General features: G+C 40.2%; 2 protein-coding genes across 4 annotated transcripts; both read left to right on the top strand.

Moving 5' to 3' along the window:
• The first annotated feature begins 20,526 nt into the window (after positions 1 to 20,526).
• On the top strand, positions 20,527 to 53,171 carry DCTN4 (dynactin subunit 4). The gene is made up of 13 exons (XM_024732249.1): positions 20,527 to 20,678; positions 23,116 to 23,186; positions 25,394 to 25,572; positions 31,258 to 31,301; positions 33,418 to 33,525; positions 35,113 to 35,186; positions 35,420 to 35,532; positions 35,853 to 35,962; positions 41,255 to 41,328; positions 43,998 to 44,052; positions 45,286 to 45,393; positions 47,905 to 48,002; positions 50,514 to 53,171. Exons 1-13 carry the CDS (start codon positions 20,544 to 20,546, stop codon positions 50,725 to 50,727), a joined length of 1,383 nt encoding a protein of 460 aa, XP_024588017.1. The 5' UTR covers positions 20,527 to 20,543; the 3' UTR covers positions 50,728 to 53,171.
• Positions 53,172 to 59,489: 6,318 nt separating this feature from the next.
• On the top strand, positions 59,490 to 69,109 carry RBM22 (RNA binding motif protein 22). 3 transcript variants are annotated; one of them, XM_024732255.1, is made up of 11 exons: positions 59,490 to 59,641; positions 60,071 to 60,124; positions 61,089 to 61,118; positions 61,912 to 62,044; positions 63,314 to 63,414; positions 63,519 to 63,691; positions 64,505 to 64,705; positions 65,881 to 66,045; positions 66,791 to 66,879; positions 67,084 to 67,215; positions 67,989 to 69,109. In XM_024732255.1, exons 1-11 carry the CDS (start codon positions 59,588 to 59,590, stop codon positions 68,117 to 68,119), a joined length of 1,263 nt encoding a protein of 420 aa, XP_024588023.1. In that variant the 5' UTR covers positions 59,490 to 59,587; the 3' UTR covers positions 68,120 to 69,109. The 3 variants fall into 3 exon arrangements, with proteins under 3 accessions (XP_024588023.1, XP_024588024.1, XP_024588025.1); XM_024732256.1 differs by having other exon boundaries at positions 67,084 to 67,191; positions 67,989 to 68,270; XM_024732257.1 differs by lacking the exons at positions 59,490 to 59,641; positions 60,071 to 60,124 and adding an exon at positions 60,190 to 60,847 and having other exon boundaries at positions 67,989 to 68,270.
• The last annotated feature ends 2,577 nt before the right edge of the window (positions 69,110 to 71,686 follow it).

Here is a 71,686-nt window from a genome sequence, read left to right as displayed (position 1 = left end):
GAGCTCAGGCCTTGACCATCAGTGCAAACTTGAGGAGTCTTGGAGCCCAGCTGTGTTTCAGTTTCTTCCTTTGCCCAGTAGATATGTACAGTAAGAACCATACTTGCTCAGGACCAAATTTCGTATGGCGTAAGCGCCGGACTTAACCCCTACTCTTTTCTCTGAATCAGGAATGAGGTGACCAGAAATGATTTCTAAATCATCACTACCAGATGCCAGTTTTTTAGAGGGAAAGCAATGAGGATGAAGGGGACTGACATGAGAAGCTATTTGACGAAAATTCTAGGAATTGTCACTCAACAGCATATTTTAATGAAAAGAGAAGTATGGGATCCTAAAAACAAGTACCACACAATTCTGAGTAGTTTAATACAAAACTATTGACAGGGAAAAATAAAAAGTTAAAGGAGGATAATCTCAACTTAATACAAAATATTCCCTGGTTAGTGGAAGGGAGCAGAGGTTCCTTTGCATGGACAGCTGGTAACTCCATGTGCCCTGTATGAACACTGGCTTCCTTCTTAGAGAATGAAGAGGCCCGGAACAGAGCCAGTTGCAGCCAGGCTTGGTCTGCCTTTCCCATTTGACTGTGTCTCAGTCTCTCTTTCGTAATGATTTGCCCTGGCACCCAAAAGGCAAGCCAGAAGAAGAAATTTGAATATCCTATGGGAGATATCCCACATTAGGTCTGGTGTCTCAGCTGGGCTGATTTTACCAAGACAGCTTTGGAAGGGAAGAATAATGGATGCTGTGTTGGGATAGTAGGAGGGGGAGAATAGCTAATTTCAGCAACAAGCTTTTGTTACAACAAAAATCAGGGGACAACTCACATTCCTCTTTCTTAATCCTCCATTACAAGTATACCAAAGGGAAAAACAACAGGAACTCAAAGAAATAAGTAATACTTACTGGGAGATTCCACCCTCCTCCCCCCGCATAGTGGGGGGAGTTTGAATAAAAGAAGCTGTAGTCTGATGACATTGGCTTCTATCAAAGCACTGCCTAAAGGTGCCCCACTAGGATGCAATCCATTTCTGATACCCTCTCTGTGAATCACATCTGTGCAGGAATATTCTTTTTCGGTATATTTTCTTTTGTATATTTTTCACTTGCACATGTGCATTTATTTAGTTGTGAGAAATAATGTGGTATGTTGCGTTAGAAATCAGGAAACCAAAATTCTGAGTCTGTCACTCAGTAGCTAAATGATCATTAATGCCTCAGTTGCCTCACTTGTGAAGTAGTAAAATGAGACCTATTCCTCCTGTCTGATACAATTATTGAGTATTCATATATTTCTTTATTCAAAACTGTTCACTGAAAGTCTCCTACATGTTCTGGTCACCAAGGAAGGCGAATTCTCTTTCTTTCTTTTTTTTTTTTCTTCCTTAAATTTATTTATTTATTTATCTATTTTTGGCTGTGTTGGGTCCTTGTTGCTGTGGGCCGGCTTTCTTTAGTTGCGGCGAGTGGAGGCTACTCTTCGTTGCAGTGCGCGGGCTTCTCATTGCAGTGGCTTCACCTGTTGCGGAGCACGGGCTCTAGGCGCGGGGGCTTCAGTAGTTGTGGCTCGCGGGCTCTAGAGCGCAGGCTCAGTAGTTGTGGCACCCAGGTTTAGTTGCTCCACAGCATGTGGGATCTTCGTGGACCAGGGCTCAAACCCGTGTCCCCTGCGTTGGCAGGTGGATTCTTAACCACTGCGCCACCAGGGAAGCCCCAAATTCTCTTTCTTTATTGTGTTTACATCTAGTGGTAAAATGTTCACAATAAGTAAGTAAACAAATAAATAAGCGAGATGATATCAATTTGTGAAACCATGAAGACTACAAAACAAGTTATTGTGATACAGTGATGGAGAGTGTTTTATCATGGAGACTGTAGTTAACCTGAATTTCCTAAATTGTTTATGTCATTTGTGATTGTGTTACTTTGTAATATATCAGCTTAAACATAATTTCCAAAGCCTTTAAGAATTTTGACTGATATTAAATCAAGTAAGTTGGTGAATAATCTTTAGACGGCTGAATAATTTCTAAGGAAGATAGAATACAAAAACATTGGTCACCAAGCATGGTATGTACACACACACATACACACCGCACATGCTTCTTATTTTTATGTTTGAGAGTAGATAAGCCTTTGGGGTATATTAATGTGTATGTTCAGTTTTGCCCCTTTAAGAAATTTAAAAGGGATGTGTGTGGCCATAGGAAGTTTTATGTTTGCTTTGCTCATAGCTAAATGTTTGTGTATTTCAAACCATATTCAGTTACTTGCCTACAGTTACCTCCATGAGGAAATAGAAGGTAGTTACATTGGTTAAAAGTTGTAATTTATATGCTAAGAGAGTAGAACTTAATGTTCTCAGCACAAAAAAAAAAAAAAAAAGGAATGGTAGCTATATGATGGGATGGAGATGGTAGCTAATACTGTGGTGGTAATAATTTTACAGTTTGTAAATGTATCAAATCAACATTTTGTACATCTTAAACTTATACAATGTTAAATGCCAATTATATCTTAGTAAAGCTGGAAAAAAAGAGAAATGGATAGGATCCCATTTTTTAAATTGAAGTTTGGTTGATTCACAATGCTGTGTTAGTTTCAGGTGTACAGCAAAGTGAGATATATATACATATTTTTTTTCAGATTCTTTTCCATTATAGGTTATCACAAGATATTTAATATAGTTCCCTGTGCTATACAGCAGGATCTTGTTGGTTATCTATTTTGTATATAGCAGCTTGTATCTGTTAATCCCAAACTCCTTATTTACCCCTCCCCTGCTTTCCCCTTAGGTAACTCTGAGTTTGTTTTCTGTCTGTGAGTCTATTTCTGTTTTGTAAAGAAATTCAATTGTATCATTTTTTTTAGATTCCACATATAAGAGATATCAGATGATATTTGTCTTTCTCTGTCTGACTTGTTTCACTTAGTATCATAATCTCTAGGTGGTCCATCCACGTTGCTACAAATGGCATTATTTAGTTATTTTTTATGGCTGAGTAATATTCCATTATATATATCCATTCATCTGTCAATGGACATTTAGGCTGCTTCTGTATCTTGGCTATTGTAAATAGTGTGGCTATGAACATTGGTGTGTGTGTATCTTTTCAAATTAGAGTTTTCATCTTTTCCAGATATATACCCAGGAGTGGGGTTGGTGGATCATATGGTAGCTCTATTTTTAGTTTTTAAAGGAACCTCCATAGCGGCTGCACAAATTTACATTCCCACCAACAGTGTAGGAGTGTTCCCTTTTCTCCATGCCTTCTCCAGCATTTATTATTTGTAGACTTTTTGTTGATGGCCATTCTGACCAGTGTGAGGTGATAGCTCGTTGTAGTTTTGATTTGTATTTCTCTAAAAATTAGCGATTTTGAGCATCTTCTTATGTGCTTTTTGACCATCTCCATGTTTTTTTTTGGAGAAATGTCTATTTAGTTCTTCTGACAATTTTTTGATTGGGTTGCTAGGTTTTTTTGATATTGAGTTCTGTGAGCTGTTTGTATATTTTGGAAATTAAGCGCTTGTCAGTTACATCATTTGCAAATATTTTCTCCCATTCTGTAGGTTGTCTTTTCGTTTTGTTTATGGTTTTCTTTGCTGTGCAAAAGCTTATAAGATGGATTAGGTCCCATTTGTTTATTTTTGCTTTTATTTCTTTTGCCTTGAGAGGATGACCTAAGAAAACATTGGTACGATTTATCTCAGAGAATGTTTTACCTATGTTTTCTTGTAGGAGTTTTATGATATGATGTCTTATATTTAAAGCTTTAAACCATTTTTAAAATAAATTTTATTTATTTATTTTTGGCTGTGTTGGGTCTTTGTTTCTGTGCAAGGGCTTTCTCTAGTTGTGGCAAGCGAGGGCCACTCTTCATCGCGGTGCGCGGGCCTCTCACTGTCGCGGCCTCTCTTGTTGCGGAGCATAGGCTCCAGACGCGCAGGCTCAGTAGTTGTGGCTCACGGGCCTAGTTGCTCCGTGGCATGTGGGATCTTCCCAAACCAGGGCTCAAACCCGTGTCCGCTGCATTGGCAGGCAGATTCTCAACCACTGTGCCACCAGGGAAGCCCTATTTCTTTTCTTTTTTAATATTTATTTATTTGGCTGCACCAGGTCTTAGTCGCAGCACACGGAATCTTTGTTGCAGTACATAGGATCTAGTCCCTTGGCCAGGGATCAAACCCAGGCCCCCTGCATTGGGAGCGTGTAGTCTTAACCACTGGACCACCAGGGAAGTCTCGGTATGCTCCATATTTCTTAATTGGCTTAATCCTGTTGTAGGATATGCATTAAATATTAAGCCCACAAACTGGGACAAGCTGTCCCATCAAAAAAATGATTTCTATCTTCCCTATGTTCATCTTTTAAAGTAGATTTGTCAGTATCCCCATGTCCACAGTATATTCTTACCTTTGAGGAAACACTGACAAAGTCCACAACCCAATAGAATTTTACTCTCCTCTATTCTGATATAATTGTTTTCTCTAAGAAATTAACAGAGCCTTCAGTCTAATCAAGATCAAGTGACTTTTGCTTTCCTTGCATGCTTACCTCAGGTCTTCTGCTGCATGCTAAAGTCTTCAACATAGGACAGTCCAAATGACTTGGTGGGAAAGATTGTACCAGGCACTCTTAACTGGAATAGACTTATAGGGCTAGGCTTCTCCACATGAGCTGACGTTGCAACCACAGGTAGATATCTATATCTATATCAGGATTTCTAGGACTCTTGTTAGTCCAGAAGTGAAAACCTCATGGAAGTACACTTCTGGTCCCAAATTTGTGAGTCAAGAATAGATCACATAAGCCTAATAAGTTGATGAGGGGAATGTAATTGTAGATTGTGTTCATGCATTGTAGAATATTGTTGTTGGACTATTTTTAATGTTTTGTATTTGATATGCCTACGAGGATGTCCTGTTTTTCTCTTTTGCTTCTTTGCTTTCTTCCTGATCTATGTCTAACCCTCAGTTTAGCAAGGTAGGCTTATACAAACTAAAAGGAAATATTTTTAAATGATATTTTGTTCCCACTGATCCCTCGGAGTTCAAAAGTGAATATTTTCTCTGAGCCCCTAGTAATGTAATTATTTGCAAAGAATAACCGCCAAGATTCAAAGAATCTGCCCTTAATCTTTATCAGGCTGCAGTTGGATAAATCTACTATACAAACAAAGCCATCCAAAGAGTTTTATATTTGAGAAAATATGATTGTGTAACCATTAAGGAACAAGAGTTGTACCTCCTTGTGGAAGCAAGACTATGAAGTCCTCCCAGGAGACTGGTCTGATAAACCTATTTTATGGCTTACAGAGCCCAGCATCATGCTAGTAAGATAGTAAGAAGTTCACTTGCTGGCAGGTCAGGAACTTTAGCAAATGTTGAGGACCTTGAGAAAAGATGAATTCACTTATTTTGGGGGACTGCAAGTAAAGCCTGATAGAGGTTAATTTCTTAGCTTTGGTTTTCTCATACTGGAATAGATGAGCAAAGAAGAGCAATTTTTAAACATCAATCATTAAATGATTGAAATAGTAACACTAGAAAATATTACTTGATACAAAAGAAAACAGTAAAGGAGTAATAAAAGAACAAAAATACATATGTGATACTTAAAAAATGAAATGGTTGGTGTAAATCCAATTATATCAAAAGAGCCACATTTTATAATGGGTCAGTCCGTCAGGCAATTTTAAACATATATGCACCTAGCAACAAGGCCACACACACACAAAAACACCATGACCAAGCGGGACTTATTCCAGGAATGCAATGTTGTTTAACATCCAAAAATCAATGTAATATGCCACATCAAGAGAGTAAAGGACAAAAATAACATGATTATCTCAATCAGACACAGATCTGATGCGATTTTATCAAAACCCCAAGTGTATTTTTTGTAGAAATGGACAGACTTATAAATTAAATTCATATGAAAATGCAAGGGACCCCAAGTAGCCAAAACAATGTTAAGAAAAGAATAAGGTTGGAGGATTCCTACTTTCCAATTTCAAAACCTACAAGGCTACAGTAATTAAAACAGTGTAGTACTGGAATAATGATAAGCATATAGATCAATGGAATAAAAGTGAGAGTCCAGAAATAAACCCTCACATTTACAGTCAATTGATTACAAGGGTGCCGAAACAATTAAGTGGGAGAAGAAGAGCCTCTTCAAAAAAAGTGCTGGGACAACTGGATATCCAAGTGCTAAAGAATAAAATTGGATTCCTATGGATCAAAGGCATAAATGAAAGAGTTAAAACTGTAAAACTCTAAGAAGAAAACATAGAATAAATCTTCATGACCATACAATGGAATATTGCTCAGCAATAAAAAAAATTGAAGTACTGGTGCAGACATCAACATGAACCTTGAAAATATTATGCTAAATGGAAGACGCCAGCCACAAGGACCACATATTACATGATTCTATTTACATAAAATATCAAAAACAGGTAAGTCAATAGAGATGGAAAGATTAATGGTTTCCTAGGCCTGGGGGTAGTGAGGGGGTGGGGAGCAGCATATAAAGAATGTGGGATTTCTTTCTGGAATAATGAAAATCTTCTGAATTGATTGTTAGGATAATTGCACGACTCTGTGAACATACTAAAAGCTGATGGATTGTAGACTTTAAATGAATGAATTGTATGATATGTGAATTATATCTCAAGCAAGTTAAAAATATGTGTGGAATGATAGTGGGTAATGAACATTCAATCCTAGTTCTTTGTGAACTCTCCAAACAGAAGTCAATCCTCTGGCTGTAGTAGTTGTTCAGTACCCACGCCCTAGATTTGCTGACCCTACAACAATGAAGCTTCTATGCACGTGAGTCAGGTCAAATATCCCCAACATATAATGAAATCAGCCATTTTTGTGATCATAGATAATTTTTGAAGTTTGTAGTCATAGAGGTGGACTGATAAGAAAACTTACCCAGAACTCAGAAATAAACCAAAAGGATAACCAGACGTCTTGTCAACATCATACAAGAGCGTGGCCTAACAAGCCTGCCTAAAGATCATCTGACTCTCTAGAAATATGTACGTTTGTTTGATTTACTAATTTACTTTTTTGTGGGGGGGTTTTTTGTTTGTTTTTTTGAAGACTTTTTTGATGTCGACTATTTTTAAAGTCTTTGTTGAATTTGTTACAGTATTGCTTCTGTTTTATGTTTTGGTTTTTTTGGTCGCAAGGCATGTGGGATCTTAGCTCCCTCACCAGGGATCGAAACCGCACCCCCTGCATTGGAAGGCGATGTCTTAAACACTGGACCCCAAGGGAAGTCCCTTACTGTTAATTAGGGTCCAGACATTTTACAACTCTGTAAAGTTAGATGCTAACTTGTAGAAAATTTGATAAGGTACAATTCGTTTGTTTGTTTGATTGGTTGTTTGGTCATTTGGTTGGTTGGTTTGTCTAGTAGAGATGCAAATTATTTCTATCTGATAGAAAAGATAACCCCCAAAGTTGAGTGTTTATTGCCCTATATGGTATTAACCAATTTTGCATCTAACATCAATATTTTGTCAGCATTCTTTGTCATCCTACTATTTCCTTCGTTAAACATCTAAATAAAACTTTGATACACACTCACTATATGTATGAATATTTTTAACATTTTCAAAATTATACTTGGACAAACTATTTGGAGAGCACACAGCATTAAAAACAGATCCCGGTTCTGGCACTTACTAACTGTGTGACTTGGGCCAAGTATTTAATGTCTATGAGTCTCAGTTTTCTCTTCTACAAACTGTGAATGCCAGTGCCTACCTCCAGGGGTTTTAGTGAGCATGAAATAGGATCAACTTATGAACATGAAAGAGCTTATGACGGATAACACTGCTTATTTGTATACATAGTAAATAATATGAATTTTATATTCATCTATAGGTTTTTCTCCTGGGCCCTAAAGTAGAGGTTTTTCTTGCCTTATAGAGCATCAACCCATTTTGCATCTAATTTATCAGTCTTATTTCAGCATCCTTTGTCATCCTATTGGTTGACTGATACTATTTATAGTTCTTCACTTCCTGAAGTTTTGATAAATTAGGACACTGCTTGTACAAAATTAAAGGGAAAACTAAAGATCGTCTAATCTAATCCCCTCTTACAGATGGGTAAACTAAACTGAGGCTCAGGGAGGGTGAGTGACTTCCCAAGGTCACTGGCAATTGTCAAAGACAGACATGAACCCAGGACTGTCTGACTACAGAGCCTAAATTCTCTGTCACTCTGCGCTATGATTTTGGCCAGGGTCTGATTTTATCAAGGCCCTAAGTTCATAACTCTTATTGCAATATTTTCTTTTCTATCACCAGCACTTGGTACAGAATAATGTTCCCTCCGTTGAATGAATGAATGATGGATGCTGAGAGATCAACCAAGGCTTCTCTTTCCAGGTCTGATGTTATGCCTAAAGGCAAAGTTCAATGCTTGAAAACATGGGATTAGTCAGGGTTCTCCGAAGAAACAGAACCAATTGTGTGTGTGTGTGTGTGTGTGTGTGTGTGTGTATTATAAAGAGATATGGGGGGAACGAGATTGATTTATTTTAAGGAATTGGCTCACATGATTGTGGAGGCTGACAACTTCAAAATCTGTAGGGTAAGAAAGCAGGCTGGAGGCCCAGGGAAGTGTTGATGCTTCAGCTCAAGTCCGAAGGCCATCTGCTGGCAGAATTCCCTCTTCCTCAGAGGTGGACAGTCTGGTTTTTTTAAAACTTTTGTACTGTGTATTCTTTTTTTTTTTAACATCTTTATTGGAGTACAACTGCTTTACAATGGTGCATTCGTTTCTGCTTTACAACAAAGTGAATCAGTTATACATATACATATGTTCCCATCTCTTCACTCTTGCGTCTCCCTCCCTCCCACCCTCCCTATCCCACCCCTCTAGGTGGTCACAAACCACCTAGCTGATTTCCCTGTGCCATGCGGCTGCTTCCCACTAGCTATCCACCCTACGTTTGGTAGTGTATATGTGTCCATGCCACTCTCACTTCGTCACAGCTTACCCTTCCCCCTCCCCATATCCTCAAGTCCATGCTCTAATAGGTCTGTACAACCTAAGTGTCCATCAACAGATGAATGGCTAAAGAAGATGTGGCACATATATACGATGGAATATTACTCAGCCATAAAAAGAAATGAAATTGAGTTATTTGTAGTGAGGTGGATTGACCTAGAGTCTGTCATACAGAGTGAAGTAAGTCAGGAGAAAAACAAACACGGTATGCTAACACATATATATGGAATCTAAGAAAACAAAATGTCATGAAGAGCCTAGGGGTAGGACGGGAACAAAGACACAGACCTACTGGACAGTCTTTTTCTTAAGGCCTTCAACTGATTGGATGGGGCCCACCCACATTATGGAGAGTAATCTGCTTTACTCAAAGTCTACTTATTAAAATGTCAATCTCGTCTAAAAGAATACCTTCGTAGCAGGACATCCCTGGTGGTCCAGTGGGTAAGACTCTGCACTCCCAATGCAGGGAGCCCGGGTTCGATCCCTGGTTGGGGAACTAGACCCCGCATGCATGCCAGAACTAAAAGATCCCACATGCCGCCACGAAGATCTCGCGTGCTGCAGCTAAGACCCAGCGCAACCTAAATGATCAATCAATCAATCAGTCTTCCTGCCTGGAGGCTGTAAGTGCCTTGAGAACCTGATTTCATTTGTCTCTGCCTCTCCTGTGCCTGGCATGGTTCTTGCCACAAAGTAGATGCTTAATGTTTGCTGACTTGAGATGAAAAAAAATACCTTCATAGCAATACCAAGAGGTGTTTGACCAAGTATCAAGGTACCATTTCCCAGTTAGGTTGATGCATAAAATTAGTCATCACGTTTGTGCTCCCGCAGTCCGGAGGAAACCTTAACTAGGCAATTGCGTATGTGTAGAATATAAGATTCCTCTCAGCTTCTAAAGCAGACCAGAAAAATACAGAAATGCAAGAAACCAGGATCTAGAGATGGGGGGTTCGTGGAGGCCATGTGGACTCTGAGCAAAGCTCCAAGGTACACTGGGACAGAGCAAGCCATCTTAGGGGCCAACCTAGAACCAAAGAGTGTCAGCCAAGGAGAGGCAACTCTTAGTTCACTCTAAGAAACAATTTTTTTAGAGCTGTCTGAAAATGGAACAGAATAAGCTTTCTTGGGGTTTTCATGAGCTCCCTACACTGGAGGCACACAAGCAGAGGATTCCACTGGAATGGTGGAGGGCCTGGGAGACAGAGGGAAGTGAGTGCAACATGGGCACAAGGTAATGGGCACGAAACTGGCACTAAATCATACTATACCATGGCTTCTTCTGCTGGCTCTATCACTAGTTTGCTATGTGATTTTCAATGAGTCCCTACCCCTCTCTAGGTCTTTTGACCCCACAAGTGAAAAAAAAGGAGTTAAATTAGGAATTCTCTGAAGTCACTTACACTTCCAAAATCCCTTTAAAGCTAAGACTCACAGATCATAAAATGACTACTGTTTTGAGTTAAAAGCATGTGAATGTGAGGTGATCCATCTTGTTCCACATATGGTTATGTCCTGGCTCAGACATAAGCTCCCTCTTTACAGGCCCCTGAACAGCTCAGTTCTTTCCAGGAAGTCCGGAACTGGGCACCAGGACTCCTGAGATCACTGTGCTCCCTCCCTTCCCCTTCTCCCCTGAAAAAATTCCCAAGGTCTTTTTGCTCTACACGTCCTTGGGCAAAATGCCTTTTTACTCTTTGGGGAAGCCCCATTTACTTGCTAATTCTCTAAAGAAATATGCTTTTAGCCTGAAAACTAGATGCAGGAAGTTTTTAAATTACAACTTTTTTTTTTATACTGTTGCTGAAAGAACTAATTGAACTAATGATTAGTCAAGAAGGTAAAATGATGGAACTCTCCAAACATGTGGAATTTTAGATTAAACAAGTTTCTGAGCAGACAGGAAGAAAGAAAAGGAAATGAAAGTTTCTGTTTTATAGCTTTCAAGCAGAGTGATGGTCACATGGTCTCGTTAATGTGGTTATAATGATTTGAATCAATTCTCATGGCTTAATTCAAAAGTGTTCAATTATCACACAGTCATGTAGCTGAGAGAAAAGAGAATGCCTATTACTGGAAGATATCTCAGTACAGTTGGACTAATTTTCGATGTAAACTGTGAGCTCAAGAAAAATGTATGTAATAAAAGCCTTTGCCTTTTTTTTCCCAAAAAAGATTACTTACTTAAAAGACATTTCTTTAAGAGCGTGTACCTTGTAGCTAGGATTTTCCATACATCATACCACTTATTCCTTGTAACAATTCTATGGTGAAAATGTTATTACCCCTAATGTTATTAACTTAACCTCCCAAAGAGGATAAGTTAACTTGTCTAAGATAACCCAGCCATTAAGTGGCAGAACTGACTGAATGTCCTGCACCTAACTGACTTACTGTGTTAAGTCCTCTCTATGCCTCTGTTTTCTAATCCATGAACTGGAGTAATTCTTGTAGTTAGCGCACAGTCAGACCGTTAGATGCATGACAGTGATAGAGGGTAGAGGACAGTAATTGTGAGAATCAAAATGAAAAATTGCTTTGAAATCCAAACGGTGCTTCTACATTTTACAGGGTATTGGTAAATATTACTTAGCTACTTTAGATAGGCATGTAAGTTTTATTCGTCCCTCCAGATTCACTCTCCACACACTTCTCCATTCTGCATTGTATACGGGGAGGTGCACCTGTACCACATCTAGCCCACATCAATGGGCCCTGTAGAAGACACTGTCAATGCCTTACTCAAATCCTTTGGACCTCACCCACTTCTGTTCTCCACAGACTTCCAACTGCTACTATCTGTGCCTTTGTGTCTGAGGGCTTTTCCCAGAACCACACAAGGCCAGTCTGCCAGCCTGGCATTCCATACATACCCAGGAATTAACACCCATCCCCAGGAGAGCTCTCGACCAAAGACTGTAGAGGTATAGATACCTCAACTCCCTCACCCTTTGATGGAATTATTTTTTTAACAGAAAAATTGTTGGAACCATTTTGAGGCATGTGTTTACATTGTTTTCCTGAGTTTCTCTGTGGGACTCAGCTCCAGTCACCCACTCTGATAACTGGTTTAATAACACAATCTTATTGGCTACCTCCTTCTCCCTGTGTCACTTTCTCACTCCTCTACTAGTTTACCCTGAACCTCTCAAATAAAAGACTTTTACTTAAACTGTTATTGCATAGTCCGCTTCTAGGGGAACCCAAACTAACATAGGTTTCCTTGATGTCTGACTTTCTGCTGGGTTTAGCTAAGAGGGAAGCACCAGCAGAAACCGAGGTGTTTTGCATTCTACCCTCTACCCCCGGGACGTCAATGCCTGGCTCTGTCCTGTACCCAAAGGTCCAACTCCTGTCAGGGGCCTTCTTCACACAGTTCTCTCTATCTCCAGATCCCAGCAAGTGCTCCCTCCCCTTACCCTGTCAGGCCTCAGGCTACAAACAGAAGCCCACTTCCACTAGCCCTGGGGTACTGAAGTATTCCTTGTGATTACCCTCCACCCCACTCACACTTTTTGCAAATAGTCCCTTTATTAAATTTTCCTCAAATTCCAAGTTTAGTCCATGATCTGTTCCTGTTGATACCACAAGAGGTTCATCAGGTTTGATGACTTCTGGGTTTGGCCACAGATAGTTGGGTGATGTGAAGTACACAAGGTGGTGACAAGGATGGTGGAGGGGGCAGAGATGAAAGGACAAGTGTACAGTGCAACAAAGGCTAACTGTTGTGGTGGGAAGGGAAGCTGGTTATATTAGTTATCTTATTGCTGTGTAACAAAGTATCTCAAAATTTAGCAGCTTATCAGAAGAAAAAGAAAACACTAACTTGAAAAGATATCTGCACTTCTGTGTTCATTGCAACATTACAATAGCTAAGACATGGAAAAAGTTGTTTCCATGGGTGAATGGATGAAGAAAATGTGAAAGATATGTATGTATGTGTGTGTGTGTGTGTGTATATATATATATATATATATATTATATATAGAATATATAGAATGGATTTCATGTAATCTTGGCCAAGTTACATAAGCTTTTTTTTTAAAACTGAAGTATAGTTGATTTATAATATTGTGTTAGTTTCAGGCTTACAGCAAAGGGATTCAGTTATATTTTTTCAGATTATTTTCCATTATAGGTTATTACAAGATATTGAATATTGTTCCCTATGTTATACAGTTAATCCTTGTTGCTTATATATTTTATGTATGATAGTTCGTATCTGCTAATCCCATACTCCTAATTTAACCCTCCCTCACTCCCTTTCGCCTTTGGTAATCATAAGTGCGTTTTCTTTCTTTTTTTTTTTTTTAACATCTTTATTGGAGTATAATTGCTTTACAGTGGTGTGTTAGTTTCTGCTTTATAACAAAGTGAATCAGTTATACATATACATATGTCCCCATATCTCTTCCCTCTTGCATCTTCCTCCCTCCCACCCTCTCTATCCCACCCCTCTAGGTGGTCACAAAGCACCGAGCTGATCTCCCTGTGCTATGCGGCTGCTTCCCACTAGCTATCTATTTTACGTTTAGTAGTGTATATATGTCCATGACACTGTCTCACTTTGTCCCAGCTTACCCTTTCCCCTCCCCATATCCTCAAGTCCATTCTCTAGTAGGTCTGCATCTTTATTCCAGTCTTGCGCCTAGGTTCTTCTGATCATTTTTTATTTAGATTCCATATATATGTGTTAGCATACGAATTTGTTTTTCTCTTACTTACTTCACTCTGTATGACAGACTCTAGGTCCATCCACCTCACTACAAATAACTCAGTTTCATTCCTCCCTCTGCTATATTTTGGAAGAGTTTGAGAATGATAGGTGTTAGCTCTTCTCTAAATGTTTGATAGAATTCACCTGTGAAGCCATCTGATCCTGAGCTTTTGTTTGTTGGAAGATTTTTAATCACAGTTTCAATTTCATTACTTGTGATTGGTCTGCTCATATTTTCTGTTTCTTCCAGGTTCAGTCATGGAAGATTATACCTTTCTAAGAATTTGTCCATATCTTCCAGGTTGTCCATTTTATCGGCATATAGTTGCTTGTAGTAATCTCCCATGATCCTTTGTATTTCTGCAGTGTCAGTTGTTACTTCTCCTTTTTCATTTCTAATCATAATTGTGTTTTCTATGTCTGTTTTGTATACAGATTCATTTGTATTTTTTTAGATGCCACATGTAAGTGATATCAGCTGATATTTGTCCTTCTCTGTCTAACTTACTTCACTTAGTATGATATCCTCTAGGTCCATCCATGTCACTGCAAATGGCAGTATTGCATTTTTTATGGCTAATATTCCATTGTATATTTTATAAAATGTGTATACATACCACATCATCTTAAACCAATCAACTGTTGATGGACATTTGTGTTGTTTCCACATCTTGTCTATTGTAAATAGTTCTGCAATGAACATTGGGATACATGTATCTTTTCAAATTAAAGATTTCCTCTTTTCCAGATATATGCCTAGGAGTGGGATTGCTGGATCATATAGTAGTTCTATTTTTAGTTTTTAAAGGAACCTCCATAACGGCTGCACCAATTTACATTCCCAAAAACAGTGTAGGAGTGTTCCCTTTTCTTCACACCCTCTCCAACATTTATTATTTGTAGACCTTTTGATGATGGCCATTCTGACCAGTATGAGGTGATACCTCATTGTGGTTCTTATTTGCATTTCTCTAATAATTAGCAATGTTGAGCATCTTTTCATGTGTCCATTGGCCATCTATATGTCTTCTTTGGGGAAGTGTCTGTTTAGGTCTCCTGCCCAATTTTTGATTGAGTTGTTTGTTTTTTTGATATTGACTTCTATGAATTATTTGTATATTTTGGAAATTAAGCCCTCGTTGGTCATATCATTTGCAAATATTTTCTCCCATTCTGTAGCTGGTCTTTTTGTTTTGTTAATGGTTTCCTTTGCTGTGCAAAAGCTTTTAAGTTTGATTAGGTCCCAACCTAACCTTATTTATTTATTAATTTATTTGTTTGGCCATGCTGTGCAGCTTGTGGGAGTTTAGCTCCCCGACCAGCGTTTGAACCCCGGGCCCTCAGCAATGAGAGTGTGGAGTCCTAACCACTGGACCACCAGGGAATTCCCCCAACATAACCTTTCAAAACATGCTGTTTAGTCTGTTAAATGAAAAATATATTATTAATTGTACTTGCATAAAACTGGGCATGTAAAAAAGAAATGGGCATGTCAAGTTGGAAAGGTGGGGAAGGAATCCATTATTTGCTGAATACCTACTCTATGTCTGACATTGTGCTCGGTGCTTTACATGTGGTATGTAATTTAATTCCATCCTCAAATTAATCCTGTGATTTAGATAATGCCAGTCCCAAACGGCAGATGTGGAAACTGAGATGAGGTAAATTAATCATACTAGGTTAGGAATATCATTGGGGACACACAAAGAATTGCCAGGAGTCCATGGGCACATTCATTTGTAAAGAAACCAATTTTTAGGCTCTTGACTTCCTAAAATGATCTCCCTGAGAACACTGAGTCTCCTTTCCAACCTCCTCTTTCTCAACAGCCCTTCTCTCATTTTACAGAAAAAAACATTCCTCTTTCCCCGCTACCCCACATGTGGCTAATCTGACCTTGGTGCATTGCCCCAAGGGACAGAAGCCTCTGGGTACCAAACAACAGGACCAGCCAAAATAAGGGTGTTGATGTGGAAAAATGAATGGCGCTAATCTCTGCTTAACAAGACCTTTTGCAACACAGGAGGTTTATAATCCTTTGCTTTCAACAAAATTGCTGAAGTAACTAATGGGATTGTCAGCTAATAAATCATGAAAATTAATTTTTGAGGCTCATGATGGAATTTTTGGTACATAACTTAGAGGAAATACAAAGAATTGTGTGACAATGCTGTGAGAAAAACTTTTCATTTCCTTTTACCTATTCATGTGAACAAAACTTCTTAGCATTTACATTTTTTCAAAGTGAAACAATCAAAATAAAACTGATACTGAACCCTGTCTCAAAATAAAAGTAGCAGCTTAAAACAAACATTTATTATTTCACAGTATCTGAGGGTCAGGAGTCCAGGAGCTGCTTAGGTAGGTGGTTCTAACTCAGGGTCTCTCAAGAGATTGCAGTCAGGCTGTCTGTCAGCTGGGTCTGTAGTCATCTCAATACTTGACTGGAACAGGAGAATCTACTTCCAAGCTCATTCACTAGTTGTTGGCAGGCCTTGGTCCTCACTGGCTGTTCCCTACTGCATAAGCGCCTCCATAGGGCTGCTCACAAAACGGCAGCTTGCTTTTCCCAAACAAGTGATCTAAGAGAGCACCCAACACAGCAATAGGGCACCCAGCATAGAAACCACAGACTTTCATAATCTAATCTCAGAAGGGTCAGCACCACTTCTATTGTATGCTATTGGTCACACAGTCCAACCCTGGTACAATGTGGAAGGGGAATACACAAGGGTATAAATACCACTGAAGGACAAGTTGCAGGCTGGCTTCTACAGGTGGTCAAGAGTAACAAAACATCCCATTGAACTTCCCTGGGAGGGCAGAAAGATTCTCTCATGTAAAGTGACAGCTCAAAGTCTAAAAGAGCTTCCCAGAAATGAACTGTAAGAGGCACTCGAGAGGCACAGATGAGAGTGTGGGCAAGCCTGGAGATCCCAAGCATTCAAAAATAAGAAAAGAAATCAACTTAGTTAGTGCTCATTAAGTAAGCTGGAGATCCATGTAACTTCAGACAAACACTTCCTCTCTCTGAAACTGTTTTCTCACTTGTAAATGAAGGGACTGGACTAAACTGTGGCCGAATAACAAATACGTAGCAACTTATGTTCTGTGCTCTACCCACTTTAACATTTTTATTTTATCTTATTTTTTATTTTTATTTTTTTAACATCTTTATTGGGGTATAATTGCTTTACAATGGTGTGTTAGTTTCTGCTTTATAACAAAGTGAATCAGTTATATATATACTTATGTTCCCATATCTCTTCCCCCACTTTAACTTTTAACTCATTTTACCTGCATGGCGAAAGGTAAAGCTCGTTTGGAAGAGCCCTTGGCATCATTGCAAATGTGTTGGGTGCTCCCACACCAGTTTCCTATTCTCAGCCTGAGCTGGAGCTCCAAAGATGTGATTCATGTGTTTAGCAATGGGCTGGCTCTTTCTCTGGGCTTCTTGTGAAATATGCTTCCCTGTGTGGCAATCACCGTGCTTTGTGACTTGGAACAAAGTAAACTAGAGACTAAACAAGTTTGCTTCCTCTAAATATAAAAGTGATCCTTTCTGTGATGTTTTTATTTTGACCTCCAGGAGAAGAGAGAGTCTTGATAATTTCTGAGGAAATAAACTCCCAGCAGCTGAATTTGGCTGAACCGTGAAATGGATTTTCCCCCAGCCTAGCAAGGGCATCTCTGCTGACTCCAAACTACCCTTCATATGAAAGTCTATGTACATGTCTTCCCACGGTTGGGCATTGGGAAATCCTGTGAGTTCTACTTCAAAATATAGTCAGAATCCCTAGTCCATGGCACTGTTGCCTGTTGCCTGGTCACTGCAGTAATCTCCAAATTCACCCCCTGCTTCTATCCTTGTCCCTCTACAGTCCATTTCCAAAACAGTATCCAGAGTGACCCTTGTTAAATGTAGGTTAGATTGTATCACTGTTCTGCGTGAAATCCTATAATGGCTCCCCACTTCCTTCAGAGCAAAATACAACATCCTTAAAACGCCTTCAAGATCCTACATGAGCTGCACCCCCATTACCTCTGGGACTTCATCCCCTATACCTCTCTCCCTTGCTCACTCCATACCAGCCCCACTACCTCCTTGCTGTGCCTCAGTTAGGCCTTAGAGACTTTGCTCAGACTCTGCTTGGAAGACTCTTCCCCCAGATGGCCACCCAGCCCTCTCCTCACCTCCTTCAAATCTTTGTTCCTATCTTACCTTCTTATGAGGCCAACCCTGACCACCCTATTTAAAATTGTGACCAGTCTCCTTCCCCTATTTCTTCCTTTACCTTCTGAAAGAAGCAGTTACTTAAAGACCAAAAAGAAAAAAAATTTTAGTTACTGGATTCCATCTGCAGCAAGTTCCAGATAGTTGAAGATAGTATACTGAGTTAGGCTGGAATTCAATTTTCAATTATCTTTTATTCAATTCAACAAACAATACACTGGTGGTCTCCCAGAAGCAAGCTTTAGGGTTGGATGGTGAATTGTGGAGAGATGGAGGTCCAGCAAAGTGTAGTGAAGGCAAATAAACTTGGAACAAAGACCTGCATTCAAACCCTAGCTTCACCTCTATCTTCCTTTGGGAACCTGGGCAAGTCTCTTCCCTACTCTGGGCTTCAGTTCTCCATCTTGAAAATAAGGGGAGGGAACTAGTTAGTCTCTAAGATCATGTTTAGCTCTATAGCTCCATGACTTTACCCTTCTTTCACAGAGAGCTATGGTCTCTTGTGTCAGTTGCGAGTTCTCAGTAGTGAGTGGGCACAGAGAGTGCATGGCCACCAGCTATCTCTTATGAGCCAGCCCCTCAGGGGCCTGAGGTCTGCCTTAAGTACTAGCAGCAACTGGGTAATAGCTGCAGTGGTTAACCTGAAGTCACCCTGTGCATCCTCCAGCCGAAAGAGGATGCCCATCTCACCTTCCTGCGTCCTCAGCAGAGCACAGAGGAAGTGTTCCATGGTGCCACAGAATTAGCATTAGCTTCCGGTTATTCTACTAAGCAGAGAAGGGGGTGGGGGTGGGAACAAGCCTTGGTTAGATTTGAGGTATGCTTGGGAAATTACTATTGAAGCCAAGCAGACAGCATTCTAGAGGTGTGAAACTCATGTGCCCATAATGGGAATGGTGCATTCCAGCAAAGTTCCAGGGCAAAAATGAGTAGGCCATCAATTAATGTTCCAGTTTCCCTTGTATTTGCTTTCTTCTCTTTTTAAGTGTTGTTAGAAGAGCAACTGGTTTCTTACTCTGCTGTGAATATGAATGAACTGCTGTAGTGTGCAGGGAACTGCATTTATGGAATTAGAAAACAGAATACTGTACCAGGAGTGAGAAAACCTGGGGCATGTTCCTGGGGCATGTTGACACTCAGGACCTCATTTTCTCCATTTGAAAAATACAAGTATTGAACTAGGATCTTTCTAGTATATGATAATTCAGTCCACCCAGGAGTCTAGAGCAGGCGTCAGCAGACTCCAACCCGTGGCTGTTGTCTGTTTTGGTAAAACCTGCCAGCACCACTGAAGCAGGCTGGCCCTGGGAGCCTCAGAAACCAAGCCAGGTATCCTCCTATGACTCACTTTCTCCCTCTGCTCCCAGTGCCTGTCTGCAGTGCCAGTGCCTGTGCCTTGCTGCTGCCCAGGGCCCAGGCTGGTCCCTACCTACACATTGGGGATTCTGCTACTGCTGACAACCAGTCACAGAGCAGAGGAATCTCAGTCTGCCCCAGTTGAGATGGCCAGGCTTTCTTGGGAGAAGAGAAGGGCACCCCGATCTCGGTTTCCTGCACTGTAAAATAGAGATAATGATAGTACCTGCCTTTTGAAGTTCTGGTGAAAATTAAATGAGACAATGTATGTATAGTTTTGACACAGTGTTCTGCATTCAGTAAATGCTCAATAAACGTCAACTAATATTACTATTCAGTTCTGTTTCTTCTCAATCACCAACTCTAATATCAGATAGGTAATAATACAACATTAGTACAAAGGAAAAAGCACTTAAGTGATGGCAGGTAACATCGGCTCCAGTCTCTGCCAGCCCAGCTCTAAGTGGTTATTTTACATGTCTAAGCTTTAGTTTATGCACTAGAAAAATGTAAACGACACCTAGCAACATTGTTCATTCATTGATTCCACTCCTTCACTAAGCAATATTTATTGAACACCCACAGTATAGACTTAGTCCTAACGCTAAATATGCGAAACCTGAAAATGAATGAGACATGGCTTCTGCGTGGAGGAGCTCAATCTAAGAAACTTCAAACGAGATAACGTCCGTGAAAGTTTCCTATAGGTCGGTAACGAGACTGTCAGAAGAAAGTGCTGGTGTGGACTCTTAGTTTTCCAGTTCCCATGAAACTCTGTCTCAGAGATCCTCCCTAACTTCCGGATGTTTGTCTGGAAGGTGAGGGCGGTAGAGGCAGTGTTAAATAAAACAGAAGAGCAGCCTTCCTTTCTGTTAGAAACAAAGGAAAGGAGCGCACTGTGTCTGTATGGATTTGTTCTGCGACTCCGTACTTATCAAAAAAAGGTCTAAGCTCAGCCCAGACGGCTGACGCTCTCAAAAATGCTGGAGAGGTAAGGTGGAGGCGGGGTGAAAACCTGGAACCCCAGACGAGCATGCGCACTTTGACTTTCGTCCGGCGCAAAGGCCCTCTAGCTCGGAAACCTTACGTCAAAGTCTACGTTGAAAGACGTAGGGAGGGAAGCCAGGGAAACGCTCGCTCTCGAGTCACGTGACGCGACGAGAGCGTCGTTGGCTCCTCCCCCTAAAGATGGCGTCGTTGCTGCAATCGGAGCGGGTTCTCTACGTAGTCCAGGGAGAAAAGAAGGTTCGGGCCCCGCTCTCGCAGCTTTACTTCTGCCGCTATTGTAGCGAGCTGCGGTCGCTGGAATGTGTGTCTCACGAGGTAATGCAGTCGTCCCATGAAGAGTGTGTGTGTTGGGGGAGGGGGGAGGCGGTTCCTCCTAGTCAGCGCGACCAGCGGGTGGTAATTTTCCTAACATGCTGATTGGCTCTGCCTTCCGTCACTCAGATTTGCCTGTGATTTAATTTGCTTATACGTACGTAATTTGTCACTTGGAAAGGAGGAGCGGCCTTGGGTGGGGCTGAGCGGCCCTTCTGTTCTAGAGCGCCCTCTGGGGCAAACTTGACTTTGGGGACCCTGGCCATCTCCTTCGGGGGGTGGGTGTTGGTTATTGGGTGGGTCAGGGGGAGAAAAGGTATGGGGATGCTTAGTTCAGGCCACTTGAGGGGCGAGATATCGTCTTTCCAGCATTGATTGAGGGAGTGGGGAGGTCCGCGGGCATTCTCATCCAAGCCCCTCCCTTCCTGGAAGTTCTGCCCCTGCTTGGGCAGAAACTGGGCCCTCTTCCAAACTGCCTTGTTATGTTTCCTGACCCAGCCCAAGGCCTGCAGCAGATAAGAGGTTGGGATGGGGTGAGCTGAGAGAAAAGCGCTTACAATCGGGTCTGTCGTTTAAGAAGCTCAAAGTGTTATATTCATGGCGCTTCTCCTGAGGGTACATTTCTGACCTTCACTGGCGCAAGTGGGCGTTGGAGGTGGGATTGCTCAAAATGTAAAAGACCCCCGGAAAAGAAAATCACCAAGTAACAAAACCCCAGAACTTCTGCAGCACTTGGAACATGTTGTTCATTCAATAGGCTCTGTGGATTAAAAGACGCAAATCTTGCTGTTGAGTAACTTGCAGTCTCGTGAAGGAAAAGCTGATTAGTAATAATACATAGTTAATGCTTATTCAGTACTTTCAATATGCCATGTGCTTTACATAATCTTTAATCATCCTACAAACTAGAATAGATACCCTTTTTTAAAAACCACTTTACAGTTAAAGAAAGAGGCACATAATGTTTGCGCTGGGTCACACAGCCAAAAATTTGTGGGTGGGAGGGGGCAGCAAGATTTGAAACCAAGCAGCCTGATTCAGAGGACTTGAGGATCCCTGGACGGTTAAAAATGCATATGAGAATATGTCCTATGCTATAAGCCATTTTACACATTATGAATAATTATTATTTTATTGGGAATATTTTTCATACTGTTAAGAATAGTCAGAGAAAGCAGTTAAATAACACAAGAGAAAAATCAATGCTGTATTATATACATGATTTTTTTTTTCTCCATCTCCATTAGCACTTTGTATGCTTATTCTTTGGCAGGTCCTTTCTCTTTAGGATGCTGTCCCAGCGCCACCTCTAGAATTTATTGGATTAGATTCTCATTTGGTGATCATTAGGGAGCTGAGTCTCCATAATCTGTAAGGATCTCTTCAGCTAGGACATTCAGTCTGTGACTGAATCTTTTACGGACTGGTGTGCACCTGTGAAATGGAGGCCATTAGGGTTTGGGGAAGGATGATGTTAGTGAGGGCTGAAGCAGTCCAGAAATTTCAAATGACAAGCCTGGGGTTGGAGCTGCATATGAAGGGATGAGCATAATTTGGAAAGGGGACAGGGAGGAATAAATTATATTTTGCCTTTTATGATGAGTAAGTGCAAATATAAGTTAACAGTATTATATTTTGTGTTCCTGGAGACTTATTTGAGCAGTAACTTTATCTTTTCAAAGGTGGTTCTGTTTATAAGCAGATGATGAAAAAAGAAAACAGTTTCTGTCATAGTATTTATGTTCAAGTGAATCTGTCCATCTGCAGGTGACTAGAGTTCTAGAATTATCAAATAGGATCTACTACATTAAAGAAAATATTTAGTCCTTAAAAAAATACAATGAATTTAATTTTGTACTATGTTTTTGCATTAAATACAATAAGACTGTGTTGTTAACTTAGTAGTTTAATTTGCCATTTAAAAATCTCTAATTGGTTGGCTACAGCTGACTTTGTAAATGTTAATGTATGCTTTTCTTCAGTGAACACGTAATACCTCAGTAATGGGAAAACTTTTAAAATCTCTTAACAATTTGTGTGGCCAATTTATTGCAGTCACACAAAGCTAGACTAGATAGAAGGATATTTGATCACAGCCTCATAAATTGGGTTTATTTATTAATCTATTTAGATTATCATAGAGCTCTTTTACATAAACATGTTTTAACACGTCTAATACATAAAACCCTGATGAAAGGGAATAGGAAAGATCAGAAAGGAAAAACAGAAGGATTTCAGGAAATCCAGAGGTTAAGAAAACAACAGGTGATTGAAGAATAAATCCGATGCTGAAAACAGTCCAGGTTCTTTGCCAGATCAATGGTCTCTCACCTCTGCTGCAGAATAATGTAATTTAAATTTCACTAATTGGCATAGGCATATATACAAGCCAAGCTAAATGTCTTTTCCTTCGATTTTTTGATTTCTCGTTTCTTTCTAGGTGGACTCCCATTATTGTCCCAGTTGTTTAGAAAATATGCCATCGGCTGAAGCCAAACTAAAAAAGAATAGGTAAGACTGGGATCAATTTTTTCTATTTTCCCCAGCTGTTTCTTTAATAGCTGGTAAAAAAGCACATGGAATTAACTCTCATTTTTAACAAACTGTTTTTCTTTTTTTAGCATCACTTATGCCAAAGGTGAAACTTTCATTTTAAAAAAATAAATTGTATTTTAGAACAGTTTTAGACTTAAGAATTACTGTGAAGATGATACAGAAAATTCTGTTTACTCCTTACCCAGTCTCCCCTATTATAAATGTCGTATGTTAGTATGGTATATTTGTCTCAACTAATGAACATTATTGGTAACATTATTATTAAATGAACTCTATATTTTATTTAGATTTCCTCAGTTTTCCCCTAATCTCCTTTTTCTGTTCTAGGATCCTATTCAGGATACCCACATTATATTTAATAGTCATGTCTCTTTCGGCTCCTCTTGCTGTGATATTTTCTTAGACTTTCCTTAGTTTTGAGGAGTACTGGTAAGATATTTTATAGAATGTCCCTCAATTGGAAGTTGTCTTATGTTTTTCTCTTCAGCTGGGGGAATGTGTTGTGGGGAGGAGAACCACACAGGTAAAGTGCATCTCTCATCACATCATATCAAAGGTATATACCACCAACATGACATCACTATTGATGTTAACTTTGATTACCTGGCTTGAGCTAGTGTTTGTCAGGTTTCTCTGATGTAAAGTTACTCTTTTTATTTTCTTCTCCTTTCCCATATTGTACTCTTTGGAAAGAAATGCACTATTACAGCCCACACTTAAATAGTGGGGAGTTATGATCCCCTTCCATGAAGGCTATCTCCATGTATTACTTGGAATTCTTTTGTATGGAAGATTTTTCTCTTCTCCCCTTTTTATTTATTTAGTCATTTACTTCAAGCAGTATGGGCTTGTGAATATTTATTTTATACTTTAGGTTATAATCCAGTACTACTATTTTTTTTTTTTTTAATTCAGATTGTTCCGGCTTTGGCCATTGGGACCTCTTTTAGTAGACTTCCTTCTCCCTTTGGCATACCCCCATCATTATATGGCAGTGAGGAGGAGCGAAGTGTTATTCAGTTGTTTGAGAACTTTCTTACTTACTCCAGGCTCATCCTCTATATTTTCTGCTTCAGTCCTAGAATTAGCCGTTTCTCCAAGGAGCCCTGGTACCTTTTATTCAAGATTGGTATTGCAAACCAAGATCTGGGTAGTATTAAAAATCAAGATTGGTATTAAAAACCAAGATCTGGTATTAAAAAGCAAGATCTGGTACTCACTGCTACTGGTGCCATTTTGGTTTTTAGCATGGTGTGGAAGTCCTTTGTAACCAGTCACACCTCTGTACCTCCATGGATATGAACCACTGTTTTGTCTTTCCTGTCCCGGAGAAATAGCTCCTTATAAACCAGTTTTGTATGCTTTCCATACATTAAATTTTGTCATTTAATCCTCAGAATATCCCTATGAAGTGGGTACTATTATTATCCTTATTTGAGGATATTACCTAGTAGCAAAATATCACAGAAAATTGGAGTTATGGAATGGAACGTCAGAACAAGTCCAGGACTGGAGGTGAAATCTTGATAATTTCAGATGGTGGGAAAGTTAAGAATAACAAGGCATGGGGAGGACTGTAGGGGAATGTTGAGTGTTTCACTAGGAAGAGTAATGACTAAAGAGAGCAGAAAACCCTGAAAATGCCGCTTCTGAAACATTTCATCTTGGTAACATTGTTTGGTATCTGTTTCAGCTCTCTGGCACAGCAAACAAGCAGTTATTTTCCAAACCCAGTTTCACAGCTTATTGTATTGTTGCCTCTCAGTTTTCCATTGTGCAATTGGTCTGTTCTCTCTAAAGTCATAAGCTGTGACATTTCTCTGTCCCACAGAAATCTTTGTGGTCTGTAAAAGAGTCTAAAAGTTAACTCCAGACTGCTAACCGTGATTCCCTCTCTGGAGTAGGATTGGGTCATGCTGTAACTCTTCAGGAACTTTGATGATGATTGCATTTTTAAAAATAATTATCGTAATACTTTTGGAATTTTAAAATGAAGTTTGTAGGAGCCTCTTCAGAGTACTTTTTAATTTCTTTTTGCTTGAGAGCCACGCTTCCCTTATAGTTCTCTCTTGAATTCCTAACATGTAGAACAATGTCTGGCACATAGTAGGTGCTCGGTAAATATTTGTTGAATGAATCAATGATTGTTTGTCGTGTCCTAGATGCGCCAACTGCTTTGACTGTCCTGGCTGTATGCACACCCTCTCCACTCGGGCAACAAGCATTTCCACACAGCTTCCAGATGACCCAGCCAAGACCACGGTGAAGAAAGCCTATTACCTGGCCTGTGGATTTTGTCGCTGGACATCTAGAGATGTGGGCATGGCAGACAAATCTGTGGGTGAGTGAGGCGGACTTCAACATGAGATTTTGTGAAATCGGCAGTGCTGTAATTGCACACAAATCATTATTTCTGTTACCTGTTGGGAGGTAGGCGATAAATTCAGAGTATTTTGTCATTAAATCTTCTATGTTCCCACATTCTCACATGGACCGTGATGTTTCCTCTGAGACTTGGTAAACTATTTCATTTTCTTAAAGTTGGTAAAATAGCATTTATAAATCTGATACTTTTTTAGAATCAAAAGATTAATGTTCTTCATAAAAAATAAATGCTCCTGATGGTGGAACACACCATGAACAAACCTAAAAGATAAAAGTCACAAAGCTTGGATCATATATAACAGTAAAGATAAATAACCAAAAATAAGGAACCCTTAGAAATCAGAAAGCTACCCAATAGAAAGAAAGAAATTGTCAGAGGATATGAACTGCAGCTCTCAGAAATGGAAATAAAGATGGTCAATAACCAAAGTGTGCACATTGGATTTTTTTTCTTGCACACAACTTGGTGAGGTGATTTTTTTTAAGTCAATAAATATGCAAAAAGATAAGTTCAGTTTTGCCAGTAATCATGAAAATACAAATTAAAACTTCGTCCATTGACTTGGCAAAATTTTAAAAATCTGGTAGTATGACAAGAATATGGGAAAATAGTTCTTTTGTCTGCTGCCATTTTAGAGAGCAGTTTGACAACATTTATTAAAATTTCAAATTGCTTTTATTCTTTTACCCAGAAATTACATGTCCAAGTATCTATCCTGGAGCATTCAAACACATGCTCAAAGATACATCTATATGTATCATAAGTGAAACAGGAAAGTTATGTATGTTTGGACCTAAAGAAAACCTAAGGTATTAAATTACCTTTCCATCATTTGAGCATTTCAAAGCAGAGGTTGCATTTACCTTCATTAGGAAACTTCCTTTTTTATTCATATCCTGTACTCCATGGTTAATATCAGAGAGTAGAAACTTTATTACAATCAGTTCAAAATCTTGAGTTGCTGTTTATTTTTTATATAAACAGCAGCACTGCTAACTCCCCATTGTCTTTTTTCTTTCTGAAATTTCGTTTGTTTAATTTTGTGAAAACTTTTTAGATTTGTTAAAAATTCCCATTTTTACATTTCCATTAAAAATATCAACTTACTGGGGCTTCCCTGGTGGCGCAGTGGTTGAGAGTCCACCTGCTGATGCAGGGGACACGGGTTCGTGCCTCGGTCTGGGAGGATCCCACATGCCGCGGAGCGGCTGGGCCCGTGAGCCATGGCCGTTGAGCCTGCGCGTCCGGAGCCTGTGCTCCACAACGGGAGAGGCCACAACAGTGAGAGGCCCGTGTACCGCAAAAAAAAAAAAAAAATCAACTTACTATTTACATGAGGAAGCCAACTAAAAACTCATTATGTTATTTGACATAACTAAAATGAAGATGGACTTCAGCTAAAAGTTTTCTACAGATTCTTACATAGCTTGGAAGTAAATATGGGTGAAGTTCCTTTAGATTCAACTCTATTCTTAAAACTTAATCCTTGGTTCTCTTGAGTTCACCCTTTGGTTTAGAATGCTTGAGCTCTTGGTTGTTTTTCTAACTTCATACATTATGTTGATAAAATACTCTTCAAAAACAAAAAACCAACTAAACAAGTCCCTTAAAAATGCTCATTGGTGGGTAGGCATTTCCTGAACTGTGATTTATATTGGAAAGTATCTGTGGCATCTTCTTAGATTGTCAGTAAATATTTGTGTGTGTGTTTTAATGTCAGTGTAGCAAGTAAATTGTTTGAATTTGTTTATGAATTTATGTTACATGTAGAAAGCAACCTCAAAGTGGCACTTAGTTCAGTGAGTTAAAGTGTATTTTTTCCATGTTTGTATTTTGTTTCTTTTTATCAAGTTAAAGAAAGGAAGCCTAGAAATCCAGATAGATTTCTCAGTTTGTTACTCTGTAAGTGCTTTTTTAATACTTTCTGGACTGTAAGCTATTAGAATTGGAGAATTTATTTTTCAGAATTTAAAGGCTGTGCTTGTTTCTAGAAATCTAGCTCCTCTAGGGTATCTTGACAGTGATAATTGAATACTAGGAGTTCTTAAGGAGTACAGGTAATTTCATTTCTTCCATGATGTCACTGGTGTCTGAGAAGCCCTGAAACCACTTTAGTTAGAACTGTTTGTTTATTTGTAAGTAAGCCATTGTGTCAGTAATGTGCAGTAACTTTTTAATGTCTCTCAAATTTACATTTAGAATAAATCACCAGTTCTAAAAATGCAATTAGGTAAAACATTCAGATTTTCTAAAATATTACTAAAACATTTCTTTCACATAATTATTTTTCATAATTGCCTTAAGGCAACTTTTAAAATATAAATACTGTACTTAAGGATGTTATTGCTGCCTTTTCTTGCAAGGGGCTATAGTGTCACCTTCAACAGGAGTCCTTTTTATTTGGAAAAAGTTATTTTTAATTATAGAAATAATACACTTTTATGAACTTATCACCCAGCTTAAGAAATTAAACATAACCAAAACAGTGTAAGCCCATTGTATAGCCTTCCCCCCACTGCATCTGCCTTCTTCTGCCTTCTAGACAGAGATAGTCATCACAGTCCTGAATTCAGATGGTCATCTGAAAAAAACCATGTATGCTTTTGCACTTCTTCATGTATGTATGTAGCCACTAGCAAAGAATGCTTCTCAACTTGAAACAAATAGAACCATGCTTTGTGCATCCTGCTACAATTTATCTCTATCAGGTTTGTCTGTGGTATGTACTTGTGATGATGGGTGATTCATGCATGACTTACCACAGATCTCTTCTTCACATTTAGGTTGTTTTCAATTTTTTGGTTCTGACAACAGTGCTGTTAGAAACATTCTTGTGTGTGTTTCCTGTCACAAGAGCAAGGGTTTCTCTATATAACAAAGTAAAATTGGTGGTTTTAAGATGTGTACATGTTTAGCTCTCCAAAATGGTTTACCAATTTTTGCTCCCACTAATAATATATGAGTAGACTACCCATTGCTCCAGATCTCCGGCAGCTCTTAGCATTGTTGGACTTCTTTCAAGTTTTTCCAAACTGATGGTTGTGAAATGGTATCTCGTTACAGTTCCCCCCCCCACCCCGCTTTTTTTGGTTAGCTTTATTGAGATATAATTTACATATAATGAAGCTCACCAATTTTAAGTGTAAAATGCTTTGATTTTTGACAAATGTGTATAGCCATGTAGCCACCTCCACAATCATAGAACATTTCCGTTACCCCAAAAAGTTGTCTCATGCCCCTTTGTAGTCAATTCCTTTCCCCCCCCCCCCCACCTCCTGGCTCCTGACTACCACTGATTTCTTTCTTTCACTGTAATTGTGCCTCTTCTAGAAGTTTATATAATTGGAGTAGTTTAGTCTGTTGTGTCTGTCTTCTTTCACTTAGCATAATGCTTATGAGGTTCGTTCGTGTTTTTGCTTTTGATTTTTGAGTTGTCTTCTATTGTATGGATATACCATAATTTGTTTATTCATTCTCCAGTTAATGGACATTGAATTTTTTGCAGTTTAGGGTTCATATGAATAAAACTGGCTATGAACATTTGCCTAGAAATCTTAGTGTGAATATGTATTTTCATTTTTCTTGAGTATATACCTAGGAATGGAATTGCTGAGTCATAGGGTTAAGTGTATGTTTTCCTTGACTGAAAACTGCCAAACTATTTTCCACAGTGGCTGTACTATTTTGGGTCCTCACCAGCCATGTAGGAGAGTTCCAGTTCCTCATCAACTATTAGTATTGGTTTTCTTTTTTCATCTTGGCCATTCTAGTGAGTGGGTAGTGATACCTCATTGTGGTTTTAATTTGCATTTCCTTAATGTGCTTGTTTGCCATCTGTGTATTTTCTTTGGTGAAGTGTTTGTACATCTGCATCTTCAGGCGGACTCTCAACCACTGCGCCACCAGGGAAGCCCTCTTTGCCTATTTTTAAACTGAGTTTTAATCTTTTTATTGAGTTGTGAGAGTTCTGTATTATAGATACAGGTCCTTTGTTGAATATATATTTTACAAATATTTTCTCCCAGTCTGCAGCTTGCCTTTTTATTTTATCGGCAGGTGGACTCTCAACCACTGCGCCACCAGGGAAGCCCTCAACTGTGTCTTTTGAAGAACACAAGTTTCTAATTTATTTTTATTTTATTTTTGGCTGCATTGGGTCTTTGTTGCTGCACTTGGGCGAGCTGCGGTGAGCGGGGGCTACTCTTCGTTGTGGTGTGTGGGCTTCTCATTGTGGTGGCTTCTCATTGCAGAGCACAGACTCTAGGCGTGTGGGCTCAGTAGTTGTGGCTCATGGGCTCAAGAGCGCAGGCTCAGTAGTTGTGGCGCATGGGCTTAGTTGCTCCTTGGCATGTGGGATCTTCCCAGACCAGGGCTCAAACCCATGTCCCCTGTATTGGCAGGTGGATTCTTAACCACTGCGCCACCACGGAAGCCCTACAGGTTTCTAATTTTGATGAGCTTCAGTTTATCAAGTTTTTATTTTATAGTTGTGCCTTTTGTGTTCTAGTAAAGAAACTTTAGCCTAACCCAAGGTCGCTAAGATTTTCACTTCTGTTTTCTTCTACAAATATTATAGTTTCAGCTCTTACACATAAGTTTATTACCATTTCAGGGTAAATTTTGTAAATGTTGTGAGGTAAGGGTCAAGGCTAGTTTTTTGTAAATTGTTACAGCACCATTTGTTGAAGTATTCATTATGGTTTTACTTTCAGCTTTCTGGAATAATCTTTTCCCTATGATTTGTGCTTTTGTCTCTTATGTAAGAAACTCTTCTCTAAACTGAGGTCACAGAACACAGAAATTGCCCAGTGTTGCAGATACGGGCAAGTTCTCTGGAGTCAGACTGCCTGAGTTTGAATCCTGGCTTTACCGCTTACTGTCTCTATGACTTTGGGCAAGTTATTTAATTCTCTGAGCCTCAATTTCCTCATTTGTAAATTAAGACTAATAATGAGAGTCCCTACCACAGAGGGTTATTTTTTTTTAATGAATTTATTTATTTATTTATTTATTTTTGGCTGCGTTAGGTCTTTGTTGCTGTGTGCATGGGGCTTTCTGTAGTCGCGGCGAGCAGGGGCTACTCTTCGTTGCGGTGCGCGGGCTTCTCATTGCGGTGGCTTCTCTTGTTGCGAAGCATGGGCTCTAGGCGCGTGGCTTCAGTAGTTGCAGCACGCAGGCTCAGTAGTTGTGGCTTGCGGGCTCTCGAGCGCAGGCTCAGTAGTTGTGGCACATGGGCTTAGTTGCTGTGCGGCATGTGGGATCTTCCCGGATCAGGGCTTGAACCCGTGTCCCCGGCATTGGCAGGTGGATTCTTAAACACTGAGCCACCAGGGAAATCCTCAGAGGGTTATTATGAGAATAAAATGAAGAGTGATACATTTCAAATACCTGGCACAGAAGTTATACATGTATTAGTTGTAGTTGTGGTCCTGGTGGTGATTATTATTATCACCATCATTATATTTAAAGAAAAATTTTCATTCTGAGCCCTTCAGTCTGTATAATTTCTAGGACTCTTTCTTGGAAATTGTGTGATTTTATGTCTTTAAGCTTTATTTTGTGGCCTGCAGATGACCTGTTTTTGTGGAAATAAAATTATCAAATTACGTAAGTCTTGTTTAATATTCCTTTATTTTGCAGCTAGTGGTGGTTGGCAGGAACCTGAAAATCCTCACACGCAACGGGTAAGTAAAGGGTCATCAGAGAGAGGGTGAAATGAGAAAAGATGAAGAAAAAGACCATTTTATCAGTGTATATGGCATATGCTTATAAATCCATGATGTGTATTTTGGTGTTTTTTACACTTAGAAAGTGCTTCTCGTTGTAAGACATTAAATCACAGTGGCAGTTTTTTCCAGTCTGACTTAAGTTAATAGAGAAACCTAGGTGTAGTTTTAGTTCTGTACTCAGGTTGTGAATTGGAAAAGGGAAATGATACGTTTCTGTTTTCCACGTACGCACCAACTATGTTAAGGGTCCATTTGTTCTCAGAATTATCATCCACATATAAGCATTTTAACTCTTGGAAACACCACTAATTTGGAAGATGCCCTTGGACTCAGTAGTGGTTGCTTATAGAATCATGATTTAGACATCCTTTAATAGTTCACAGTGAATTGATCTCTGCAGTATACATTAGAACTGATTTTGTTGCCCCTGGAAGTAGAATATTAGAAAGATAATAAAATGCTATTGAAATGAAGTTGTACAGACTGCAAATTAAATAATAATTTATAATTATTCACTTATGACATCAGCAAAAATTAGAAATACTGAAAATATCTTGGATGGGAGTGTATGGAATTTGACCTTTTCACATATACTATTGTTAGTGTAAATTAGTACAGATTTATTGCTCTCTCAGCAGTATCTACTTCCTGGACTCTGACCTACAGAAATACTTGTACTTATGCACAAAAATATGTATATTCATTTATCAAACACTTACCCAGCATGTGCTGCATACCATGTGTCAGGGGTTGTGCTGAACAATAGGAATACATGGTCCTTACCCTCATAGAGCTTAAGTCTAATGGGAAAACAAAAATCAATTAAATAATCCCCAGATAAAGGAAAAACTCAAGGTAATATGAAGGAGAGAGAAATTGTGCATGTGGGCATTTATTAGGGGGAATTTCAGCTAGGTAGGTCCACATCTGAGGATTGAGCTAGGATCTGAGGCTGACAGGCAGAGAAGGGAAAGAATTCAGGGCGGAGGAACAGCATAGGCAAAGAGCTTCTAAGTGGAAGGAGCAAAGCAAGTTATAAACAAGAAGCAAGTGTGCCAGAGCGGAGCATAGCAGTAGGTGAATGGAGAAAAGGATTTGGGGTCAGACTATGCAGAACCATGTGGACCAAGTTAAGGAGTCTGAGAAGCCTTTAAAGCAAAAGAGCTGACGGAATCAGGTTAGTGTTTCTAAAAAATAATTACTGCTGAATTGAGAGGACAAGAGGGGGTACCAGGAGACCATTTAAGTGCTCTCAGAGCAAATGGTTAAATACCTTTAGGACATTTGTACTGTTTAATAAGATGCAGCCTTTAAAAAGAATGAGGTAGATCTATTTGTACTGAATGGAAAGTTCATGGCACTTACAGTGAAAAAGTTTTAAAATAGTAAGTTTTTTCCCCTTATATGAAAAATAAAAAGAGCTGGATTTATTTTACACATATAAAAGCGATATGTCTATACATGCATTTTTTAATGTATGCAGGATATAATATCATACCCGTGTCTGTAAGTGTGTAAGAAAGATATCTAAACTCTAATGATGGATACCTGTGGGGAGGGGAAGGGTGGACTTGGGCGTGAGAGATAAAAGAGAAGTTTCACTTTTTATTCTTTATGTTTCTATATTGTTTGAACTTTTCACAGTTATATATTGCTTTTATGATTAAGATATATTTTTAAATGAAAATATGTGATGGAGAGTGGGAGAAAATAAAGTATGAAATGTCACATCCTTGGAAATAGGTGGTCCTCTGGTCATGCAGAGAAAATAGGAGCAGTTGTGAGGGGAAGTAAGCAATGAAGTTAAAGAGCAGTGAAAAGAGAACATGAAATTTTCAAGCCTTTTCATTGCTCATTTCTTCCTTTTGTTGAACTTGAAGGTTCCATTTCAATTCTGAAAATAGATCATGTAATGAAGACAAATTCTCTTTGAAGAAGAGGGCAAACTTGCCCACCTTAATAAATTTGTCTTGTCTATTCATTATATGTCTAGTCAGTGGAGCTGATTAATTTTGTAAGTTTCTTGTTAGCTTTTTCGTGAAACGAATACTGAGTCTTTGATTTCTTACAGATGAACAAACTGATTGAATATTACCAGCAGCTTGCTCAGAAGGAGAAGGTTGAGCGAGATCGCAAGAAACTGGCACGGCGTAGAAACTATATGCCTTTGGCTTTTTCGGTGAGAAATTGGTACAAAAAGGAGTTTGCAATTCATGGATCAAGACCGGTGTGGCATAAGAACAGGGAACATTTCAGAAAGTGGCCATTGTCCCTAGATTCCTGAACGATGGCTAGCAGAAGAAGGTTCCTCAGGTGATAGGTGTCTAAGTCCAGCGGTTCTGCTTTTGCCATATCATTAGTTCTGTTTGAGTTCTTTGAGTTTTAAGTACATTTGTGTTTCTTTCTCCATCACACCCCTTTCTCTTCTGATTACTCCTAAAGCGGCTACTGTTTAGTTTTGTAGGCACCCACATTTACAGCTTTTGGATATTACAGAAAGGAGAATATGGGCGAGTGGGAGGTTTTATCCATATTACCTAGGTAGCCCACCCACCTTTGGCATCCTGGTAGTAGTGATTTCCCAGCTTTAGTTACCATAATTTTTTGGCCCCTTCCAATATTTCTCCAGTATAAAAAACCCTGACTTTTACACAGAGCATTTTTGTGGTTAAATAGTAGTGATATATGCAGGTGTAATTTTTGATAGGAATTATTTACAAAAGTCATTCTCTACTCATTTGTAAACTACCAATTAGAAGCAAGAAATTAGGATTTGGAGCTTTTCCTATTGTCCCCCAAGTTTTATTTGCTCTCACAGAACAGTTTATTTTCTGTGTGTTTGCTTGGAGCCAAGCAGGTTGGCACTTAATAAATAATGTTTATTGAATAGCAGTGATGTGTCAAGCTCTGTGCTAAGCACTTTATCCATATGATTTTGTTTAATCCTCACAACAATCCTGTGTAGGAGGTGGTAGATCCCCATTTTACACTAAAGGGAATGAGACCTGGAAAGGTTAATTAACTTCTTGTACTGCCTCTGCATGAGAATTAGTTAAGGCATTAAAACCCTAAGAATTGGTAAGGTTCATATAAAAATATCTAGTTTAGAATTTAATAAAACATTAAAACTTGCAAAGCATCCATATTTGCCAGAGACTTCTATGAAGTCTCAGTGAATTTTTTGAACAATCCAGTGGTATAATCAGCATGCACTAGTGTATTTAGGAGAGGAATTTGAATTAAATGTGTTATTCTGCCAACTTTCCCATATAACCTGCCTGCTGTATGAGTTTGCTTCTGTCTTATGCTGCATTTTTTTGTCTCTGTTGCAACCTGCTGCTATTTTGGGGCCTACAGCAACATACTATTCATGTAGTGGTAAGTTCTCTTTTATGATTCTTGCTAACCCTGAAGAAGTTAGCAGATGATCACTGGTGTTCCAAGAAGACGTTCATCGTGTGTCTTAGATACTCCACATAGTTCTGGCCTAAGCCATGGCTTAGATATTCTTAGATTATCACATTTTGCTCATTTTCACTGCATTAATGTAGTTTCAATCTCCATGTTTGGTGCTTTTGTTATTATTTTAAAAGTAAGATGATGTGGGGCTACAATTACTCTCTTTAAAAGAAGCTTTAAAATTAGCTTTTTTTTTTTTGGCTTATTTCCCTGAGCTTCTCATGCTGTCCCTCCCCAAATTCTTTATTTTGATACACAGGATATTTAAAAGTAGAATTTCTAATAGGAATTTCTGAACTCTGTTTAGGACAAATATGGTCTTGGAACCAGGCTTCAGCGACCACGAGCTGGTACAACCATCAGTACCCTTGCTGGACTTTCGTAAGTTTGGACGTTAAATGGCTTTGAGGGAAAAAGCTGATATCAGAATGAACATTGAAGGAATGTGGTTTTAAAGTTAATAACAGTTGCCAATGGGGAAGAAGATACTCATAATTAGGAAAAACCTAAACAGAAAGAATATTCTACAGTAGAGAAATACTTCAATTATTGATATCATGGACTTTGAAGATATTCAGGTGGACCCTTGAGAAATGATGGCTTTTATCTTTTAGCCTTAAAGAAGGAGAGGACCAGAAAGAGATAAAGGTTGAGCCAGCTCAGGCTGTAGATGAAGTGGAACCTCTACCTGAAGACTATTATACAAGACCAGTAAATTTAACAGAGGGTAATTTTATACATGATTCTGCTTTGTTTCTATTTTACATCTAATTCTGTTTTTGTTACTTATATGCCTTGTGATTTGAGGTTTTTTGTTTTGATTTGAGATTTTTAATAGCATAGTTGTTAGTACTAAAATGAGTCATGTAGAAAATAAAATAGATGCAATCATTTGAAGAACTTTAAAACATCTGTCAAATTTCTATATTGTAGTTTTTTGAAGAGCACTGTTCACAAAGGCAGTGTTATTTTGCGTAATTATCTTATATACGTCTGATTTTGAGCAAGTCACTGTAAACCAAGCTTGGTTTCTGCCTTTCATGCTAGTGACCACCCTTCAGCAGCGCCTCTTACAGCCTGACTTCCAGCCAATCTGTGCTTCACAGCTGTATCCTCGTCACAAGCATCTTCTGATCAAACGGTCCCTGCGCTGCCGAGTAAGTATTCCTTTCTGTAGAGTTGTCATTTGTGTAAGAGAAAAGCAAAAATAAACACGATTGGCATCTGGTCAGTATCAAAACCTCTGGAATGTAGTAAATGTAGAAAATGCTTGTAGGTAACGTTCCAGTGTCCAGGCACTATTTTAGAACTTTCAAGATAAACTTAATCCCCCTAACTCAGTGAGGTAGGTACTGTTGTTACCCTTGTTACAGATGTGGAAGCTGGTGTATTTGAAGGTTAAGTTCATACTGCTAATCCCTAAAAGAATAGTGAAAGAATATAAAGCTTTTAGGCCAGTAGAGAGGGGAACAAAAGGACTAATAAAAAAAAAATCAATTTAAAAGAAAGCAAGAAAGAAGAAAAATCAGCAAAAGCCTCTGGGAATCTATGAAACTAACAGCAGGGTTTCTTCAATAAATAAAAGAAACATTGTAAAAGAAAACAAAATATGGAAAAAAAATGGAAAGGAGACCTTTGCGATCAGTACGATCCAACAGAACTTTTCTGTGGTGATGGAAATGTTCTTTATCTGCATAGTCCAGCATGTTAGCCACCAGTCACCTGTGGCTGCTGAGAACTTGAAATATGGTAGTGCAGCTGAGGGCCTGAATCTTTCTAAGATGAAATTCATTTAAATAATCACACGTGACTGGTAGCTCCTGTTATCAAATAACACAGCATTAGATTCGAAGAGGCCTATCAACCAAACGCAGTGTATAGACTTTAATTCCTGATTCAAACACAGCATGGAAAGATAGAAAGAAAGGGACCAGGGGAGGAGTGAGGGAGGAAAGAAAAATGTGTGAAACCTTTGGGGAAATTTAAATACTGACTGGATTTTTTAATGCTATTAAAAGAATTATTCATTTTTTTTAGGGATAATAATGGTATTGTTATTTTTTAAAGTATCTTTATCTTTTAGAGCTGCATACCAAAACGTTTAAGGATGAAATGACATGATGTCCGATATTTGTTGCAAAATAGTCAGGCATAGGGAGTGGGTAAGAGTCTAGGTGAAACAAGATTGGCCATTGTTGCTAACACGTTGCTAATTGTTGAAGTTGGGTGGCTGGTACCAAGAGATTTATAACACTACTCTGTATTTTTGCATATGTTAAAAATTTTCTATATTGAAAAACCTTTTTAGAAAGGAGGGGCTTCCCTGGTGGCACAGTGGTTGAGAATCCGCCTGCTAGTGCAGGGGACACGGGTTTGAGCCCTGGTCCGGGAACATCCCACGTGCCACGGAGCACCTAAGCCCGTGCGCCACAACTATTGAGACTGTGCTCTAGAGCCCATGAGCCACAACTACTGAAGCCCGCAGGCCTAGGGCCCGTGCTCCGTCACAAGAGAAGCCACTGCAATGAGAAGCCCGCTCGCCACAACTAGAGAAAAGCCCGCGCGCAGCAACGAATACCCAAGGTAGCCAAAAATAAATAAATAAATTTACTTAAAAAAAAACAAAGAAAGGAAAAGCCCACTTTAAATATAAAGATACATATAGATTAAAAGTAAATGGAGAAATCCAAAAATGGGCAGAAGACCTAAATAGACATTTCTCCAAAGAAGACATACAGATGGCCAAGAGGCACATGAAAAGCTGCTCAACATCACTAATTATTAGAGAAATGCAAATCAAAACTACAATGAGGGATCACCTCACACCAGTTAGAATGGGCATCATCAGAAAATCTACAAACAACAAATGCTGGAGAGGGTGTGGAGAAAAGGGAACCCTCTTGCACTGTTGGTGGGAATGTAGATTGATACAGCCACTATGAAGAATAGTAAGGAAGTTCCTTAAAAAACTAAAAATAGAACTACCGTATGATCCAGCAATCCCACTACTGGGCATATACCCTGAGAAAACCATAATTCAAAAAGACACATGCACCCCAATATTCATTGCAGCACTATTTACAATAGTCAGGTCATGGAAGCAACCTAAATGCCCATCAACAGGAGAATGGATAAAGAAGTTGTAGTACATATATACAATGGAATATTACTCAGCCACAAAAAGGGAGGAAATTGGTTCGTTTGTGGAGACGTGGATGGATCTAGAGACTGTCATACAGAGTGAAGTATGTCAGAAAGAGAAAAACAAATGTCATATATTAACGCATGTATGTGGAACCTAGAAAAATGGTACAGATGAACTGGTTTGCAGGGCAGAAGTTGAGACACAGATGTAGAGAACAAACGTATGGACACCAAGGGGGAAAGCCTCAGGGGTGGGGGGGGGATGGTGGTGTGATAAACTGGGTGATTGGGATTGACATGTATACCCTGATGTGTATAAAATTGATGACTAATAAGAACCTGCTGTATAAAAAAGTAAAATTAAAAAAATTGGAAAAAAGTAAATGGAGAAAAATATACCATGTCAATACTAATTGAAAGGAAGCAAGAGTAGCCATATTAATTTCAGACAACAGACTTCAAAGTAAGGACAGTTATGAGGGATAAAGAAGGGTATTACATAACGGTAAAGGGGTCAGTTCTCCAAGAAGATGTAACAGTTCTTAATGTGTATGTGCTGAACAATAGAGTGTCAAACTGTGTGAGGCAAAACCTGATTGAACTGCAGGAGAAATAGATAAGTCCACCATCGTAGTTGGAGTCTTCAACACCTGTCTCTCAGAAATGGACAGATTCAGCAGGCAAAAAATCAGTTTCGTATTGACCCATTGATCTCACTTCTAGGAGTCTACCCTGAAGGTACACCTCTACAAACCAAAACATATAGAGGTTAGGGTACATCCACACAGTGAGTACCAAAAACCTATAAAACAGAATGTACTAATGTGGGATGTATTTTTAAATGCAGAAAGCAGGGTGCGCAGCAGGTACATAACTTTTTGTATAAGAAAAGAGGGAAAATATATATATAAACATAAAAAATATTTGTGTATGTTAGATTAATAGACTGTTGGAACAGAATAGAGAAAGCAGAAACAGACTCATGCATGTGAGGAAACTTGATTTTACTAAATATGGCCTTGCAGGTCCCTGGGGAAAGAATACTATTGAAATTTTGTTAGGTCAAATGATTCTATGAAAAAAAAATAAAATTGGGTCTCTAACTCATACCATACACAAAAGTCAATTTCAGGAGCATTGGAAACTTTAAAGAGTAGATATGATGACCAGTATGTCTAGAAGGAAATATGGGAGAATATTCTTTATGGCTTCTAGTTAAGGGAGTAGTCCGAAAATAAGACAAACCATAAAGGAAAAGTTATATATTTGACACATTAAAAGTAAAATTTAGGGCTTCCCTTGTGGTGCGGTGGTTGGGAGTCCACCTGCCGATGCAGGGGGCGCAGGTTCATGCCCCCGTCCGGGAAGATCCCACATGCCGTGGAGCGGCTGGGCCCGTGAGCTGTGGCCGCTGAGCCTGCGCATCCAGAGCCTGTGCTCCGCAACGGGAGAGGCCACAACAGTGAGAGGCCCGCGTACCGCATTAAAAAAAAATAAAAAAAAAAAAAAAAAAAAAAAAAATCAAAAAACCTTTAAAAAAAAAAAAAGTAAAATTTATACCCCCATTCCAAAGAAAACCCATATCGAAATGAAAAGGTAGGCCATAGACTGAGAAAAGTAATTTGTAAGGTATATAATTGACAAAGAATTAGTATCCAGAATATGTAAAGAAGTATAGCAAATCAGTAAGGAAAAGATACCCAGTATAAAAATAACAAGTATGGGGGCTTCCCTGGTGGCGCAGTGGTTGAGAGTCCACCTGCCGATACAGGGAACATGGGTTCGTGCCCCGGTCCGGGAAGATCCCACATGCCGCGGAGCGGCTGGGCCCGTGAGCCATGGCCGCTGAGCCTGCACGTCCGGAGACTGTGCTCCGCAACGGGAGAGGCCACAACAGTGACAGGCCCGCGTACCAAAAAAAAAAAGAAAAAATAACAAGTAGGTACTAACTTGCAATTTATGGCAGAGGAAATCCCAATACCCAATAAATAGGAAAGATAAGCGAACATGTACAGTAATCAGGGAAATGTACATTAAAACTACAGTGAGAAACCATTTCATAATCATCAGATTGGCAAAAGTTAGCAGTTTGGCAATATCCATCAAAATAATAAACGCATGCACTCACTTTTAGGAAATTATCCTACAGATACATTTATACATGTGGGAAGTGATTTGCATACAAGATTACTCATTGCTGCATTATTTGTAGTAGCAAAATCATGGAAACATTTATCAATTTGGGTCTGGTTACATAAGTTATGGAAGTCATTACAGTAGGACACAGAGGTACATCTGTGTGTGCTGGTATGTCATTCCAAGATCGATTCAGTGAAAAAGGCAGAAGAATATAAAATGTTCTCTTTTGTGTTATTGTGAAAAAGAAAGGCGATGTATGTGTATACTTCTATGTGCATCAGCTATCTGTGAGAAAACACATGAGAAGCTTGTTGGCTCTGGGGAGAGGAACAGTGGGACAGGTAACTGGTGTCTTTACACTGTTTCTTTTTTATACCATTAAAAAAATGTTTTAACCGGGTGCATGTGGAACCCATTGAAGAAAGTAACCAAGTAATTGTTACTATATTTTAAAGCATGAGATCTGGAATCACACCACTTGGATTTAAATCCCAGCTCCAAGTCTTACTGGCTCTGTGAAGTTTGCACAGATTATATACCTTTCCTGTGTCCCATTTTTATCATCTGTGACATAGGGACAATAATAATTATAGTACCTACACCTACCTCATAAAGTTGATGTGATGTTTAAATTCACTTAAACCAAGAATGCATATCTTTTAGGCTAGTAGAAAGGAAATTAAAAAGGACTAATAATAATATAAAAGAAAACAAGGAAGGGACTTCCCTGGCGGTCAGGTTGTTAAGGCTCCACATTTCCACTGCAGGGGGCACGGGTTCAATCCCTGGTCAGGGAACTAAGATCCTGCATGCCTCAAGGCACGGGCAAAAAAACAAACAAAACAAAACAAGGAAGAGGAAAACTCAGAAAAAATCCACATCGTTCATGCTTAATAAGAAGTCTGTGTTATTATTTCAGTAGTTTTGAAGCACTACAAGGTTATTAATATTTGATAGTGTGGTTGCTTATTTCCAGAAGTCCAAAACATCTTTTGTGTATTTTGGTTATGGGTAGTATACACTCTATTTCAAAACATCTGTGATCTTGCAGCAAAATAAAACCAAACTGTAGTAAATGCTATGCTTCTGGATTTGGCAGAATCCACACTCTGGATCAGCGGAGTGTGTTCCTGTTTTCCTCTGATACATATTTTTTTTCTTTTTAGAAATGTGAACATAATCTGAGCAAGCCAGAGTTTAATCCAACATCTATCAAATTCAAAATCCAGCTGGTTGCTGTGTGAGTATTTGGGATTGGTGTTTTGGGTTACTGTTTTTTTTTTTGTTTTTTCACTGTGACATGTGCTTACTCTTGGCTTAAAAAAGGAAAGAGAAACTACTTCAGAATAATCGTGCTCTTTTGTTCCTGTTTTGGTTTTGAAACACATACCAGGAAGTTGAAAGCAGATTTACAGACACAGAATCCAGGGTGTTATATCAGGGCACGTGATAGTATGGTCTGTGGCAATGTGGTATGTTGCTGGTTGGAGAGTCACTAGTCATTCATCACAAATGAAAAAGTACCTCTGTTTGGGAATGATCTCTTAAAAAAATTAATAAAATAAAATATAGCAGATGGAAGAATATCCCTGTAACAATGTTCATGCTATTTAACTGTATTTCTGATAATGCTTTGTTGAGTGGGATAAAAGTGATTATATTAGCGTTAACTCACAGAGACTTGTCAGTAGAAGGGAATTTTGTGTGTGAAAATTATCTATCAAACAAGAAAAATTGGGAAACTATTGTCTTGACTTTAGGGTGAGAGAGCCCTTCCCAAGTAAGGCAGGAAGCCCAGAAGCCACTAAGGAAAGTAGCCAGCTTTGACCTTAGCAGAAAGATACGAGTTGTAAAAACCAAAATTGACAGCAAAGTCCTGAGACAGTAGAGCAAGAAAGAATATTTGCTACTCCATGATAAATAAAAGTTGAATATCCCTGGAATGGGCTTGTTGGGGGCGGGGGGGGGGTGAGGTAGGGCAAAGGATTTGAACATGTAGCTCACAGAAGAGAAATTCCAAATGGCCGGTAAATATATGGAAAGATGCTGAGACTTGATAGGAAAAATTTTAAATAATAAGTAGTATTGAGTGCTCGTGAGCGTCTGGGTAAACATACTTGCATACATTGTTGGTAGACTGAATTGCTAGAGTTTTTTTGGAGAGAGACCTGGAATATCAAGACAAAATGACATAGACCTTTTAACCTGGTAGTGCTGTCTCAGGAATCTATTCTCTAGAAACAAAGCAATATATAAAGACCAATACATAAAGATGTGTGTTATAACATTTTAAAGGCAAAAAGCTGGAAACAATTTTAATGTCAAACTGATTAACAAAAAAAAATTGATTAAATTGAGATACACTCATGTAGAATATTATGCAACAATTAAAAAGAAATAATTGGCAGTCAAAATGGCAGAGAAATGCTGGTCTCATGACTTAGGAGGGCCAGATGTGGGTTCTGGCACTTACAGAATTTGTCTAAACTGATTTCCCTCATCTCTGAAACGGGCATAACACCAGTCCTACCTCTCTCTTGTGGTTGTTGAGAAGGATCAAATGAGCTATATGTTCACAAATGCTTTGTAACTGTAAATCACCGTACAGTATGTTCTGTTTTCCCAAGTATTATTTAATGCATGACTGGTTAGGACTACAAAAATGGCATGTGAAGTGTGGTACGAGCTCCTTTCTTAATTAAGAATTACACTCATTACAGAAATCTTGAATGGCAGGATGTGCTTTGCATCAGTTTCTTAAGATTGCTTTGAAAAACAGTGCTTTTCTTCTGGCATCATGGCAGTGTCACTGGGGAATCTTAATACATACGATCTGGTCACACATCAGACCAGCTAAATCCAAATCCTTGATAGTGAGGCTCTTGAATTTGTATCAAGTTACTCAGGTAGTCCTGATGACCGTCATGAAAAATACCTAGTCTGAAGTTAAAATACCTTAATGCTAAGATGCACTCCTGCCCCCACCCACTTGTAGTGTTTCTGCGATAGATTTTGTCTTATGTTAATATATGCACGATAACATTTACGCATGCTTTGTTCCAAGCACTTTTTGCACTATTATTTAATTTATTCTTCACAATAACCTCAAGATAAAGGTACTTTCAGTGTTCTCAGTTTATAACCGAGACACAAAGAGGTAAATATCTTGCCCTGCTCTTTACAAAGAAGTGTCTTGGTATATAAACACTAAGCTGGAATTTGAACCTGGGTTTTGAGGTTTTGAGTCTAGAACAAGCACATATAAGTACAAAATTCTGTTGTCTTATTTAGAGAGGTAGCGTAACATGGAGGTTAAGAGCAAGGGCCCTGCAGCCAGACTGCCTAGATTTGAATGCTGGCCGCTTACCAGCAAGCTACTTCTCCCAAGCCTAGTTTCTTCCTCTTTATAATGGGGATAATAGTAATATCTATTTTACGCAGTTGCAGTGCAGATTACATGAGTTAATATTTGTAACATACTTCAAATGTTACACATAGTAAGTGCTATATAAAAGTGGTAAGTATGTGGTAGTGTTTTTATACCCCTGTAATGTATTATTAAATCAGTCTTGGATCTTGTAACCAGTTGCCTATAGATTTTCAGAAATGAATTAATAAAAATCTCAAAAAATATATCTAATACATATATAAGGTAGAGATATCTGCCATGATGCACACACACATATAGGCTGTAAATGAGAGGTATACGTAAGATTTCAGAAAGAATTCATTACCAGTTTGGTTTCATGTCTTAAGTTCTTATCGTAGTGGTATGATTCTTTAAAATTTTCTCTGACATGTTCTAATTAACATGAAGAAATCGTTTCTTTGCTGCACTAGCTTTAAAAAAAAAATAACAATTTTAAGAGACTCCAATGACCATTAATGCATTTTTTTATTCACGTATAGCAATTATATCCCAGAAGTGAGAATCATGTCAATTCCCAACCTTCGCTACATGAAGGTTAGTACCATGCTTATTTACGGGAAGAGAAAGGATTAATTGATCAAAGATGTGTGCAGGGCTTCCCTGGTGGCACAGTGGTTGAGAGTCCGCCTGCCGATGCAGGGGACGCGGTTTCGTGCCTCGGTCCGGGAGGATCCCACATGCAGCGGAGCGGCTGGGCCCGTGAACCATGGCCGCTGAGCCTGCGCGTCCGGAGTCTGTGCTCTGCAGCGGGAGAGGCCACAGCAGTGAGAGGCCCGCGTACAGCAAAAAAAAAAAAAAAAAACAGATGTGTGCATATGTGTATGTGGTGGCTGTGTGTATTTGACATGGGATGCAATGAGCAAGGGATAAAAAAGAAAAAAGTTTGAAATAAAAAGGGATTGAGATTTTAAGTGTCATTAGCTGGGGTTCTTGATAACAGCATCTTTGAAATATATGCAGAAGGAGCGGTGTGCACATTACATTGAGGTAAAGGAAAGAAAGGAGACGTTAGACCCCACAGGCATCTTCAGCTCTCCTCCAGCCGGGAGATTCTCCATCTCGTGTGTGTACGTGTGAGATATCAGGAATCAACTAGATTTCTTCTTTACCACAGCCCCTCTCTTCTTTGAGGTCCTTATCTCCCGCACAGACACCACAGTGAATTGCAGTGTTCGGCAGCAGCGTCTTAGTTCTTTCGTGCTGCTCATAAAGACACTTTTATAGTCCCTGTTCATTTTTTTTTTTTTTTTGCTAATGTAAAGAGCATAACAAACAAGGGCAAATTATGGTTCAAGAAATCTTAGAAGTCTTTTACAGTCTTGATGTGCCATTTTTTTTCTATGCTAATATATCTGGCTAGCCTGTGGCTCCCATATTTTATTTATGAGGGCTTCCTTCTTTTTAGTCCTTAAGTGGTGACCTGGGTAGGGCAAGAGTTGTAAACTTTAAACAATCACTTAGATAATGTGTATTTCTCAGAATTTCTGCAGCTAGTAATTGGCCCTTTCTGTGGGATCTATTCCATTTCCTCAGTGAAATAGCAGCTCCAGAGAGTATGTAGACTAGCATATAAGTAACAGAATAGGAGTTAGTGAGCACTTTGAGAATGCAGTGGTGAAGAGGCACAGGTGGGTGTTACTATTCAAGAGTAATGCTGGAGGCGTGGAGGGCGGAGGGGGTGATGATTTTGTGATCTAAGCATCTAGGAAGGTGGACCTAGGTGGCAGCAGTGGAACATGTCTGAAAGATGCCTTTCCTTTTCCCCAGGAGAGCCAGGTCCTCCTGACTCTTACGAATCCAGTGGAAAACCTCACTCACGTGACTCTGTTGGAGTACGAGGAGGGGGACCCTGATGATATCAACAGCACTGCTAAGGTAAGAACGCTTTGCCTCATCCTGAGTAACCCTGACTTCTCCTGGAGTGGCTTCATTTGCCCTGGCTTAAAGGACTCCACACTGCCTCATTTTCACATCCAAACAGTCATCAAGTTCTTCTGATTTCACCTCTTGAGTTTTTTACTTTATCCACAAGCACACTGTCACTGCCCTTTTAGAAGGTCTCATCATTTCCTACGTGGACTGTGACAGTAACTTCCTAACTTCCTGTTTTTTCTTCACCCGCACTTCCATGCCAGCCCATCTTCCATCTTGCCATTAGGGTGATCTTTCTAATATCTAACTTTGATCATGGCATGCAGCTTGTTTGGTGTCCCTCTGACGGGATGAAATCCACATTCCTTGGCATAACTTAAGAGCTCCCTGATGTCCTCACCTCTCTCTTTTCTTCCAGGATGATCTTCCCTGAAACCCCCAAATCTAGCATTCTCGAAATTGTGCATATTAATGGTTGAGATCCAAGCATATCCAATGGGTCATAAACTTTCATGCTGGGCTTCCCTGGTGGCGCAGTGGTTGAGAGTCCGCCTGCCGATGTAGGGGACAAGGGTTCGTGCCCTGGTTCGGGAAGATCCCACATGCCGCGGAGCGGCTGCGCCCGTGAGCCATGGCCGCTGAGCCTGCTGCTCAGCAACGGGAGAGGCCACAACAGCGGGAGGCCCGCGTACCGCAAAAAAAAAAAAAAAAATCCAAAAAAAAAAAAAAAAAAAAAAAAAAACTTTCATGCTTCTAGAGGACTGCATATGCTATTCATTTTATCTAGAATTCCTCCTTCCCATCCCCACTCCCCTGACATACATGGCCACACTTCTCTTTCTGCCTGATGCGTACTCATTTTTCAAGACACAAAGGAAATAACATTTCCTTTTAAAAGCTGATGTGCCTCCACTAGATGCCCTCTGCTTACACAGAGTATACATAGCACCAAATGTATATTTTTTAATAGTCTATTTATTTATTTATTGGCTGTGTTGGGTCTTCGTTTTTGCATGCAGGCTTTCTCTGGTTGCGGCAAGCAGGGGCTACTCTCCGTTGCAGTGCGCGGGCTTCTCATTGTGGTGGCTTCTGTTGTTGCGGAGCATGAGTTCTAGGTGCGTGGCTTCAGTAGTTATGGCTCATGGGCTTAGTAGCTGTGGCGCACGGGCTTAGTTACTCTGCAGCATGTGGGATCTTCCCGGACCAGGGATCGAACCCGTATCCCCTGCAGTGGCAGGCGGATTCTTAACCACTGCACCACCAGGGAAGTCCAAGTACTAAATATTAAAATAGGTAATTTTGACTCTCAGTGTTGGTTGAATGAATGAAATGAGGCCTTTCTACTTTTTGCTACTTCATGATTCATCTAGCACTTGAATTTTAGAACAAGAACTTTTCTCTATAGACCATCTATTACTGACTCATAATTCAGCATGATACTCATAACAAAAGTTGGTAGAAAGGATGCCTGTATCTTTAATTAGCTGTTATTCAAGTTATACTTATTAGTAGAGAATTTATCTTTTTTTTTTACTTCTGCTTTTTAATGATTTCATTTACTAGCATCACTTCCAAAGAGAGATGACACTCATCTGTCCTTGCTCCTTTTTAAAATAACACTAATAAGCTGTGCCAGTGAGGATAGAGACAGAAATAAGTGCCTGATGAGTATACCCAGCTTATGGATTTGCCGTTTTTCTCTCTCTTTACAGCTCCCCGGCCACATTCATATCCATAATTAGTAATGTTGTTTACATTGTTATCTGTTAACTTCTAACATAGCGAAGTTGAAGCCTAGTTACAACATAAGGCTAAGTGTAAAGAATGCTTAACTGTTTTTCATGGCCATAAACGTACCCAATATATGCATTTCAGAAAATATGTTGGAACCACTGTTTCACATTATGTTTTTTCTTTTTTAAAAAAATGAGGGCTTCCCTGGTGGCGCAGTGGTTGAGAGTCCGCCTGCCGATGCAGGGGACACGGGTTCGTGCCCCGGTCCAGGAGGATCCCACATGCCGCGGAGCGGCTAGGCCTGTGAGCCATGGCCGCTGAGCCTGCGCGTCCGGAGCCTGTGCTCCGCAACTGGAGAGGCCACGACAGTGAGAGGCCCGCGTACCGCAAAAAAACAAACAAATATGAAGAACTGTTTCAGATGTACCACAAAGCATAAAGAATAACATAGCAAACACCCATATTCCCCCAGCCCCTTAAGAAATAAAACATTAAAGACAGTTGAAGCCCCTGCATCCTGCCCACTTAAATTCCCCTTAGCAGCCCCAATGAAGTAAGCACTCACCTGACTTTACCATTCCCTTAAATTTCTTTGTTCTCATACTTTTATCAGAAATGTCCAAACAATATGTTAAACTTTTTATAAGTGAAATAATGTTGTTTACTTCTGCTTACTTCTGCATGTCTAGGTCAGGGCAATACTTTTCTGTATTCCACTGAATGAATGTTCTACAACGCACTGATTCCTTCTGAGGCAGCCCTCTTTGTGTTGCTCTCCAGGTGGTGGTGCCTCCCAAAGAGCTTGTTTTAGCCGGCAAGGATGCAGCAGCAGAGTATGATGAGTTGGCAGAACCCCAGGACTTTCAGGATGATCCTGAGTGAGTGATCCTTTTGTCTCACACACACACACACACACACACACACACACACACACACACACACGCCACAGTTGGCTGGTACACGAAGCCCACTCACAGATCTCAATTTTCTTATCTGAATTTTTAAAGTAATTTTTTCTTCCTATTTATAAAAATAATTACTATAGAAATTTGGTGAATATATATTTATTTTTATATATAAAACCATGAAGAAGAAAATAAAATTTCACCACCAGAGATTAGCACCATTAACATTTGCATCATTGGGATCATTCTGTAAGCACAGTGTTTTTAACCTATGTTTCCTGTGTTAAAAAATTTTCAAGTGCATGATTGTTCATGGTTGTGGACAGGATATAGTATTCTATCCCCAAAGATTTACCATTGGATTTGTCCCCCTGCCCCCCAGCCTTTCCATCTTAGAGTAACAGATTTTACTCTCTCATACCTAATAACTGAGAAGTAAAAAACCAAACCTTTCCCAGATGAAGAATACATCAGTCAGGTTCCAGTCTAAAAACAGGAATCACATCAGTTATCTGAACAGAGAGAATTTAATATAAAGATTTGTTAACTGGGTAACTTCAAAGGTTAAGAAGAAATCTGCAATATCCCAGAGATGGTAATTTTATGAAGCAGTTACCCCTCCTAGGGCTGAGGGAACAAAGGGAAATGGTTTAAATGATTCAAATTCAGAAGCTTGAAGGAGGAGCCCCATGGAGCTGAAACTCAGACCTCTGGGAAATGGGAGCAGGGACACTGCCTCACTGGTGCTGGCATCACAGGGTGCCAGAGGAGGGGTGGTATGCTGAAGCTGGTTATGCAGTTGGAAAACCTGGATACTGCCGCTTCCTGAGTGAAGAGGCATTGCTAGAGTGCTGCCCACAGGAGCTGCATGCAGACAGGAAGCTCACCGGGAGAACCAGGCCCCTTCTTCCTGCAGGCTTCTGGTCTCCGTTAGAGCCCCTAAAGGGAGCCTGGTAAGGAACCAGCCTACCAAGCAGAAATGTGGTTAGCAGAATCCTGTGTCACAAAGCAGGCTACAGAGCTGAAAAGCAATAGCATTTAATACACTGGTGTAGGGAATATTTAAGGTTTTTTAACAGAATGATCAAAAGCTCCTTCCGCAAGATCCCGGAAAGAAGAAATAACATGGGACAAATTAGAAAGACAAAGTGAGAGCAAAGAGGAGGTTAGTACGGTGATTACCAAACTTGGGTGAACTTCAGAAAGCACCAGCGTGGGTGTTTTAATTTTTTTTTTTTAATTCTATATAGAGTACCAGACCCCACAGCTTCTCTTTAACAGGTCTAGGTAGGCACCAGGAATCTGAATTTTTTTTTAAAAAGCTTCCCAGGCATCAGTGGTTGCCTGGGAAATTAAGGCTAGGAAGACTTTTTCTTTTTTACTATTTTTGAACTGAATTTCTAAAATGAATCTGATGTAAATCAAAAGTTTGATTAGTTACTTCAAAGTGATTGTGTTAATATAATACAAAATGCATTCTCTATAATCCTTGCTTTATATAAATTATATTAATTTAAGTACAGAACTTTGTTAAGCCAAGGTGAACTTCTGGAAAGATCATCTGAGATAAATTCCAGTCAGATTACATGACAGATTAATGAAAGATTGAATTAATTATATTCCATATTATTGTACTTTATAGGACTTCCAGATATCTAGAACTTAGTAGTGCTAATACTGGATAATATGTAAATATTTGATTTGAGTAACTTTTCTTAAAGTAATTGAGTATCATCTGGATAGTAGATCAAGTTCTGTTTATTTCATGGCCTTTTGACTTTTTGAAGCTAAGTTATTTAAACACAAACTTCAAGTGCATATCAGAAAACTGAAATGGAAACTTCAACTAAAGAGATTTTTTTCTATTCTAAAAATTCCTAATTTACAGACTCTATTTACAAAACACACTGATTTATGGTATTCCAGAAACTCCTTTAAAGCTCCAAGTTAGCATCTGTCTATATCCTACAGAAATAATACCATATGTATATAAAGGTTAATGTGAAGGGATGTTTGTAACAGAGGAAATCAGTGTATACTAATTATGGTCGCTATGCACCCATTAAGTAGAATGGAGAAGACCTAGATATACCAATATGAACAGGTGTTTGTGATAAACAGTGAAAAAAAGCATGTTACAGAATAGTGTCCCTTTTGTGTTGTTTAAAAAAGCAGAAAAGTGTAAGTGCACAGAAAAATATTTGGTAGGTTAAGAACCAAACGTTTACAGTTGTTCTCTGTACTGAAGAGGAAAATAAGAGGAAAGACCTTTCCCCATTTAAAATTTTTATGACTATATTTTACTGTTGTAATATTTAAAAAATAAGGAGGTCAGCATTTTGCTGAAGAAACTCTTCATTGTTGACGAACGGGATGGTGGTCATATCTTGTCAACAGAGATTTCCTGTGGGGCATAAAATGACTGTGAGTCTTAACAGGCTTGGCTGACTTGCGACCTAATACTATGCTTATTTCCTTCCATAGCATTATAGCCTTCAGAAAGGCCAACAAAGTGGGTATTTTCATCAAAGTGACCCCACAGCGTGAGGAGGGCGAAGTGACCGTGTGCTTTAAGATGAAGCACGATTTTAAAAACCTGGCCACCCCCATCCGCCCCATCGAAGAAGCTGACCAGGGTACAGAGGTCATCTGGCTCACCCAGCATGTGGAACTCAGCTTGGGCCCGCTTCTTCCTTAAAGTGTTCCAGTGGCGGGCAGATCCCAAAGGACAGTATCATCACAAACCTGCGTTAAAATGTGGAAGCCGCTGCTTCGTTAGGCCTTGTTTATAATGATGTACCCATGCACTACTGAATCCTGTTCCTAGGAGGTTGGGGGCGTAGGCAAGGCATTAGGAACACAGGGTGACTGCTGTTCCTCTGGCCCTCTCTTCTGTTAACACCCATAAGTCTGTGTCTCCCTCACTGAACCCTGCACGTTGACTAACAACAGCATAGTTCCATCCCAAGAAAGGGGGTGGCTGTTCCTTGGAGTGGCATTCGATTGACCACTTGAGAAACTGACCATACTATCTCCCGATCTGATCTCATAAAGGATCACAGTCTCACAGATGAAACTTAAAATAACCAAAAGGAAAAAAAAAAAAATAACCAAAAGGTAGGCCCGCTATTGATGACCCAGCATTGGTCTCAGTATACCAGCTGCTTTTTGCATTCCACTAGATATAATCTAGCACTCTAAACATATCCCTTCACTTGCCATCTTGGCTCCCATCCATCTGACAGGATAATAGAATCGTCATGTTGTCTTTAGTTTTGTGATGATTGGAAAAACCTGTGAAATAGTTAAGGCACCTTAATTTGCCCTCTTTTGAGTGAATATAAGATACTTATTTATTAATTGTTCTTAAAATTTTTTTCCCAGTAGAATACAGAACTTTTTCTTCTAGGAAGAATTTGAGAAGCAAGCAATTACGTGTCATGTCAAGGGGGTGGCAAATTCTGTTCATTTTAACTGTCACCACAATATCCAGGGACTGATGCTGCCGCAGCGAGCCCATCTTTATGTCTTACGCCCTACGCTTCTCTTCGGCTCGGCCTCTTTAACTCAGTAAGTTGTTCTGAGTACTGGGGACCTGGAAAGAGCCCAAAGAAAACTTGGTGGACAAGTTCACTTCTGGAATTCAGAAAACATTTTAAATGTCAGATGTTTATCATGATCTGAACTAATGTTCTTTCCATTGATTTGAAGGGGAAGTTAACATTTGTAATCTCTTGAATCCAAAACTGGATATTCAGGAAAAGAACCTTCTCCCTTCCTGCATTTAAGACTTTTATCATACGGTTTGTCAAATAAGAGCATTTTGACCATAAATCATAAAGAATACTTGCCTAACAGCACACATGCTGTTTTCACTTGGTATCCTGGAGTTGGGTTGCTAACCTTAATTTCTGTGATGTCTTCTCAACTGAGACTTGACAAAGTAGACCACCACCTGTACCACATCATTTTCTGTAAATGTATTGTTAGCAAGCAGCCAACAGACCTTTGGGGAAAGAGAAATTTCCTGTTTATTCTGGTTTTGCTTTTAAGTTCAAGCCTTTAGTTTTTTTAAAAAAATTAAAGGTATATGTAGTAATCTAGAGTACAGACAGGACATAGTTACTTTTCAGTTCCCCTTGGAAGATAAAAATATTTAGGAAGCCTCTGAAAGACACTAAATAGTACTCTTAAAATCAAGCCAATATTATGAAACAGTATTCCACAGAGCAATATATATGCTGCAGTATGAGAAAAAAAACACTCATGTCTCCAATATTATGACAGTAATAAGGCTTAGCCTGTTAGGAGTTGGGGCAGGGTGTTGCATAATGACAAATCTGCAGACTATAGAAATAGCTTAACTTTCTGTGACCCCACGAAGTGTCAAATTAATTTATATTTCACTACTCACTACAGCCTCCTGTGACGTGAGTGCTCCATATTTGCCAGTGGAGGAGATAAGCCTCAAGGTAGAGGATAGCTTCCTATGTTTACACGTTTGCGTCGACTACACACAGTTACGTGTTGAAGGCATATAGCTGGTGTTTGTTCCCAGAAATAATAATGTTGAAGTAATGGGTCTCATCACCCCCATGTGACACAGAAACACAAAAACACTATTGATCATAGAATTTTTTCCTCAGAAGCCAAATTAACTTGCAGAATAACAGAGCCATTGATTTAATGGTTCCTCAAGATAGTTTTCAGTGCAAGCTGGTCCTTCGTGTGTTAGTAGAAATGGTTCAGTATCTGTGTGTTAGTAGAAATGGTTCAATACCTGCAGCTGGTGAATTTGGAATTTTATTTGTTCCTTTTTATATTCGATTAGGTGCAAGATTTTTAAAGTATAGTCAGTGTGCACCACTGCAGGCAAATTAGATGTCATTAGCACTAGAAACTACAGTTTTGGAAACTTAAAGCTAAGTTAATTTGAATTTGTGATTTGATTAGCCCACCAGAGTTTTCTTTTGTTCAGACTGTTTAATGAGCTAAATGTAATGCATATTTGTAAAGAAACATCCTTTTTGGTCCCTTTTGGGAATGAGAGGCACTCTTTGGTCTTTATGAACGACAGGTTACTGTTTTGCCTGATTGCTTAACTTCGTGTGGTGAAATAAAGCAGAAAAAGCTTGAAAAGTGTCTTTTGTTTGGTTTCATGAAGACTGATTGGAGTAGCATGCCAGGGGTGGAGTTAGGGTTAGCATGCGAGTCAGTGGGGCGTGCTCCCTTCTTGCATTTGTCTAAATGAACTAAGGTAAAACCTCAAGGTAGTTCGCTGTAATATTATATAGATAGATGTTGCTTGAGCTCCTTATGAACGTATTATCAGAACCAATGTGTAAATGGTACGTTGTTAGGACTCTACCAGCTTTTATCCTGGGTCATTGCTCCCAAAGATATCCTTTTAAGTGTACAAAGTGGCCCAGCCCTCTCAGGTAGCCACTCGTCCACTTTCATCTGTACTCAACTTTTCCCTCCTCTTAGTGTAGATTCATCAACTACTTCCCTTGCTCTCTACACCCTAGCCACACAAGTCTCTGCTATTCCTGAGTCACCCCAGGGTGCGCCCTCTCAGGTTCTTTGCACTGGCTCTTCCCTCTGCCTGGAAAACTCTTCTCCCAGATATCTGTACAACTCAAACCCCTGCCAGTCAGGTCTGTGCTTAAATGCTTCCTTCTTAGGCTTTCCCTGACCTCCCTATGTGATAATGTAAACTGCCCTTCCCTAAACACGTATCCCCCTTCTTTGCTGCTTTTTTTCCCCATAGCACTGATTACTATCCAGCACTATATACTTTATTTTTTGTTTCATCATACCTCCACAGTACAGGGATTTTTGTCTTTTTAAAGAAATTGATGTATCTACAGAGCGTAGAGCAATGCCTGGCAAGTAGCAGACAACCAATATTTGTTAAATAAATTAATACCATCTTCCTTTTCCTTGTTTACATAGCGTTGGTCTTTTATCTTTTTTAAAAATATATATACATATGCCTCTATTTGTCATAAGCCAAATACCTTAACTTCCCTTGAGCTCTCTTGTTCCGGTGTTAGCTCAACCTAGGATACTCCCTAGGTATCCTACTCCCATCTAGATGTGGTCTTAATCTGTAGTACTTAACCTCTCCAGGGCATTTACCTCTGCCTAGTATTGGGTTTTGTATGTGTATAGTTCCTTTGCTGTAATGCACACCCTTGCAGAGCCAAATCCAGGCCCCTTTGTCATCTCTTTCTCCTATATTCCAGTCAGAGGGTAGCCTGGAATAAACTCAGAGCCAGGTCACTTGCTCAATTGCAATATAGCTGATCCTTGAACAATGCAGGGGTTAGGGACACTGATGCTGGGGCAGTCAAAAACCTGTGTATAATTTTACAGTCGGCCCTCTGTATCCAAGGTTCTGCATCCATGCATTCATGTAGTATTGTAGTATGTATTTAGTGGGGGAGAAAAGTGTGTGTAAGTGGACCCATGCAGTTCAAACCTGTGTTGTTCAAGGGTCAAGTGTAGTTAGGTTTATTTATCCCTATTTTCTGGTGGTCAGGGACATCAATAGTGGAATATATTTCAGAATACAAACCACCTACACAAGACAATGACTTTAAGTGTTAAGTGAAAGTAACATTAAATGATATGGAATCAAATAGTGAGAAAGCTGTATCATTCTCATGCCCTGCTCCCCTCTCCCTATCCTTCTGTCAAATAAGGATAAAGTATCAGTTCTCTTATGTAGCACTTTTTTTTCTTTTAAACATAGGCTTCTGTCTCAGAGCCTTTGGCAGATAACAGAGGCTTACTTACTAAAAAATATTGTTTCATTTTCATTGTACTTGTTCTTAAGGCTACATCTACACAAGTGATACTAATTTCCCATTTACAGAAGTGATAAAAAATGTTCCTTTTAAAATATATTTAAGTAACATGAGGAGACTTAGAAGTTCCACTTGTGCCTATCACGTAGATGTGTGGAAAGAGTGTCACGCTGACTCAGAGTGGACAGATGACAAAATGATAAATTTTATTGGATCTATATCAGATAGCTGATGTGGCAGGGCAGTCAACTAGCCTGAATTTCAAGGAAGGACAGACCCCTCCAAGGAGAGGTGGGATGTAGACTGGCTCACCTGTAGCAGAGCATGGGAGGAAGAAGTGTTGACCAACATATAAGCAGGTAAGAGGAAATCAACTAAAAGAATTGCTAAAGGCCAAACTGGGGCTGACATGACAGTATAAAACCCCTGGGAGCCTGAGATACTAGGGGAGCTTGCATGCACTGACAAGCTCTTTCCAAAACCTTCACCGGGTGTTCATGAGAAAGACCTGGGGGCAGTGGGGTGCTGGAGCTCTACAGAGCCTCCCTTGGTTTGGAGGCATGCAAAGGAAGGAGGAGTAGGAAAGGCGTGAAACCTTGCCTCCCCCTGGCTAGGCCCTTCCCTCATTAGGAGCAAAAAGGCCTAAGCCACTGGGGGAGGAGCAGAAAACCCTGTCTCCCTAGAACACAGGTAAAGACCCGTTGCTGCTGGGACAAGGTAAGAAAAAACCTCTACCCTTGGGAGGGACAGGATTCAGTCCTGAGCCCCCCCAGGATTTTATACCAATACCATTAAAGGCCTCTTGCCAATGTAAGAAGGGCAAGAAACTCTCCCCCCTCAAGACCAACCACAGATACAAGTCAGGGTTTGGCTGCCACAGAGAGGAGGGGCAAGAATGCTGAGAAAAGACCCATTCCCAAGGCCTGGGCACGAAGGACCTACTAAAGACTGAGGCTTTGGGACTTCCCTGGTGACGCAGTGGTTAAGAATCTGCCTGCTGGACTTCCCTGGTGGCGCGGTGGTTGAGAGTCCGCCTGCCAATGCAGGGGACAGGGGTTCGAGCCCTGGTTCAGGAAGATCCCGTGTGATGCAGAGCAACTAAGCCCGTGCACCACAACTACTGAGCCCGTGAGCCACAACTACTGAGCCTCCGTGCCACAACTGAAGCCCTTGCGCCTAGAGCCCGTGCTCCGCAACGAAGAGGGGCCACCGCAATGAGAAGCCCACGCACCACAACGAAGAGTAGCCCCTGCTCGCCGCAACCAGAGAAAGCCCATGTGCAGCAATGAAGACCCAACACAGCCAAAAATAATTAATTTTTTAAAAATTAAAAAAAAAAGACTGAGGCTTAATTAGAACAAAGAATCCCTGAGTCTTCCCTGACTCCCAATGTAGCAAGCAGCTGCTGGGGGCATGGGCAAAGGCATAGAGACTTAACCATATGGTGCAGGTATGCAGGACAGCTGAAAGCTAAGGATGAAGTATGAACACTTGAGAAAAATTCTTAAGCTCCAAAGTACAAAATTAGTGGATATGAAACCTGTGGTTTCAAACACTGAAGGCAACCATCGCAACAACAAAACTCAAACCTAGCTCAATTTCTGACCAGAATGACCAAGCACCACATGAATGGCCTGACAGAAGAGGCTTGCCTATTTCCAAGCATTAATACCATTGACTTCAGTCTCTACTGTTATATAATTAATGACTGGCATTCAATAAAAATTTTGAGATACTCAAAGAAGCAAGAAAAGTCAACCCATTTGTGATAGACAATCAATGAGACCCTATACAGGTATGACCTAGATGTTGGAATTATTGGTCAGGGACTTCAACTCTGATTAACATGTCGAAGATCTAGTTGAAAATAGGGATAATATGCATGACAGATTTCAGCAGAGAGGTAGAAACTATAAGAAAGGGACAAATTGAAATGAAAACCACAGGATCAGAGATGAGGAATGTTTTCTCTGGGCTCATCAGAACACCTTGTCATACTTGAGGAAATAATCAGGAAACTTGGAAACGGATCAATAGAAATTATCCAAACTGAAACTCTCAAAAAGAAAACAATAGCTTATTCAAGGTCTATAGGATGATATCAAATAGTCTAACGTGTAATTGGAGTCCCAGATGGAGAAGAAACTGGGCAGAATATTTAAAGAGATGACACTTAAGAATTTTCAAAATACAATGAAACAACAAATCACAGACGCACGAAGCTCAGATAAACGCAAGCACTTTCTTATACAGGAAAAAGACATACCATATGATCAAGTAATCCCACTCCTAGGTATTTACACATGCAAAATGAAAACCTATGTCTGTACAACAACCTGTATGTGAGTGTTTATAATGCCTTTATTTATTTATTTTGGGGTTTTTATTTTTTTTAACATCTTTATTGGAGTATACTTACTTTACAATGGTGTTAGTTTCTGCTTTATAACAGTGAATCAGCTATACATATACATATATCCTCATAACTCCTCCCTCTGTGTCTCCCTCCCACCCTCCCTATCCCACCTATCTAGGTGGTCAGAAAGCACCGAGCTGATCTCCCTGTGCTATGCGGCTGCTTCCCACTAGCTATCTATTTTACATTTGGTAGTGTGTATACGTCAATGCCACTCTCTCACTTCATCCCAGCTTACCCTTCCCCCTCCCCGTGTCCTCAAGTCCATTCTCTACGTCTGTGTCTTTATTCCTGTCCTGCCCTTAGGTTCTTCAGAACCTTTTTTTTTTTTTTTTTAGATTCCATGTATATGTGTTAGCATACGGTATTCGTTTTTCTCTTTCTGACTTACTTCACTCTGTATGACAGACTCTAGGTCCATCCACCTCACTACAAATAACTCAATTTCGTTTCTTTTTATGGCTGAGTAATATTCCATTGTATATATGTGCCACATCTTCTTTATCCATTCATCTGTCGATGGACACTTAGGTTGCTTCCATGTCCTGGCTATTGCAAATAGAGCTGCAATGAACATTGTGGTACATGATTCTTTTTGAATTATGGTTTTCTCAGGGTATATGCCCAGTAGTAGGATTGCTGGGTCCTATGGTAGTTCTATTTTTAGTTTTTTGAGGAACCTCCATACTGTTCTCCATAGTGGCTGAACCAATTCACATTCCCACCAGCAGTGCAAGAGTGTTCCCTTTTCTCCACACCCTCTCCAGCATTTATTGTTTGTAGATTTTTTGATGATGGCCATTCTGACTGGTGTGAGGTGATACCTCATTGTAGTTTTGATTTGCATTTCTCTAATGAATGGTGATGTTGAGCATTCTTTCATGTGTTTGTTGGCAGTCTGTATGTCTTCTTTGGAGAAATGTCTGTTTAGGTCTTCTGCCCATCTTTGGATTGGGTTGTTTGTCTTTTTGATATTGAGCTGCCTGAGCTTATGCCTTTATTTATATTCATTCAAATCTGGAACAACTCAAATGTTCATCAACTGGCAAGTGTGTGTGGGGGGGGGGTGGTGTGTGTTTAACCCCAGGTGCATCCATACAATGAAATTCTCAGCAATAAAAAGGAACAAATTACTGATACATGTGACAATATGGATGAATTTCAAATACAATATGCGAAGAGAAAGAAATCAGACCCAAAAGGCAATACAGGATTCCATTTATGATATTCTGGAAATGGCAAAACTATAGGGGCAGAACACAGATCAGTGGTTGCCGTGGACCAAGCATGGGGAGAAGTGGATTCACTCAGCACAAGGGAACTTTTGGGGATGACAGATGATAGAACTATTCTATATTTGTATGACTATATGTAAAAATTCATAACTGTTCAAGTAAAAAGGGTAAAATTTTACTCTACACAAATTTTGCTTTAAACCTAATTGTTAAGACATAAGGTGGCATAAATAAAAGTATTTGTTTGATGATAGGATATGTCAAAAATTATGAAAGTGATACCAGGACGCTTGAAATTCATACAATATCGGCAGTGTGGTTATGAGTTGTTCCAAAAACGATGTAACAGTACATGTGTTGATCCATAGGACCCTTTTCATTTCAGAAGTTGGAAACACAGGACTATTGTCTTTGGATTTGTGGCTTCACCATTTTCTAGCTACACGACCAGAAGCAAGTTACTTAATCTCTCTAAACTTCAGTTTCCTTCTATAAAAGAGGTACAGTAATAGTTGCCTAGAGGGTAATGGTTGCCAGATAAAGTACAAGACATCCTGATAAATTTCACTTTCAGAAAAACGAGTCATTATTTAGTGTAAGCATGTTTGGAACATATTTGGAACTAAAATAGGGTTCCCTGTTTATCTGAAATTCAAATTTAAGTAGACGTTCTGGGTTTTCCTTGCTAAATCTGGCAACCCTACATAGAGAGGGCTTATTGTGGGAATTAAGTAAGACACGGTAACGGCAAGACGTTACCCCACCGTTTGGCATAATAAGCGCTCAGTGGGGACCAACGCTGTTTTAACCCCTCATTCATTACTTGTTCCTTTATTCTTTCACTCAAATATTAAAATAAACCGATTGTACTTGTGACTCTTCATCCCTTGCTGTCACCACTCTGAAGAAGCACCAGGAAGTCAACTATCAAGCGAAGAAATTCTGAGCGGGTGACGTCATGACGCACATGCTCAAGGGCGCACAAGACGCGTAAATAAGACGTCGACGGCCGGCAGGCAGCTTCGAGGCCTGACGGGATTGTGGCGGTCTTCTCTCCCAACTCGGAAGCTGCGGCTACCTCCAGACGCTCTCAAGATGGCGACCTCTCTGGGTTCCAACACCTACAACAGGCAGAACTGGGAGGATGCGGTGAGTATGCCTGCCGGTGGAGGACGGAAAGAGGCAGCAAAGCCAGGCTTCCAGCGGGCGGGCAGGGACATGGCTGCGGCGCAGCCGAGGGAATTCCGGGGAGAAGCCAGCACCGCGGCCTAACTCTGCCACGGCTGAAAGCTGAAGGGCGGCCCTCCTGCGGGCTTGGAGGGAGAGGGCTTAGCCAGGGTCCGGCAGCAGCCCCCTTTCCATCCCTACTCCGTCCACTCTTTTCGAGCGGGTCTTTTCTCCCGCCGTCTGCCGGAAGTGCAGACAGCACCCCGTCCGCGACCCGGCCAGTGCTGGACCTCGGGTTCCTGCCCTGTTCCCCAACCTCGCTCCTCGTCCCCTCCCCCCGCCCCATCACTGTGGCCGAGATGGCAGGGTCTTCGGAGCCTGGCGTTCGACCAGATTTCCCATTTTCACCAGGACTTCCCTATTCTGTGCCAGACGTGTCTTGGAGAAAACCCATATATCCGAATGGTGAGTGATCGTGTGTGAAACGGGACTTGCTGTCTGTGTTCTGTCAGTGTTGTGGTACTTTGCACACTGTCGGTGATGTGTTTGTCTTAGCTGAGAAGTAATAATGCCCCTTTACTAACCCTAAGAGTACGACGAATTTGCAAAGGACTGTCATGCTTGTTCTCTCACTTTGGAACTCAGCAACAGTCCTGTGATATAAGAGTCATAATAATAGCTAATATTCGTTGAGCATTTACCTAGGAGATAGGTCTGTTAACCAGAGGCAAAGGGAGTTTATGTCTTTTCAATATAGCAAGTAAGGTGTGGAGCTGGGATCTAAGTTCAGATGTTCGGACTCCAGGTACCTCAGCAAATTAGGAGCAGACCCAGGACTAAAAATCTAGGTTTCCTGACTCCTAATCAAGTGCCTTTTGGCCTCTGCACCTTGTAATCTGTTTAGTATAAGGTACCCTCTATCCTTACAAATAAGGGTAAAATTAGCAGCAGTTAACATTTAATACTTAGATTAGGGCTGTGTTGTGATCAATCTTGGAGGTATTGGTTGACTATATGCAGGGTACCAGCACAGGATGAGTCTGTAGTAGTTAACTCTGACTAAACTTTGTAAAATGGGCTGGCCATGGCTGCATCCTCCATTTAGGGACTGTGGAAACCATTAGGAAATTGTTCTTGGGAGAGAACTTCGGAGCCAGAAATGAATCTAAGAGTTGCGGTTGTGGAAAGGTACATACTTACCTGGTGTTAGATATGTAAGATTCTTAAGAGGTTATAACTTGTAGGTGACTAGATTATGTCCCCAGCCCTCCCTTACCCCCCCTCCCTCCCCAAAAGGGTGGATTTTTTCCTCTTCTCTTCAAGATGCCAGGGATTTCCAGATAAATTTCTTAGGTCCTGTCTAGAGAAGGAGCAGGCATTAGGTTTTCTTCTTTCCATAACTCATTCTTTTCTATTTTTTCTATTTCAGACCAAAGAAAAGTACGGGAAGGAATGCAAAGTAAGTATGTTTAAAGAGTAATGATTTAATTTTATTTTCCGTTTCTCTTCCACTTGTTGAGGTATGAAGTCCTTTATAAAAGTGAGTGCTACACAGACATTCATGTGTCATTTACATACTCATTGGCTGTTAACTATTTAGTGTAGGGCTAAGAAAGTGAGTTTTGTGGTACGCGGGCCTCTCACCGCTGCGGCCTCTCCCGTTGCGGAGCACAGGCTCCGGACGCGCAGGCCCAGCGGCCACGGCTCACGGGCCCAGCCGCTCCGCGGCACATGGGACCTTCCCGGACCGGGGCACGAACCCGCGTCCCCTGCATCGGCAGGCGGACTCTCAACCACTGCGCCACCAGGGAAGCCCTAATGTAAGGATTCTTAACTTGGTGTCTGTGGTTGGGCTTTGAACCCCCTGAGATTGTATATACCGAGTACTGTTTGATTATATGCACATGAGCGTTCTAGCTGAGGAGGAAGGTCGTAGCCATCATAAGATTCCCAGAGGAGTATATGACACTCGCTACTCACCCCGTAAAAGATTAAGGGTTATATCATTAATGGTGGTGACCTCTAGGGTGGGGAGGACTTTGATTTTTGAGTGTTTTATTTGTGTACTAATTGAATTTTTTAACTACTGAGGAAGGGTGTTGTAAAGGATTGAAACATCATATGGTGTTTAGACTAGATGATTGCTAAGATCTCTTCTACACCCTAGATTCAGGGATCCTTTTATTAAATCTCCTGGATTGATTGTCCAGATCAGGACCATTAACACTCTGTGGCTTTATTTTGTGTTCCAGATCTGTGCCAGGCCGTTCACAGTGTTTCGTTGGTGCCCCGGGGTCCGCATGCGTTTCAAGAAGACTGAAGTTTGCCAGACTTGCAGTAAATTGAAGAATGTCTGTCAGACCTGCCTCTTGGACCTAGAGTATGGTATGTTTGCCCTGTCCCATGGGTCTGAAAGTGTGCAACTACTCTACACAACAAACCAGTTTTCTTGTCTCCCACTTCTCACCCCTTCTCTGGTTCTCACCCACTTTGGAGTGTCTGCTGTGCTCTGCTTTTCCCAAGAAGAAAAGAACCATACTAATTTATTCTAGCATTCTGAACAACAGTAGGGACTTAAAGAAAAGTTGGTAATTGATCAGCACTGGCCGAAACTTCCCTTCTGTATACCTTTGTAGCCAAGGTAAGTTAAAGGCATTGTTGCTATGATAGGTAATTTCTTTGCCTTTGGCTTCTTTCTAAATCCAGAGCGTTTTTTCCCACAATCCCTGACAAAGTTCTGGCTAATTGTGCTCTAGATTTTTGTATCAAATATATTGTTAGGACTGATACACTATATTGCTACTGTTTCAGAGTAACTGCTTTTGGGAGTGATTTTCTTTAACTGCAGATGACTTTTTATTTATGCGAAAAATATTCTTTCAACAAAAGTTTCTACTCTACAGTAAACTAAAAGGGAAAAGGAAAATACAAGTTTATCTATGTTAAGTTCAGAAAGTTGACTCTGCTAATCAGAGTCCTGGTCACATATTGTTTAATATTAGTTGTATGTTTGTTCAGGGGGTGTTCTGATTCTGGAATATAATGACCCTTACATGACTGATTATCCAGAGGATGTGTAGGACAAGCCTAAAAATAATCCATTTTTTAATATTTATTTTAAATGAACTATGGCATATTAAAAGCTAGATGCATTATTAATTGCAGGTCAAATCTAACTATAGTAAAAGTTTGTTCATCTAAAAGATTTTCTAAAACATTAATTTCATGAAAACTCAGGAATTTGGATGATTTCTTAGAATGCTCTGTAGTAGTATTGGCCTGATGGTGCTAAAGATTTTGAATTAAAATAAAGCCTCTGGGGCTTCCCTGGTGGCGCAGTGGTTGGGAGTCCGCCTGCCGATGCAGGGGACACGGGTTCGTGCCCCGGTCCGGGAGGATCCCGCGTGCCGCGGAGCGGCTGGGCCCGTGAGCCACAGCCGCTGAGCCTGCGCGTCCGGAGCCTGTGCTCCGCAACGGGAGAGGCCACAGCAGTGAGAGGCCCGCGTACCGCAAAAATAAATAAATAAATAAATAAAGCCTCTGGTGCCAAATAAGGAAGTGGAGAAAGGAAGAATGATGTATTCTGTCTACATATTCAGTTTGGATATGGTTTAAAATATGTTTTGAGTTTTTTCCTCCTTTCCTTTGCTCTAGGCTTGCCCATCCAGGTCCGTGACGCAGGATTGTCTTTTAAGGATGACATGCCAAAGTCTGATGTCAACAAAGAATACTATACACAGAATATGGAGCGAGAAGTATGTTGCCACTTGCTTGATGTAGTTTTATATTTAATGAAAGAATCCTGGGGGATTGATGCAGCCTGTGTAATTTATCTTTTGAATGTGTCATTCCTTTATAGATTTCTAACTCTGATGGAACACGGCCAGTTGGCATGTTGGGGAAGACCACATCCACCAGTGACATGCTGCTCAAACTGGCCCGGACCACACCCTACTACAAAAGAAATCGACCCCACATTTGCTCCTTCTGGGTGAAAGGAGAATGTAAGAGAGGAGAGGAGTGTCCATACAGGCAAGAGCTGAACTGCGTTTTCAGTTTTTCCTTTCAGATGATTAGTCATCCAAGCAGGGGGAGGTGCTAGCTTAAACTGTTTCTGCTTTAAAATGTAGAAGTTTATAGAACTAGTGTCATATGTCTTATATCTTAGGACTAGAGCTTGATTAAATTGTTTTTACTTATAATGGAACTTTTACTTACAACCAAGCCTTGGGAAACTAAACTGCTCTGCCATAAAATATCAGTGTTGACCTCAAAAGTTTCTGCCTAAGATGTAAGTCTTTGCCATCAGGGTATGATTGGCTTGAATCTCAGTGTATAGTTGAAATCAGATTAAGACCAGACTTGTAAAGAATGTGTAAGTGTGTTTGACTTAAGACTGCCAGGCATCTGGATTAGGAGTTCTTACTTTGGGGTTGGTGAAGCCTACACCCAACAAAAAGCTAGCTATGTTTTTTTCTGGGGTTGGGTCCATAGATTTAATAAGACTCTGAGTGGAATGCAAGACCTCAGACACATTAAGAACCCTTGACCTAGAGGAGGGTAATCATGTTTTGGTTACCTTTTGTTTTGGAGTGGATTGTGTCAAAAACATTTCTTTATAAGGAAACTCTGCCACGCTGTGGCCGTTTAAGTGGCTTTTTGGAGGCTAGCAAGTCCTTGTGTGATACAGTAAATCCCTTGATAGTAGCTCTGTTTTAATAGTTATGTTTTGGTATGGCCATGGTTTTTAGATCAAAAGGGGACTTTTGTAGCTCCTGTTGGGTGGTATCTGTAAAATTTTTTCCCTTGTTTCACCTTTATGCATTGTTCTTTCCTGAACCATAGACATGAGAAGCCAACAGATCCGGATGACCCCCTTGCTGATCAGAACATTAAAGACCGATATTATGGAATCAATGACCCTGTGGCAGATAAACTTTTAAAGCGGGCATCAACAATGCCTCGTCTGGACCCACCAGAGGACAAGACTATCACCACACTGTATGTTGGTGGTCTGGGCGATACCATTACTGAGACAGATCTAAGGTTTGTGAATATAATTTTATGAGTTATTTTTGCCTTCGCCTGCCCTAGAATTTTTTTTTTTTTTTTTTTTTTGGCAAAAACATGGTAATTCTGTATAAGGTACATTTTTCTTTAGTTGGTCTAGAGTTAGTGTCATGCTGACTGGAATTTTTATAAAGTTGTCCTTTGTGATGCCACATAATGTTCCTCAACAGTGCTTATTCCATGCTTGTGTAGGGTATTAATTACATGAGCTTCTGTTTGGCCTAATAGCCATTAGAATTTCTAAAGATGGCACATATCCAAGTATGATTTATTTTGTAGGGGAGGGAGAGCTTTGCAATTATAAAACCTTATGGTTTAACTTGTTGGCTTTTTAAAGAGATTGGTATTTGGTAAATTTGTGTTATTCTTGGCTTGTATTTTGTATGGCTAGATGAAACATCTGGGCAGATACTGATGGAAATTGCCTCTTGCAAAGAGATAGAGGGGAGAAGAAACTCTTATAGGTGTACAACCTGCCCTTGGTAGCTTATCTGCATTAAACCCTAAGTGAGCTAGAGTGTCCCCAGGGGGTGGCAGACTTTTTCCCACCTGCTCTTTCTCTTCTTTTTTACAACCTTAAAAAAAAATTTTTTTTTTAAATGTTCTTGGCTCATCAGCCATGGGGGCTGTAGTTTGCCAACCCCTTATCTAGGGTTTAAGGTCTTTAGGGAGCCTTCTGGAGCCCCTTTTCCTCCATGGGAAAAACCCTGAGATGTTTGATAGCCTTTATTTACTCGTTATTTTTCTTTCCCTTCCTCAATACACAGCACCCACGATAGGGTGTAAGGTATGGGGGAACCACCTGCAGGTAATTAGGCAGATCACCACGGGGCCACCTGCCTTGTGGTGAATCAGTTAAAGAGTTAGTAATCCAGGGCTTCCCTGGTGGCGCAGTGGTTGAGAGAGCGCTTGCTGATGCAGGGGACGCGGCTTCGTGCCCCGGTCTGGGAGGATCCCACATGCCGCGGAGCGGCTGGGCCCGTGAGCCATGGCCGCTGAGCCTGCGCGTCCGGAGCCTGTGCTCCACGACGGGAGAGGCCACAACAGTGAGAGGCCCGCGTACCGCAAAAAAAAAAAAAAAAAAAAAGTTAATAATCCATATTCAACTTCCTGGGAATGTCTGTGTTATTAACTCTCGTTTTTCTTTACAGAAATCACTTCTACCAGTTTGGAGAGATCCGGACAATCACTGTTGTGCAGAGACAACAGTGTGCTTTTATCCAGTTTGCCACAAGACAGGCTGCAGAAGTGGCTGCTGAGAAGTCCTTTAACAAGTTGATCGTCAATGGCCGCAGGCTCAACGTGAAATGGGGAAGGTGAGCATTAGACTGTATTAAAATAGCATTATTGAGATTTTCAAGAACCTTTTCATTATCTGGGGACTAGTAAGCTTTCGGTGAATAGGCTTAAATCAATAGGACCTTTAAAAAGAATTTTTCATTCTGTCTGGCACTCCATTCCTATGGATATTAGGAAGATGCTACTTTGGAAATTTATTCAGGGTTTTGGTGTAATGATCTGATCCTTTGAAGGTTCATGTGTTTTGTGACCAGCTGTTACAGGCCAAGGGTAATGCCAGGGCATGAAATGTGGCCTGAGAGTTTACACAGGAATTAGACCTAGATTCTGTCCTCTGTAGGCCAACTATCTAGTGTTGAAGAATAGCTAACATAAGTTTGAAAGTGGTGATTGCATAAGAGAGACACAAGTAAAATGCCCTGGACATTCAAAGGTGGAACGTGTTTCTGGCTTGGAGCCAGGGAGACCTTTCACAGCAGCAGCAGCAGTCCTCACGGAGGGCTTTCTGAGCACTGGGCTCAACACACGGGTGTTGCCTCCTCCAGCCCCTACAGCAGTTCTAGTGAATTTTGAACCCAAGTCTTTCTGGCTTCAAAACCTTTGCTCTTATCCACTGTGCACTATGGCATTTATGGGAAAAGAATATGTGCCGAAAAGGAGGCAAGGAGTGAAGGAAATCCGTTTGTCTAGGAAACATGAGAAGCAGAGGTGTGAGAGAAGGTGGGACCATGTGCTGATGGCGTAAGGGTCTGTGTCTCCCAGGTCCCAAGCAGCCAGAGGAAAAGAAAAGGAGAAGGACGGAACCACAGACTCTGGAATCAAGCTAGAGCCCGTTCCAGGGCTACCAGGAGGTGAGTGCAGACTTTCTGCCTACCTGGTAGCTTGCTAACTTCAGTTGCTCACACTGCCCTCGTGTCCCACGGACGTTAGAAGAGACCCAGGTCTCTGGCTCCCAGCAGCTGTGATCTCCCAGCAGGACCTCCCAGGATTTCAAGGCAGTGGAAGCGCTGTTGCACGGTTGTCCTCTGCTCTAACCAGCTGTTTCTCTTCTTCAGCTCTTCCTCCTCCTCCTGCCGCAGAAGAAGAGGCCTCAGCCAACTACTTCAACCTACCCCCCAGCGGTCCTCCAGCGGTGGTGAACATCGCCCTGCCACCCCCGCCTGGTATTGCCCCGCCCCCACCCCCAGGTAACCAGCTTCCTTCTGAGGAAATCGGGAAACGCCGTCCAAGTCCTGTAGGCTGTGGGTGTGTGTTAGCTTGCAAAGCCTTTACTACCTGCCTGCGACAAGGTAAGGAGTTTGCACCAAAATGTAAATTCGTCAAGAAAGTCGTGTTACCAAAAAATTGTCAGATGAACTAAACAGTGTGCTTGGTCATGTAATGAAGTTACATTTTGGCTCAAGCTCTTTATCTTGTTCATGACAAGTAATAAACAGTTCAGGGACTTGCACTTTGTATAGCACTGCTCTTTATCGCACTGTCAATGCCAGTATGAGCAGTGTAAGTAAATCACAAGCAGCAGGTTCTCCTGGGCAGAGTTCCCATACTCTCTGGAGAAAATTCTGGTTTCTGAACACCCTTCACTCGAGTATAAAGCATTGAGGTTAATGATGACAGGGTCTTGCCATCAGCCTGATTTCTCCCTCACCTCCCCAATTCTGATCAAATCCTGTCTGATAGGCTTGGCATGTTTGATAGATAACAGAGGCTCAGATGACATACTAGCAATACCTGAGACATGTGGAGTTTTTTTTTTTTAAGCCATCTTGAGGGGGAAGGTTTCTAAAACCAAGGAAGTCATGCAGGTAGACATTCCTAAGCAAGTCTTGTGAACTGACATTTTCTGAAGCCCCATGTCAATTTGATTTATGTGTAGGTGGTATTGACCTTAGAAAATTCAGGGTTTGAAAGGTTGTCAAGAGAACTGCAAGCCTAACAGATTTTCCTCTCCTATCTGTAGGTTTTGGGCCACACATGTTCCACCCAATGGGACCACCCCCTCCTTTCATGAGGGCTCCAGGACCAATCCACTATCCTTCTCAGGACCCTCAGAGGATGGGAGCTCATGCCGGGAAACACAGCAGCCCCTAGCACATTATCACCACTCTGGGGCTCTACAGAAGAGAGGGCGCTTACAAATCCCAGTAAATGAATCTTGGAATAAATATATTTTTCCTCCCTTTGTAGTTTCCATGATAGCGGAATGTATTCAGATGTGGGCAGTTGGAGAACAACAGCCATGCTTTCCTACATGTGCTCAAAGGATTGATGGACCAGAAATAAGCTGCCATTAACATATCTGGTTACTACTATAACATTACTAATAAAGTTTAATGCCTCTTCCCCTTATCTGTGTGGGGAACAAGCAACTGGGTAAATTGGAATGTCCAGCGGAGTTACCATCCCAATTAAATGTTCATTTTGTATCTTTTCTGGGGGGAAAAAGTTGACCTGCAGTAAAAAAACAAACAACTTTGACCATTTTTATGTCCATTGGATATTTTCCTTTTTATCATCTAAAAAAAGATTACTAGTTCTAATCATTGTAGTGGCAAGAGTGTGATTTAACGCATCTAAAGTCACACTCAGAAAGACAAGTAGAAACCAGCACCCAGCACAGCCCAGGTCTTTTCTCATCTCTCCTTTCCTCATTTATTACTAAAGGAATCTGGCTGATAGTTTTACTTCTTTATGCTACCAAAAAAAGACAAAGATAAAAATTACTTTTTATTCCTGTCAATCAGATGGAAACACAAATGTCATGGGGTTTTGTATCATTGAAGAAACCTGGTGTCTAGGATGAAATTATTTTAAAGAACTTCCAGTAAAACACTTGAACAAACTGTGAAAGGAAAAGAATTAGAGTGTGTTTGAATGGAAGACTTGTGACCTATAGCTGGAACTTTGATCTTCAGCATTCACCTTTGTGTGACTTCAGCGTCTCGTTTTAATTCCCTGCTTCTGGGCAGGGCACTCCGGTCTTAGAATATTTGGATATATCTGAATTGTAGATGGCAAAAAAAAAAAAATTGATGTTGTGTTGTGGTTTTGTTTTTAAAAAATTAAAACGGGTCAATTTTCTAAATGTTGTCATAGGTTTATTTCTGCTTTCTTTATCCTTGGTAGCTGAACTTGAGGTCAGTGGGAGTTAGAAACAAGTTATATATAAATATGTTTTGGCTTTAGACTGTTTTGATTCTGATCTCTATCCATTCTAAAAGAACCAGGCCTTTTTAGTACTTATGTCAAAGGTTAGTTGTGGGCTTGAAATAGGAATACACAGAAGGCACAGCACAGAGCCTGTCATGTGCTTGTTGATACATGGTAGCTTTAAAAAGTTGTCCTAGTATTATACAAGTCATTTTAAAAGGAAACAGGAAAAAATTTATCTACAAGTGCATTTTTCCAGAAGCCAATTCCCATGTCATTTTTATCTAAAATACATACTTACAGAATGGATATACCCCTTATTACCCTATTTTAGCTTCTCTGGAGAATTTTTGTTGTTTTCTTCGAGAGGACTTTATCTTGCCTTTTTTTTTTTAAGATCTAAAATTAATCTAGAAGCACTTAGAAATTTTTATTTTAATTCCAGTAATATCAGATGTGAAGCAATGTAGGGGTACTTCCAAGTATTTTGACACCCTTTTGGGTAGGGTTTTTTACTTTTGAGCAGCTGAGAGGTTTTTAGCCAATTTGTGAAGAATGTGAAACATAGTCTTTTAATAATTGCTAAATTCAGTTATATCTATACATTTTATATACACATGTAAATATGACTATCCAATTTGCATATTCTTGCCTTTTTGAGAAAGGTTCTAAATTCTGTGCAGTTACCTGGCTGTGGATGTGTATTTGTTTTTAAAGCATAAACCAACATAAATTGAAGTATAGAATAGATGCTTGATTAGTCTTTCTTATGGAAATCAGAATTATGAGCAATTAGATTTTGGCAAAAACTCTTAGGTGCTTACCAAACTCCATTTCCTTCTCTAGGGCATACAGCCAGGGGTACACTTGGCAAAAAGTAAACCTTGCCATTCCCAGACCTCGGTAAAAAACATCTCACCCACCCAGTCCTATGAGCTCTTTCCCCATCTGCTGGCTGAACGCACAGGAGGATAATCCCTGGAAGATGGCAGAGTCACACAATGGAAGGAGCCTGGGTTACTTTATCACTGCTTCAAGGAGAGCATTGTGATGAGGAATTTTTGTTACAGTAAGCCATTGAGACTTGGGGATCTGTCTGTAACAGCAGCTAGTGTTACTCTCATAAAAGATGTAATCAGATCTGATCACAAAAAAAAAACAGAAACCCATTTTTGTACTGAGTAATGGTGATTTTTTAAATTTATTTTTATTCAAGTATAGTTGATTTATAATTGTTAATTTCTGATGTACAGCAAAGTGACTCAGTTATATACATATATACATTCTTTTTAATATTCTTTTCCATTATGGTTTATCCCAGGATATTGAATATAGTTCCCTGTGCTATACAGTAGGACCTTGTTATTTATCCATTCTATATGTAATAGTTTACATCCACTAACCCCAAACTCCCAGTCCATCCCTCCCCGCCCCCACCTTGGTAACTACAAGTGTGTTTTCTACGTCTGTGAGTCTGTTTCGTAGATAAGTTCATTTGTGCCATATTTTAGATTCCACATGCAAGTGATATCATACAGTATTTGTCTTTCTGATTTACTTCACTTAGTATGATAATCTCTAGTTGCATCCATATTGCTGCACATGGCATTTCACTCTTTTTTATGGCTGAGTAATATTCCATTGTATACATGCACCACATCTTCTTTATCCATTCATCTGTCAATGGACATTTAGGTTGTTCCCATGTCCTGGCTATTGTGAATAGAGCTGCTATGAACATGGGGGTGCATGTATCTTTTTGAATTACAGTTCTGGCCAGATATACTCAGGAGTGGGATTGCTGGATCATACAGTAACTCTAGTTTTAGTTTTCTGAGGAACCTCCATACTGTTCTCCACAGTGACTGCACCAACTTATATTCCCACCAACGGTGTAGGAGGGTTCCCTTTTCTCCACACCCTCTCCAGCATTTGTTATTTGTATACTTTTTTTTAAATATATTATTTTTTTTTTTGGCTGCATTGGGTCTGTTTCTGTGTGTGGGGCTAGTTGCGGCGAGCGGGGGCTACTCTTCATTACAGTGCGTGGGCTCCTCGTTGCGGTGGCTACTCTTGTTGCGGAGCACAGGCTCCAAGCACGTGGGCCTCAGCAGTTGTGACACGTGGGCTCAGCAGTTGTGGCTCACAAGCTGTAGAGTGCAGTCTCAGTAGTTGTGGCACACGGGCTTAGTTGCTCCGTGGCATGTTGGGTCTTCCCGGACCAGGGATTGAACCTGTGTCCCCTGCATTGGCAGGCGGATTCTTAACCACTGTGCCACCAGGGAAGTCCCCCATTAACTTTTTTAAAAGGAGGGATTGTCTTGGTAAAATGTAACTCATGTACAGAAAAAGTGCATAAACACAGAAGCACAACTAAGTTAAATATTTTAAAGTGAATATCTGTGTAACAATCACACAGATCTAGAAATAGTCCAGCTTTCCCCAGAAGCATTTTATTATGTCCCTTCCCAATCACAAACCTTTCTTCCTCCAAAGTACCACCATCCT

The sequence above is a fragment of the Neophocaena asiaeorientalis genome, unplaced genomic scaffold (assembly GCF_003031525.2).
Source record: "Neophocaena asiaeorientalis asiaeorientalis breed wild unplaced genomic scaffold, Neophocaena_asiaeorientalis_V1.1 scaffold964, whole genome shotgun sequence".
NCBI lineage: Eukaryota > Metazoa > Chordata > Mammalia > Artiodactyla > Phocoenidae > Neophocaena > Neophocaena asiaeorientalis.
Note: the sequence above shows the minus strand (reverse complement) of the source record. Positions and strands in the feature narration are given on the sequence as shown.

What these genes read in the sequence shown, in the direction of transcription:
- RBM22 (XM_024732255.1), top strand. Translation starts at nt 59,588, where the DNA reads ATGGCGACCTCTCTGGGTTCCAACACCTACAACAGGCAGAACTGGGAG. An exon ending in AGTACGGGAAGGAATGCAAA is followed by an intron (nt 61,119 to 61,911) that starts GTAAGTATGTTT and finishes TTTGTGTTCCAG; the next exon opens with ATCTGTGCCAGGCCGTTCAC. An exon ending in ATTACTGAGACAGATCTAAG is followed by an intron (nt 64,706 to 65,880) that starts GTTTGTGAATAT and finishes TTTTCTTTACAG; the next exon opens with AAATCACTTCTACCAGTTTG.
- DCTN4 (XM_024732249.1), top strand. Translation starts at nt 20,544, where the DNA reads ATGGCGTCGTTGCTGCAATCGGAGCGGGTTCTCTACGTAGTCCAGGGA. An exon ending in AAAATCCTCACACGCAACGG is followed by an intron (nt 31,302 to 33,417) that starts GTAAGTAAAGGG and finishes GATTTCTTACAG; the next exon opens with ATGAACAAACTGATTGAATA. An exon ending in GACTTTCAGGATGATCCTGA is followed by an intron (nt 48,003 to 50,513) that starts GTGAGTGATCCT and finishes TTCCTTCCATAG; the next exon opens with CATTATAGCCTTCAGAAAGG.